Source organism: Vidua chalybeata, chromosome 5 (assembly GCF_026979565.1).
Source record: "Vidua chalybeata isolate OUT-0048 chromosome 5, bVidCha1 merged haplotype, whole genome shotgun sequence".
NCBI lineage: Eukaryota > Metazoa > Chordata > Aves > Passeriformes > Viduidae > Vidua > Vidua chalybeata.
The window spans coordinates 23,012,997-23,085,085 of record NC_071534.1 but is presented as its reverse complement, the minus strand read 5'-3'; the positions used below and the strand labels follow the sequence as shown (position 1 = coordinate 23,085,085).

The window sequence follows — 72,089 nt, the reverse complement described above, 5'->3', positions numbered from 1 at the left end:
CAAAACAACTTCTCTGTCTCTGAGGCTCTCCTGAACACCCACAGTCTTTCTTAAACCCGTCTCTCTGTTCTTCCTGATCCATTATTCCCATCCAGCTGCCAGCACTCCCGTGCACTGTTCCTGCACAGTGATTTGCAGGCAGATCCAGTTTTCCCTGCACTGTTTGCTCCCTAATCCTTCAACGTTCAGGTGCACCGAGGGGTATTGCACCATGTGCCTCAGGCAACACTGCCTGCCTGTCACTACCCACAAGATCTGAAATATTCATGTAGGGCTTAATTTGCCACTGCCAGGCGTCTCCTTGGGTCATTTACATCTGCACAAACATCAGGAAACAGTGGCTGTGATATAGGACCAAAAGTGAGTAGCTGTAAATTGACAAGGGCCATTTGTCACACTGCCTCCAGATATTTCCTGTGCCACAGCTATTTTTATTTCTTCACAAATAAAGACTGTAGACTTCAGTTTGCTCCTGCTCACATCAGTCTTGACTCAAGGCTCTGACCAGGAGAATGACACAAGAAAACTTGCCTCAGCACAGGCGGGAAACTGTACCTTAGATTCTGCACAGTTCTGAAATTCTTACAAAATACATGTTGGTGCTGGAGTACTAATCAGCATAAGAAACTAACATGACATTAACAGTCTCTTGTAGACAGACTGTGAAAACAGACTATTATCTTGAATATTTCAGAAAGATTGGATTCTAGGTTCAGGGTTGGCTTTTCTTCTTCTTTTTTTTTTCCTTTTCATTTACTTACTTAATGCTATCAAGCATCAAAGGAAATACTTTCAAGCATTATCCCGAACAAATCTCTGCAGCTGAGGCACAGCAGACGTCAGACAGTGCAAAGTGCAGTAGCCTTGAAAGTGTTTGAGCCATCTGGACCTTTGACATTAGCCTGAGGTTTCCTAAATCACCTACTTAGATGCATGGCAAAATGCTTTACACTGAAGCAGCTCTCAGTTGGTTTCCACTGGCTATTGATGGCAAAATAATTTGTGCTTGTGATATTTATATGGAAGACTTTTAAAATATGAACAGGCAGGATTTGGTTAGGATTAGGGGGAGTGTACTTGTGGAAGCAAAATTTAATCTTTCTCTCAAAATTTTATAGTACATTTTAAAGTACATTTTAAATTTAAATTGAGAGCTTTACTAATTAGCATTTGCTTTGAGATCCCTAGATGGCAGAGTACAAATGTGAAGACAGAGAAAATCAGGATTATTGTTCCTTCATATAATAGGCTTCAGATTAGGCAAGCCTGGCATACATTGAATTGCAGTGACCTGGAGCCCTTATCTACCTCTAACAATACAGCACAGCTCTGACTAATAAAGGTTTCTCAAACTCAGGCATGAAGTACTTCGTGAGACAATGATAAAGAGGGCGCCAGGACATGCCTCAGATATACCAGGACCACCAGGGATAGTAGAGTCTTAGTGACTTGGGTTTATAGTCCTGTGGTTACATTCACCTGCTCAAGCAATATTCTTCCTTTCCTCAAATGACAAGTGGCCTCCTGTTAGCTACTGACCATAGAAAGAAAAACATCTCAAAGCGGGAACCCAAAAGAAAAATAGAATATTTTCACTCAGTGCTTTGGGAACTTGGCTGAAAAAAAGTTCAGTGAACACTCCCAGGACTGAAAGATATCAAATGAAAATCAGCTAGTTCTGTCTCTTACAGATAAAAGGGATTCTTCTTCGTCACCAAGGGGATTTAACAGGTCTGTAGAGATTTGCAGTCAATAGAAAATTGCTTTCTAGAACTGGCAGTTTTCTGGCAAAATACTTTATTCTAGTTAATCATTCTGTGCGTTCTCTGGAAATCTGGTGTGATATCATGTCTGGCTATAGCTCTGGTTTTCTCTCTCTTGTGAAATACTGACACTGGCAATCACATCCACGGCACCAAGCAGCATCCCTGAGGGATTCATTCAGTTGCTCAGCCCAGGAGCTGGCTCTCTGTCTCTTCCCTCAAGGACTCCAGCAGTTGCATGGCTGGCGGTTGTACCACTCTCCTTCCAGGTAATGGGTTATCTGCACAGGTGGAGGGTCTGAGAAGTTAACGTCAAGCAGATACATAAATACAATCTGCCTGCACCCATTTTGTTGTACCTTCAGCTGATTTTGTACTCGATGTTTTCTCCAGTCACCCCTTTGAACTTCCTGTTGATGCCTGAAGTGTCTGCATGTCAGGCATGTTTTCCAGCCGCAGTGTCATTCTTCTTCCTGCACCTATTTTTAAACTTTCTAGCTCCTTTTGATGGTGGGCACAGCATTGTTCAGTGCAGTAATGCAATGGTAAGAGGAAGACACAAACAAATGAAGCACCTTTGTGATAAAGCTAAAGTAACTAAACCAGCCGGCAGTTCCTTTGCAGCATTTGTTTCAGGTCTTGGCCTCTCCCAAAGTATTCTCAAGGAAACCATAACAGGGTAAGATGTTGACTTGGCTATTTTTGTGACAGTCTCCAAAGTCCTGGTCACTAAGGGTCCTATATTTGGGCTTACGCTTGGCCCTTCAGGCAGGACAGTCATAGCATCCAAGGGATGTCCAGGAAGTAATTGTATACTCCTTGTGCAAGAAATATACATAAAATTATGTATTCCCAAAGTGTACAATGCTTGGTAATTATACACAGTAGACCCAAAAATATCATTTAACACGTGTGCTGGTTTTTAAGGCAAAAATACTGGTGAATTTACTTTGTGATTATATGGTCCTTACCACATGCACTTTCTTCCAGTATTTGATACTTACTATGTCATTAAATGGTCAGCAATTGCTTTAGAGGCAAAGACTGCTTGGAAAATTGTTCTCTGCAAAATGAAGCATTACTTAAAAATCATTAACATTTTTCACCACAGCATTTTTCCTAAGGAAAAATCTACAAATCTTGTAATTCAACTTCAGTCTACATTCTTCTGGAGATATTTTGTGTTCCTGTTATTCTGAGAAAGCATAATGATGTTGTCTCAAACTTTTTAAATCAATGTTTCTCTCTATCCATTTTCCTCTTTAGGTCCTTCCCTCCTAAACCAGAAATAAAAATTGCAAGCTGACTAATTTTAAGCCAACAATACCCCTGTTCCTCCTGAAGCCAATGGATGTGGCATAGTTCCCACTGACTTCCCATAGTCCAAGTTCTGTTTTAGGGATTTTTGCCATGTGGATGGAATAACTCCACCAAGGTCAATAGGTTTGCACAGAAAATGCCTGGGCACAATAGCAGCACAACCCATCCTAGTGGTGGGAGGATCTCTTCCAATTTCCTCTGAAGCAGACATATCTACAGATGCCTGCACACACACCAGACTGGAGCTTGCAGTGCACAAGCTCTCTTTATGTTTGCTAGCACAGTATGTTATTTTGTTAGATTGCTGGGCTGCAGCACAGAAACACAAATCAGCCCAACTCAGCCTGATTGAAAATTAAGGAAAATGTAGACTGAAAGAAACAAAGAGGCAACTCTAGTCAGAATATTCTATATCAAGACTTACAGGGCTCTAACTAGAGTAATTTTTATGGCTCCTGATGTAAAGACAAAATTCCTATTTAGCTCTTCTGCTTTTGCTTGAGTTTTCTATTTCTTCCAAGGAGCACTGAAAATATTTAAGTGGTGATTCATAACAATATGACACCAGTTAAGTTCTGAGACTGGAATTCACTCATTTTCAGAGGACCAACAGAATGGCTATATATTACTGCTTTGTCAAAATAAAGCTCAAAGGAGACTGTGGTAAAGCACGTACCCCATGCTGGCTGCATACACAGGGGAGAGTTTCTTCCTAGTTTGCAGATCTTTGCCAGCATGGCATTCTTCAGAACAAACTGTACCCAAAAGCAATATGAGCATGGAAGTCATGACTCTCTTTAGCTCCTGTGGTCATGGTATCCATCTGGGCAAACAGGATCTGTTAATTTATGGTGGCTCCTACCACATCTTGTTTTCAGTCCTGGTGAAAGCAATGAGTGGTTTATGGGAGCCAAGACCAGACAGCTAAGGACAGCTTGGGTAGAAAAGGAGGATATGAACAGAGCACCTGGCCACAGAATTACTTGCTGGTTGGTAGGTGCAAACAAGTGATTTTAATAACTACAATGCTATAACAGTTCAAATGCTAAATGTCAGATTAAAAATGTTTTGGGGACTGGACTCTTTAATAATAATAATAAAGTATTTCTCCTCTGAAAGCCAAATGCTTTCTTTAGACATTTTCCTTTTGAGGAAAACCACCCTTTCTCAGATGTTTCTCAGCTGACAGATTGCCACATTGCTTGCCTTAGAAAACAGATGCATCCTGCCTGTGCATGCCTGTGTCAGAAGAGTGAGTTTGAAAATAGCTGTCCCTACAAGAAAGACCTTCTGATCATATGACAATGCAAAGATAGTTCAGGGGTTCAAAGCAACTATACCCCTCAGGCATCTTTGTTCAGGTCCAAGTAATATCATAATCATTTTTTCCTGGAACATCTATTTTAATTGCTTGGGCCAAGATTTTTTTGGGGGAACCCAGTATGGCCACAGAATGACTGCCCTCAAATGCTTGTTACCAGCTGAGATAAAACCTAGGGTTTGGGGCACCTGTATTTTATAATACTACTAAAAATACTGTGTGAGCCTTTGGGTTTCAGCTTTTCCCAGGTCAAAACATCTCGATTCTCTCTGCTCTCCCACAGAGAACAAAGTGTACCCCTGTTTAACCAGCAAGAAGCTCCAAAAAGCATCTCTGCAACTTCATCTAGCAGCAAAGCCAGTAGATCTGCTCTGAAAATAGAAGCAGCAAAAGAGAAATGGGTGATGACTCACAGCTTAGCAGTGCTCTTGTTTATAGTGGCATAAAACAAGAGTAACTCCCTTGACACTGGTGAAGTTAACACCCTTTCAAGTAGCCACACTTCTTGGATAATTTTAGATAAATCTACACTCATTCATCATGATTCAGCTTTGATATTGGATTGACTCAACTGGTTTACAATTCAGTGAGGCTCCAATGCATCTGATCAATCAAGAGTAATGAGAGAAGCTGAAATTTGTACTTATTTGTACAAGTGGAAATCACTGCTTGGGTGACACAGGCCCTGCATCATGCAGTCTATGACTTTCCCAGACAGAAGCTCCCCTGCAGTCACTAGACGGGTATTAGTTTAAAACAAGTGGAAAAGAGTGGGAAGAAAGCTTGGCTGAGGGATGAACGAGAGTGTTTGTTGGTTTCTTGCATTTCCTTGGCATTACACAACACAATTTTTGCAGACATGGCTAGATTCCTTCCTGGAGGAACTTGCTGAGCACAAGGGTGGGTTGAGGATTTTGCTTGCCTGTTTGTTTTCCTTCAAAAAGCAGGAGGTTTCTCATTAAGAGTTTACGGAAAATACAGTTATATAAAGGTGTTTCTGTTTAAGTGAAAATATTTACTAGGGGGAAAATGTTTCTCATCTGTACTTTCAGCTCCTGAAAAGAGATAAGAAAGGTGCCTGACCTCCTGTGGGAAATCCCAAAAGAGGACACTATCACATATGCAAAACAACACCAAAAAATTTGGCAACAGACCTAGGGCAATCAGAAGTACAAGAAAAGCTCTAAACAATGACCCAGTTACTGAGCTATCTATTGTCATTGCCTATGTAAATGCTGATGGAGGTATTCTGCTGATCCAGCAGTGTGCTATTCTCTGGCCAGACCCCCCACTTAGATTTCTGGGCCACCCCACAGCAAGCAAGAGAAGTTATCAGACCTTGTTGATTGTCCACTGAGGAGTGGAAATGAAAACAGCTAAACATCTGCTATTCTTCACAGCAACATTACAGCTCAGCTATGCAATCCACCTAGCTCACTTCCAGGCAAACGAAGTGTGGTGCCAGCGTTTCCAGTATTAAAAATCATGGTTACAATCTGAGATGCTGTTAGAGATCCTATAAATAAAGATAAGTATATGTGGGGTGGGGGCAAAGATAATAAAAAAGATCCCACGTGTGGGGATTCGTGCTGTTGCTCAAACAAAGGGATGGGTTTCAACAGGCACAGCTGCTCCTTGCCTGTTGCTGCCTCCACCCATTCATTTTAAACAATATCCATATTTAATTGAGCAATCTCAATGATATTTTCTCAAGTGCTTTTGAAAGGTCTGTTTGGTTCATTTTCCTTGGCACCTTTATCCTCCAGCTGCTAATTTCCTTATTACTAAGGACGCTATCATTCACAGGAGGTCTAGATCTTGACTGGTCCTGGATCCAGTAGATTTTAAAGCTGACGTGGTGGGATATTATCCATTGTGATATAATGGCATTTTTAAAAAAGCAATTATAGTCAGCCTTTAAAGATGTATATGGGAAGTCAATGCCTGGGTTTTGTCCCCTTTGGAGCAGCAGTCAGCAGCAACTAAGCACCATGCAAGTCCTGTTCTGCACCTGCCTCCACACCTCCTTTTGGGCTCATCTCTAGTAATTTACTGACAGCAGAAAACAGCAACTTTTGGCTTTCCCTGCATTTGGCTACTGCGCTGTGGAGCTGAAGCCTGAGAAAAAGGAACATGTGTGGTATCTACACAACCGTGTGCAGAGCAGATAGGAGCTGGGACAGAGCACCAGCTTGTAACCCCCAAGGAGGGTCCTTGGCACAGGTTGCATGTGCTGGATAAAGGGGGCTCAATCTGAGTCTGGGCTACATTGCATGGATCTGCTCTGACATCCTGGAGGAGCCACAGCAGGACAAGGGGAGCCTCATATATCTTCATAACTTATGGATGCTAAGCCATGCTGCTAACCCACTTTACAATCAGATATACAGGGAGTATGAAAGGCAAAGGAAGCCAACAACATATTGGAAATGAACCACTTTTACAGTTTAGGGTTGCTTTCATTTTTGCTAAAGTGCTGTCAAGTCTGGTCTGTGATCACAACTCTGACCCACCACTGCTGGGTCATTCAAGCTCAACTCCTGGCAGGTTTACCAGCATTTGGGACTATCTGAGCCCAGCCAACAGGGGCTGGCAGACATTGCTGCCCCAAGGGCCCTGGCCCTGGACTGGGGAGGTTACAGAACACCAGCAAACAGGATGAATGAAGCGTAAGATTAGCGTAGATAAGTGCAAGAGATTGTCTAGTGCTCATTAGAGGTGCATTGTCTTTGTTAACACCAATTAAATTTTGCTCGACAGAGTGTACAGTTTCAGGACTTGTTCTGGGATGACTGAATAAACTCAAACAATGGAAAGGAATCACATAGCAGTTGCAGACAAAGTCAGCATGAAGGTAACAGACAGTTTTTATGTCTTTAGTCTCCTTTATGGCTCTTTCCATCAATTTCAAAGCAGTTATCACCTCTTTGAAATTCAGTAGTGCTGAAGGGCATAATCAGGCTGTGGCCAAGTAATAGGATAGAATTTTAAGGGGAATGAAGACATGAAGCAGTGGGACAGAACTGTTCAATCTGATTTGCTTAATGCATTTCTACAGGCAATAGAAGTGGCTAATGCAGATCAGAGGTAGGGGAAACATTTTAAATCTGTAAATTAAATATTTATATTAAAATAAATATGCTTGTGTGCCAAAAAGTATATAATTAAGAACTGCTTGCTAAAACGTACGGTTAGCAAAGCTTAGATGTAATTGCTGTGGCAGTGTTATGTTCTACTTGCAATACCATTACATTCCACTTAGTTTCACAGTGAAAACTTGGGAAATAATTTATTGCTACCTAGATGAACACAGGAGAATAAATTGTTTTCACAAGCTGAATGTTTTTAATTATTCAGAACTAAATGCAGTGTCACTGACATTTGTTTAATTTTGAAATACCACATACTAGGGAAGCATAGGAAAAGTTACCTGATAGATTTTGTCCATGTCTGCAAAGGAAGACTCCTTCTCTTTTTAATGGTCTGAAAAACCCCAAACCCACTCATAATCCCAAAATGGGATTGTGCATTTAATCTAATTATGCACTAGACTCTGGAAAATCCTGAGACTTTCCTGTTATGCTGTTTGGCTTTATCCTTCATCTCAGCTGAAACCTCTGAGCTCACTTTGAGTCTCTGTGACACCATGGATCTGATTCAGCAAAACACTTAAGTATACTCTCAGCCCAAGCACTTTGAGGACTTGCATCCTTGCTTGGAAGCACTTTTAAGCACTTACAGGATTTAAAGAGTATACTCAAGTCCCTTCAACTTCATTCAAGCATAAGACCTACTCAAGTATTTTGTTTAATGAAAGTATAAGTGATTAAAATATCACCAATGCAAATGTATTTTTCTCTGGTTTGCACTGCTCACTTCTTTTTCAAGTAGCCCAGTTTATCGGACCTATTTGTTTGCACTCACTTTAAATGCAGAGCTTTGTGTGGGAACTCTACAATTAATTTCTCCAATCTGTTTGATTATCCCTGCAGATGTAGGGTTCCCAGCTTTTTTGGGAAGTGCTGTGCTACAAAGTATTTAGCACCATGTTAAAGTCAGAGCAGAGCTACAAGTCAGGTTCACTGCATGTGACAGAAGCAGATGAGCAAGCTAAGCTCTGTTTCAGCCCTCTTAGGCAAGATTTGTGCATCTTTGACTTTAATCTTGCAAGGCACATATGAGGAAATAATCTTCATCCTCTCAAATGCATCCTTGAGGTTAGTAGAAGCAGTCGATGCACAGAAAGCTTGCAAGGACTAATCCTTATTTAAGCCAAGAGAAGAGAAAACAGTACAAACCCAATTTGAAGGAGATCATGTTCATCTGCCACTGGAGTTTGTGGCAATTCAGCAGCAATTTCAGCTTCAGCAGGCACAGTGCTAAGGGCAGGGCTGGACCCTTTGTTGTCTGTGCCATCCACAAAACCAAGCAGAAAGACTGCTTTTCCCACACTATTGTGGTATGATATAAATGAGCTCAGGCAAGACCATCTATAAACCCTCTTCTCTGCAGTCTCTTTTATAAGGCTGGGTAATTATATAGGAATTACCTCTCAGCCTGATTCTTCAATGGCTCCTGAAAAATACAAGGAAGGTATTTGACTGCATCAGAAAGCAAGTTTTGTACTGCAGAACTGTTGTGTTACGTCCATGAGAAGAGCCCAGGCAGCACAGCCTGTGTCAAACTATCTCCCGCTAGTCCTTCCCTTTAGCGGAGGAGTCCATCCTAATTTCTCTCTGACAAAAAGATACAGCTTAATTCCTAAAGCTACAGGATGACATGCCAACTGCTGGGAAATTCTGAACCTGTGATGAAGCAGGAGGAATTCTGGCAGTGGATTGTGCCCCAGAGGAGACAAGTTCTGCTTGGCAGCTTGGCCAGAGGGAGTTTTAAAGTGGGATCTTTTCTCAGGACATACTTAAGAGAAAAGCCAACTTAGAGGGGGTAAATGCAAGTAGTAAAACTGTACCAGGTTCAATAAACTATGTTGACAGAGACATTGATTTCAGCACTGAAATGAAAAGAAGATTAATCTAGCTTTGGTGATGCTAATGCACTGGGGAATCAATTAGTACAAAGAGACTGCAGAAACCCCTAAAAACTCTCAGTATACAGAGTTCTAGTCAGAAGGTTCTTTTCCAAAAGATCAAAACACCTAGGAAACCAGCAGCTTTTAAACAGAGAGGTACACACACAGAGGTCAGCCAGAGAAAGAAATACTACTTTTTCTCTTAGCTTTGAAGGGTTTTACCCTTGAACAGAGCTGGTCAGCAATACCAAACAACATCTGCAAGAGGAAGGGTAGCTAAGCACAGGACAGGCCTCAAGGACACATAGTTTTATAACCATCATCTTAAATAGGATATCTTAAATCTCATTTAATCTCAGGCATCTTGAGTAATTTATCTGAAACATCCATATGAAGTGTTTTTTGGCCTATGATCCTTTCATAGTCAGGAGAGAGAATGATTCAGCTCACCTGTTCTTCATGTGCAGACTCAGGTGATGGTTGAGGGAGTCGCATCAGAGAAAGGACTTAAGCCCTGTGAGTCGGGACAGGGCTGTTTCCTTGTCTTACATTCTTCACAATGAATTATAATAACTCTTGGTACTACTCTTCCTTTGATTTTTTTTCTATTTGATTCTGAAGATGCTTTTTTCCTGCCTGAGACTAGGTAATCATCATTTTTTAGTATTTACTTTTCAGCCAGTGGTGGGGCAGGAGGTGGAAGTCCTCAGACAGCATTGCCACAGAGCAGATAAAGCTGTCCTTTCCCTGCTCCCCTCAGGGAGAGCGGGAGAGCGGCAGGGCCTGAAGCCCAGCTTCCTCTCCATCCTGTCCACCCTGCCACTGACCCCCCCAGGGCCACCAATCACATAAAAAACCTAATTTTCAGAACTGCCTGACACCTGCAAGTCTCCAGCAGGAGCTGTCAGTGCTCCTCACACTGGCAGGTGAAACATGAGGTGTGCGGCAATGGTCGGCTCCAGCCATGTGTGGCTAAACTCACGCATGGTGGGGTTGGCACTGTGGTGTACCAGGTAAAACCCTGAGTATCCTTCCTGCTTCCACAAGAAGAAAAAAGAGACAGCACAGGGTCCCAAGGCAAGCCCTGAAAATGCCCGTGGAGCAGCGGCACAGGCCTGCGTGGTGACAGGACACCCTGACGATGGCTCACACCAGTCCTTCTGGGCCGGCCTCAGCATGGCCCCTCAGAGGCGCCACGAAAGCCCCGGTCCCACCTCATCCTTCCACCCATCTGCTGCCAGGTGGCAGGCCGCCCTCAGGGCTGAGCTTCTGCACCTCAGGCACTTCCACCGTGAGTGGCCATGGGTTCTCCAGGGCAACCTGAGACACCCAGGGCCATCCAGAACCCTCCCCACTACCACAGGTTCCCCTCAGCAGGCCACGGTGGCATCCCTCATGGCACGCAGAGCGGCTCGGAGCAGCCATCGGCCATCAGCGCTGAGGCAGAGTACCTTATTTAACCCTGCTGAGGGAAACACCAGCTCTTTCCCTTCTCAGCATTTGTTTTCAGTGGCTAATCCAGGAAACACACGTCCTTTCTATTTACTTAGAAATGAATGAATAACAACCACGTTTCTCTCCGGCTCTTTCCCCCTCTCCGGCCCTGTCCTCGCTCCCCTCCCCACCTTGCTATTAAAATGGCAACCTCTGTGCTGCAGACATCGCAGGGCTGCTGGAGCACTTAAGCAGCGCCCTGTGAGCTGCAGCCATTTACTACGTGCGATTGTTTCTGCGAGACCTAATAATTCTACCATTGTTATTACAACACTGTGCACTAATACAAATGAGCTTGTAAATAGGGGTCCAACTAAAATAAAACCATTATAATCACAGCCCAGGCTGTAAATCACAGACTAGTGTATTCTGCTGTGGTTTGACCCTGAGCCAGGCAATAGTCAAATAATCAAACTGCAGATGCTGGGATAGCAAATCTGCTTAAATTTAAACAGTGGCAAAGATCCAAACAACAGTGGGGGAGAAAAGAGTACTCTGCACAATATGGAATTTCCCCCCCCACCACCCTTCTTGTTAACTGGGTCTATAAGGTAACCAGACATGGTACCCGATAATAGCACTGCTCCTTAGCAGCTTGTACAGCCAGCCCTGCAGATCATCTGCAGAGTGACTGATAATTAGCACTATCTGCCAGGCTTGCAGGGACATCTCTCCCAACAGTCCCATGGCCACTACCAATGGTGAGATCAAGCCCTCCAAGACTTCCTGGGGGAGAAGCCATGGGGTACCCAATAATGTTCTCTGCCATGAACTGCGTTAGAGTTACCCCAGAAATAAATGATGCAGAGTCATAGATTGACTCCCTCTAATTTCATTAACTTCTTGGTATGTGTAAATCCTCTCCCTTCTCTGTCTCACTCTCAGATGTCCCTATTCCCCCACAACAAAACCCAGCACACAGCTGCAGTCTGGACTCTTGCTCAGGGGAGTTCATGGTGGGCACTTAGCACCCCATGCTGGGCTGAGGGCTCATGTCCCCTACCTCAAAGCATCCTTGGCCAGAGCACATACAGAGACCTGACTAGAAGTGGCACACTGAGGGCCATTTCATTGAGCAAGCAACATGTGATGGGGAGCAGGGAGACTGTGCTGCAAATATGGGGCAGCTGGGAAGAGGATCCACATGAGGCTGTCTATTCTGCCAGCTGTTTCAATGGCTGTGGGAGGTGCAGTGTGGTTGCTTTTCCTCCAAGCCAGAAAGCAGGATCTGTGTCGGTAGTGCTCACAGGCGGTGTGCTTTTGTCTGGAGAATACAAGAGCCTTGGCTGTTGCCCCATGACATTTAAAATGCTGCTATAAGCTTCTTTAAGAAAAGTCCACGGTCATTTGTTTCTCTGACAGCCCAAGGCAAACAAGTTGGATGGGTCCAGTTGCTCACCACGTTGTCATATGTGGTCACAGGACTGTTAAATGTGAGAACCTCCTTGATGTAACTTTAACTTACTAGGAAGGAATTTTTTATGCTTCTTTTTTTTTTTAATGCAGTATTTAAGCCGCTACCAAGCAACAAGTCATAAGAACAATCAATCACACAAACAGATGCCATGTAAATACATCTTTTAAGCAAGTAGCTCAAGAAGTCATTGAGGGGATAAAATAGTGATCTCTCTAGGGGAAAATTAGCAAAATGAGCTCGCCAATCTTGGATGAAGGCTGGACAGGATACAAACCAGCCATCCTCGTGAATCTGTTTCTTCTCTGTGGCACTGACACAACAGCTGTGAATATTAATTTTATTTCCCTAAAACCTTGTGACTAAATTCCACTAGCAGAACAATTTGCTCTTCCTGCTCAGGAAATATTTGCTGTTAAAATGGCTTGAAGGGAACATGAACCAAGCTGGAAGGACCCCAGAAGGAGATTTTGGTTATAAAAATCTCATTCACTTATTTGGAACATTTTCCTTAGAAATTGAGAAACCAAGTTGGATGTAAGTTCTCTTTCCTCCTTTTTTCCTCTGTTATTGATTCTTTTTAAGAGACAGTCTATCTCCTGGAGGTGGCAAACCTTTCTTGGCTTCGATCTCCTCCTGGAGGGAATACAATGTTAGAAGCAGAAAAATGTGCCACTCTAAGGATGTACTGCAAAATTAACACCTTGGCATGCGCTCCTTGAAAAGTCATTCTTCTGCATCCAAATTTTCACAGGTTTTCCTGCTCCATTTGTCAAGGGCACCATTTTTAAAAAGTGCTATTTTTTTAGCCTTTGATTTACAGTAAGCCCATTGCTCAGAGGAAGCCTGCAGAAACAGACCAGTTTCCTTTGATGCATTCCTAAATGTCTTGGTGAGAGGAATTGTTCTGGTGTGTGAATCAATTCTGCTTCCTCTGCCTGTCAGACAAACAGTGCAGCCTTGTACTGCTGATATATGCCATGCTGCATGGGATGTGGTTGATCTCCTCTGCTGCTGCTGCTCCTCAGAGATCTGTTTCACAATGTGAGCAGCAACCAGATTAAAATCAATGCTGGAGGTTGTTGTGAACATTAAACATTAAATAAACTCCAACATTGTACCATAATTCCTCATGAATTATTAGATCATCCTGCTGGGATTGCTACCATTATACATAAGGCAAATGTCACTGGGTGCCTCATAAATTTAGTATACAAGTACTAAATATATTAGGTCTGATTCACTGCTGCCTAGCTTCAGTTTATCCTAGTATGAGGCAGAGGAGTTACATCGGCATAAATGTGCAGTGAAACACTGGTTCCCTTCTCATTTTAAGGCATCAGCTGTTTCCACTGACTTTCATAACACTGATGCTAAGTAGATTCACAGTTGCTCCACTCCAGCTATGTTAAGTCTCAGCTGTGGTAGATCATGCAAGGGATTCAGTCCTGGGGAAAAATATAGGCTGGTATTTCTGGCATAGAAATGTAACCCCTAATAGTGAAGGCAGGTATAGATTGCAAAAAAAAAAAAAAAAAAAAAGTGCTCTGGAGTTGGATTGACAAAATCAAATTAGCTGATTTAGAAGAAAAAGACAGACTCAGGGCAGATTGCCTTTTGACACAGAAGAGCTGCTCAAGTGCAAGTCCACCACAGAGCTTATTTTGAACAGGAGCTACATACATGATCCAAAAGCCAGATTGTCTCAAATTCTACAGCACTCCAATGAGAACACTTCTGTCAGCTGCACTGAAACTTTTCTGGGGACAGGAAGGTTGGCACAACACCATCTTGGTGTGTTCCACTGCTCCCATTCCAAATACAGTGACTTTCTCTTGATGTTTCAATTTTTTCCATAAAAAGAGTAATTTCCCTCAAAGAGAATTTCCCTCCATCTACTATTTGGCAGGGAGGAAATAATAGTCTCGTGCTTCAAAAACATTGTTGGGAAAATCTTTAAAGTAATATGCTATTGAAAACAGGAGCAATAATGGAGAGAATGTGGCCTGTGAAGCTCCCTGGTCCCTGGCTTTCTCACTGAAGGATTATTCCCTGCAATCCCCCTCAGTGCATGCTGTCCAAGGTATTTTTTTTTTAATGAGGTGTTGACTAATTCCCTCGGGAAATTTTTCTGCAGTCTGACAGGTCTCATTGTTAGCATTCTACCCAGCCTAAATTTTGCTTTACCAGACTTTGTCTCAAACTATTTCCCTCTTTCCTTGGTGTATTATGCATCTTTCAAATATTTGTAGGCAGTTATCATATCCCCTTTTTTAGCTGTCTGTCAGCCAAGTTAAACATAATTTGCTTTTTTAATCTTCCTCCATAAATCCAGCTTGCTTTCTTGAAATCCAGTCCCCTTCTCCTACTTACGTGTCTTTTTGGTATGATGAAGCTACATATTTTGTGGTTACTTTTCACACGCTATCACTGATACCAGAAGAAAGAGGCATCAGAAAATCAGGCAGTAGGTCAGGGATGATTTCTAGTCTAGGTCAATTTTTTGCGTTTTGTAACACAGACTTAGCTCCACTGTCAAATAATTGAGGGTTTCCTTTGAATTTTTATATCAGTCAATATTCACAAAATTCAAACCCTGTAGAGTACTTTCAAAGCTAATTGCTGTAAGAGATTAATTAAGAACTTTGTGCACATTCTGTGGGTAGACTTGGAACAGTAGAACACTGCTGGAAATAAATTTACCTGTCATGACAATGTGTTAACTGAAGTGGAAAAAAATACTTTTTTTTCCAAAAACAATTAGAAAATATTATCCAGTAATTTTGAGGGGGGGTGGGGGCAGGTGGTTTTGTTTGTTTGGCACTAGAGAAACAAGTGTTCCAATGTCCCAGCACACATTCCCTGAGCATTTGCTACAGGATGCCAAAACCCCATTTTTCAGATCTATGTAAACAACAGGGAAACATTTCCCATCATATGCATCCCACAGGACTGGATGGAAGCTTAACCAGAGCATTGTTTTGCACTTACTGATTCTGGACACAGGCAGTTTCTATTTACTCATTCAGTCATTTTATATGTATATATAGGTCTGCATGTAACTTTTGGGAAGAAAGAGACAGGAGATTCAATGCACACAGCAAATATGAATTGAGTGTTCAAATTTTCCAACCATTTTTAAATTTCTCCTTGAGATCAAAAGACTTCAAGAACTTAATGGCACTTTAATTTCAGCTAGGCTCCAGAAGTACACTATCAAAAGGCTGAAGAAATTCCTCCATACGGAGATTTTAAAGATGAACTGCCTCCAGGTCTTGGTTTACCCACTTCTCAAGGTGACTCTGAAAATCTCAGCTTTGTGTATTAGTAATAAATAACTGAAACAATTTCCCAAGGAATGTGATTGATTCTTCATCTGCTGGAATGTTTATACCAAGGCTGGTTACTTTTTAAAAGATAAACTGTAATTTAAACAGACACAACTAATATCTAGTAAATCTGTACAACTTCTGTTTAGCAAAATGAGCAGATTAGAATATAATCCTTTGTCTGCCCTTAAGCATATACTAACACCTCCTTCCTCTGTTGTATGCATGCAGATTTGTAGATTTTCACTTCATCTCCCTCAAATACCATGGCTATAACAAAAAGTGTAAAGAGGCATCCTACTTGTCAAAATGTCTTCAGGGAAATTAGCAACTGAAGCAGGAAAATCCCTGCTGGAAGAAAATCCCCTGAAGCAGGGATAGAAGCATGCTCAAATGTAGGTCTCCTTCAATATTAATATCCTTCCTGAGGGCAGACGTCTTTGTTCTTCAGGCCTCTTATGTACAAATTCTCAAGTCTCCTCTAAATACAGTTGCAGAATGACTGATCTGCATGCCTGCTTGAAGTTTTTGGTATTTTGAAATTTATATTAAGTGCTCTAATTATAAATTGAAGGGAAGCTGGAAAAAATTTCTTTTTTTCAGTGTCTTATAGTGTTTTCACAACTTTTCCTATGAAAATGTGTCTGTACCCAAAATCACTGAGACAGTGATTGTGTTATGTAGGTCTCCAGATTCTCTGGTTTAGCTCACAGTAAATTCATAAAGAATTCAAGTGTGGAAAAGCTGAGAGAAAGATCCAAGTCCAAGCAAATGAAAATTATGAGAGGGAGCTGCTTTTGTTATAACAATAGCTCAAAATTTCCTGAACTGCAGATTTTGCTCACTGACAGAAGCCAAAATCATTGCTGATTTTCATTTCTTCGGCTGATGATGGTACTTTTGCAAGACCTTCCCATAGTCATCATGAAAGTGGAACAAAAGGCCTGAAAGCCACCATGAGACATCTGACATGAGTAATCATGACATCAGTGATCAGAGTTGTGCTCGGAGAAAGTCTTTGGGATACATGCACATAAAAATTGCATAGCTGTGTATGTGTTGTACTCCCACAATGTACTGCAGTGTGCCCCACACGGACAGCAGCCATCAAAGAGCATGGGAGACATAGGCTTCAGTTTGATTTTTTTTAGTTCATATGTTTTAAAATAAAAATAACATTACTGGTTTTTACATATAGGAAAAAAGCTGGATGAGCAGCCAGGAGCAGACACTCGACCGAGTGAAGTTCACCTGGATGCAGCAGGCGGGCAGAGCCTGCCAATTCTGCAGGTTAGTGCAGGTCTGAGGTGCCCGAAGTGACTCTCCCTTCTTGCTCAGCAAACAGGGGAGATTTTGTTCAGCGTGGCGGGGATTCCCAACACAGAAACCAACTACTCCAGTCCCCCCAGCCACTCCTTCCTTCCTGAGCTTGGTTATCTACTTTTAAAGCAAATTGCTTGTTCCAGGAGAAGGTGTGAATTAGCTTTGTCTAAGGGGAAGGAACTGTAGAGTGGGATGACCAGTTAAGAATCGGTTTCTGATGTTGTCTCTGCAAATCCACAAATCAAATTAGCTTGAACAAACTGGAGGAAAACACATGGTGCAGGCACCCTGGCCCTTGAGTAACAACAAGCAGCAGTAGGGTATGCTTCAAGGGGAAAAAAACCAAAACAGTGGTGGAAGTAGATACAAATTACTTCAGGGGATCCCTGAAGTCATTCAGCTCAAGGTGTGTGTGGTGCAGAGGATATTTGCAAGGGACAACACAACAGGGATCCTAGAGGTTTCCTGGGTGTGATGGCACTTTTGGAGCAAGGTGTGGGCTTGCGAGGAGGTTGCTGCTGATGTGCCCAGCCTGTGCCGGCGCTGGAAGTGCTGCACAGCCCATGGGGGGTCAGGGAAACCCAGTATGGAAAGAGGTGAAGAAAGACTCCTTACAATATCCATTTGCTTTGAGCTCTGACTTTGCATATTCTTTCCCTCAAAGACTATTCCCTTTATTCTGGCACTTAAAAAGAAATTAAGCAGGTTAAAGGTCAGCTTTATTATTTTTTTGGGGTTTTTAAAAACTTTAAACCACAGCCTAAGGAGCCTACCTATGCCATTTGGGAACGAAAAATCAGCACATAAAGCCAGTCATTTTAGGTGTCCACTACAGCAGAGATTTTATGGGCTACAAAATCAAATATGACAGTGACCCTGGATGTACTGGAACAATCTCTTCAGTTTTTCTCTCCATCACTAAGCTTGCTGATTTATTTCCTTCTGAATCCATAATTATATAAAAGAAGATCAGGGTTATCATTATTATCTTGCCAAAATGTTCATTCCTTATGCAATAACTCCTATAATGATTCTACCAGAAATGGGGAAATACTCTTCTGAATATAGGATAGGCTTATGAGGGGCTATCTGTAGGGGAAAAAAAAAAAAAAAACCCAAAAAAACAAACAAACAAACAAACAAACAAAAAACCCAAAAAACGAACAAACAAAGCAAAGCAAAGCAAAGCAAAACAAAACAAAACAAAACAAAACAAAACAAAACAAAAAACATCACTAGGGGTTTTGCCAGTAACTTGAACAAGAGTAGAGCTAGGCTTATGCTGACTGTTTTTGAAAATTCCAGCTTTGATTTGTTAATGACCATTTGTATGACAGAGTACTGCAAGCCATTTATCTGCAGAAATAAATACTCAAAATAGAAGAAGAAATCAGGACATAGCCAGGCAAGCTGTGGTTTGTACCAAAGCTTCATATTTGCAGAAAGACAGATATATATAATATTGCTCAGTTTTTTCAGGAAAACCACTACTGAAGCATTTTTGCCAACCGTTTTGAGTTAATGTCAAAAAATAATACTGAAAAGTGACCTTTGGGGATTTCTGAGTAGCATTTCACTCTCAGATAGAAAGCCATGGTCCTGAGTCAGCAAGGAACAGGCAGGCCTACCTTTAAACATGTGAAAGTTATTTATAGGAGCAATTTAGTGAATCGGGGTTCATATGAGATCGATAAGGGGGGAAATTTCATTTAAAAAAACTAAACTACAGGAAATCCTGGCACAGTTACATTTGAAATGTCACATGGGCCCACTCCCTACCCTCCTTTTAAAATGAATGCATTAGTTGTAGCAAAACTCTTCTTAATTAAAGTGGTGGTGCTTTGCTGGAAGATGGACTTAATATGGTTGCTTACCAACGTGGTGGTAGATTCTTGTTATGGTGGAATATGAAATCCAAGCAAAGCCTCCAGATCTCAATAGAGAACAGATTAATGGAGATCTTTCCTCTGCTAACAGCTAGCTGAACTCATAATTTCCTGAATGCTGACAGGTACCACTCAAAGAAGCAACCACCAAGACCTGCAAGGCAGATGAGCACCGACATTTGCTGTGTCCTCACAGGAACCACTCATCCTCTAAAAATCAAACCTCCCCAGGGTGCCTCAAGTGGGACACTCAGGAACTGTAATAGCTAAAGCTTTTATAAAACCTCTAGCCTGAACCTACAGTGAATTAGTCCAACACAAAAAGAGCTATTTCTAACAAAACCTTGCCTGTTCTGATGAAAGACAGTATTTGTAATCACTGGTAAGAAGACCACATCTGTTTATTTTTTCTAGCTCTTCCTCACCCCTCAAACAAGCTGAAATGACCTTTCAACAACAGTTTATTTCTTCTTGGCTTGATCTGAACAAAGGCTTTCTATTCACATGCATGTGAAGGAGAGCATGGATGCTTTAGTGGTGAAAACCCAAATCTCTCCTTTAAGCTTTGCAGGCTTTCTACTGTCCTCTCAAAAACCAGTTAACCAAGTGCTTGTGTGTGGTGAGGACCGTATATAGCAGGGCAGGGGGCTAAATTAATCTAGAGCCTTCTGATGCTTCCAACACACTTTCATTTAGTGGGCAGTTACTCAGTATGGCCTCACAGTATTTCTGGGAATTTGGCACTAGACGTGGAATGATCATGCAGGCAGTGTGGACAAGCTTGGACTGGTCAAAACTGATGTCACTTTTGTTCCATTCCTCAAACTGACTTGAGCTTAGTTTCTATAACTGGAGGACCTTGCTTCAGCTTTTGGCCGAGTCTTCTTCAGAAGAAAAGGTTTAAAGGGAGAAGGCAGATAAACTAATGCAGGAATTCCTGTCTCAGTACCAGCTTTGCCAGAAGAAAAGCCAGATAACTTTGTGGTGGAACAGCACAGCTTTAATTAAGTTTTAGTGAGTGTGTTGTCAAAAAAGGCTTTTCTGCTGTTTGCAGCAATCAGGTCTGCTCTCAACACGTGTATTTTCTGAAGTATTTTTAGAGATGCCCTCTGTAGCTAGGGTGCTTTTGCAGGTGCTTAGGAGCTGCTGATGTCAGAGGGGAAAATATGCAAATTTTCCTTTGTTTGTATGGCAGAACTTTAACAAAAGCTGTCCCTGACAGCCCCATTAAAGCACATTAATGGCTCTGATCCCTCTCTCACGCTAAAGTTGCCTTTGTCCCAGGGCTACCAGGAGGGGCTCTAAGGGCTCTCCCTCAACATGTCAGCCAGCAGGATCCCATTCTCAGTGCAACTGTGATCCCGCTGCAAATGGTGACAAGGGACAAATCTGTATCTCCTGTGAGCAAACCTAACTACTTGTACTTGCCCTGGGAAAAGAAATTAGGGAGGGTCCAAAAAATCTGCTCCAATTTCAGTATGGAACAGTAGGAAGAAATTAATTTATTCACTCATATCCAGTGCAAGAGAAGATTATCCCTCTATTCTCTCACCAAGAAAAAATGTTGCCCCTACTCTGCCACATTTTCTGTAATCATCAATAGTTTTGTTTGTTCCAGAGTTAGCTGCCTAAGTCATTGCTAGATCAGGATAATAATTTAGAACTTTTCAGAAAACAACATACTGGCTCTAGTAAAAAGCAACTGCAGTTACTTCTTCATAGGCCAGGTGATGTTGTTCACGTGCTACTCATCTGGGCTTTTTGTGACTTCTTTATCAATGTCAAAAGAGGTCAATTTCCATGCCCACACAGACTAGTCTGGTAGGATACCCTGGGATAAGACCACACTAGAAACTTGACCAAAGCATCATTTCCCTTAGGAAAGGACAGATTTATTGAAATGTAACACTCAAGTTCTGGGCTGTTGAAAGCTTTGCAAGTGTCTTGTTTTTCTAAGGAGCTGAAGCTTCCTGTCTTCTATGCAGTACTCACACTCATACACTCCTGAGAAATTAAAAACATTTTGATTTCCTAAAAAATCACCACTAATGATAAAATTCCTTTTCAGCTGAAGAATTTTTCAATTTCCCCAAAATTTTACAATCCCCTGGTGTGTCAGTGTTTTGAAAGACCCCAGACAGCTAAGGAAAGGCTCAAGATTTCAGAGTATCACTGTTTTGAAATGTCCAGCCTGAGGTCCAGCAAGGGCTGAGGTCACAGAGAGCAGGTGGTGGCCATCAGTTTCAAAAATTCAGGTGTAGGTAGCTGAAACTGGCTTCTCAGAAACAGGTATTTCTAACACTGCTTTTGAAAATAAAGAATTCCTCATATGGAGGGGTCAAATGGTGAGCAGCTGGGGCTGGAAGCCATTCCCACTCAATCCAGTCACAGTTTCACAATGATAGGAATTTGATTTTTAAGGCTGGATGCTTGTCCAGGTTGGGTCACTATCAGTTTGCACCATCTGGGGATGTAATACTTGACTGTTACTCATTGCCTGTTTCTACCCTGACAAAATTGTGTCCTGGGAATGCAAGGGGCTTAAGTACCTTGGGGTTTCTCAGGGCTGGAGCTAACTGAACATTCCTTGTGGCACTGAGTTGTATGGAAATTTAAAGATCTCTTCTCAGGCAGCAGATCCCTTGTCTCAAGAAATCTTCTGATTAAATTGTCAAGCTGTGAGGACGTGCAGCTAAAGAGAACAACAGAGTTTGAAGGAACATTTAAAGAAATATTTTTGACAATTCCCAGTGCAGCTGGGATGATGACACATGCTCTGGTCCTAGCATTCTTGCCTGGCAAGCAAGGGCTAGGACTTTATATGTTAATACAAATATATATTTACATATTTTCTAACATCTGTTATGAATTTATTTTGGTTCTATTTAAAGTATGTCTTGTCCTGTTATCTCTGAGGCTGAAATTTGGAAGGGTTTCTTAATAAACTCTATGTACTGCAGAGCCACAAGAAATATTCTCCCTCCTCCACAGCTTTTCAGACAGTCCTACAGTTATTCCTTCCTCGTATTTCTAAATGCATTAGCATCTCCTCAGCCTATGAAAGGAGCACAGTTTTCTTAGTGGATTCCTGCTGGGAAGGGTATAATCTCACCAGGGTTTTATATTGGGTCAGTCTAACCCATTTGTCCTGGCAGCCCAGCTTTGTAATTGTCCTGTAGCTTGGTGCCTGTTTCAGGGAGCTCCCTGCTCTTAGCTCAGGGCTCCATCCACAGTTTCTGCATCCTGGAAGAAAAGCTGCCTCCTGCAAAGGACCTGTGCTGGAGCTACCACTGCAGAGATCTCAATGGCCTCCGAGGCCGAACAATGGCACAGCCAGGGTTAGAGCTGCTAAAGGACCTTGGGAGCAAAGTTCAACCCACTGTCCTGACAGGAGATTTATGCAGTCTATGGAGCAAAGCTAAACAGGACAGCAAGCAGGATTTGGACTACGTGAGAGAGAGAGACAGGCTTTATTTGTGTTAAGTAAATAGGATAAAGTGAAAGGGAAAAAGGCAAAAAAGAAAATGTCGAGGCGGGAGGCAGGTTGACGCCAACATTCCCACAATGGTCTCTGACAGCAAAGGCTTCAGTGCAGGGTGCTCACTGTATCACAGATTGGGCATAGATTTTCAGAGGTGCTCAGTGTCAAAAAACCCTGAGTTCACACTGGCAGTCAAGATGCTTTGCTGAATGAAGAAGTCGGGTGATGTCCCGACCCAGAAGTACACCTGTAGCCAGCACCCACAGCGAATTTCCTTATTTTGATAGCAGTCACCTGCCTAACTCCTTCGTGGCCCTGCGCCTGGTGCAATACTCAGCATGAACTTGAGTTGGGATGAGGAGTCTTCTGCAGATTCATAGAATTGTCTTGTAAAATGCTTTTCCAAGGAACAATTAAGCATCAGTGCAAATAAATATAATTTCCTTAAAAGTTCAGGGCTCTGTATGGCCAGATGACATGCAAATCAAAGGGTTTTCTGCACTGATAAAATTCCAGGAAATATGGGGCAGGGAGTAAGGAATAGAGAGAGATAGCCAGAAACAAAAATGCTCAGATCATCTATCCAAAAAAGTTGCTTCTTCAGCCAAATTACTCAGTCTTTTATGAGAAGGATGTCTTGGTTTGGCAAGGAGGAAAAAACAGCTCCACCAGACAATAAAAAAGGCTCCACTTGAATTCTAAATACCAATAATGGCAGTGGAAAAACAGCTTGTTCTCTGCTGTGGTAAAACTCTCTGTTGAAATCCTGAAATGAGAAACCTCAAACAGGTATGAGACCTTGGGCTGATGCTAGCAAACATCAGTGTCTATAGGCTCAACAAAAGCATTCTTGCAGATTTGTCTCCAGAAGCAGCTCATTAAAATGAGCTGTGAATCACTGAGATAAATGTTGAATCAATCTGATATGCTTCTTATATATACAAAATTTACATGAGTATCAGACATCTCCCTTCATTAGGCTGGTTATGACTTACCCTGTAGCTATAACTGAGGCTCTGCTGTTGCAAAGTTTTACTGTACATGCTTATGGAGTCAATAACAAATTTGTCTGCAGTAACTAAAAATGCTCCTCTCTTGTTTCCTTGTTCCTGTCCTGCCCAAAGCATAAAACTCAGCAATTTCTGAGAACCACTGGAATGCCTATGCAGTAAACATAAAGGACGACCAGGTCTGTCTACAGATTTACTATGTGACTTCAGCAGAGGCATATTGCTCTGCACTTAGCTTCTGTAATAAACAGGAAAATTAAAACTCTGAGCTCCCACCCCACCACAGAGCTGTACACTCTCAGAGCTGTACAAACATCTACATAATTACTCCTCAGAGCTTGCATCAAATGTGCAGCATGCCCAGCCATCCAGAACTTTCTAAAAGTCATTATTTTTAAAATGAAACAAATAGTTTGCCCTCAGCTTCACTTTTTAACTAGTGTGTTTAAAAAAAAAAAAAAGTTGTTTCATAATTGCTGTTACAGAAGAGACTTGAAGTATATTTTCCACCACCAGCACAATTAGACCTTATTCACCTCAGGTGCAAGAACAGGCATGCTGACTTTGACTATATACCTCATAATTCCTCCCTCAATTAGCACACAGCAGATAATCATTCATTTTGTAATGTATTAACACCTGCCTACCCTTCTGCATCATTGGCTTCTTCCCTTTATTCCCACTGGGTTTTAAGTGGTCTTAATCTAGCAGCTACAGCCATGGCTTCTTGTTTTAAAAAGCTCAAGAGAGATAAAATGAATTAGAACAATTAAAGCCTTTTTCTTTTTTCGTAATATCCAAACCTTGGATCTTAATCCAAACTGCCTGTAATTTAAAAGAGCAGAATATACACCACAGGTATCTTGGCTGGCTGCATCAAGGGTGAAGCTTAATGGTGTCTTCCTCAGAGCCAATACGAAGACATTGCCAACCATTTCCTTTATTTTAACAAGTCCCCAGCACACACAGCATACCTAACACCCAGCTTCCCTTATGATGCCCACTTGTTTTCCAAGAAAAACAATCCAAAGCCTTCTGGTGATCGTGGGGATTCCAAAAAAATGAAAACTGACTCCCCTTTTCCCCCTCTCACCAGCTGATTACTCTGTTCAAAGCCATCTGACCAAAATCAACACACACTCAAAGCAGTGAATGGCCATCAGTCTTTTTTGATCAAATTACTGCTCAAACCCCCTAAATTTTACCAACGAAAACATTGTCAATAAACTGTCCCTTTCCCAGACGGGGAGGAGAAAGGACCATGACCATCTGTCTCTGAGCTACAAATGAGTTGTGCTCTGTCTGCTCAGCCAGCTCTGTCTCACCTACAGCACACCTGGCCCACAAACCTCATTTATCTTCAACAGAAAACCCCCAGCCAGTTGTTCTCCACCAAACTTCTCTAGAGCTGAAAGCTCTGTGTGCTTTGCAGTGCCAAATGCTTCACAGCAAGGGAGTCTCTGTGGCCACCCACATTATATTCAAATGCACAAATGAGCCAAGGAGGTTTGCATAAACAACTTGGTACAAAGTGCTGAGATGCTGCTGTATTTCTGCATGACAAGTTCATTACCATTTGGCATTGGCTCATGCTGATGTACAGTGAAAAAGAAAAGGGGCAGAGAGAAATTCTTCACAGTTACATTAATTTCATTTTATTTAATAAAAAACAGTATCAGATTAAAAATACAAACACTTCGGGTGATTATCCAGCGTTTTTCCCTGTGTGCCTTGTAGAGCTCAAACCAACCAAGGATTGGGAGAAAAAAACAAAACAAAAAAAAAACCCAAAAACTAACACCAAACAATTTTGGCCGGAGCTGTAAAATAATGTTGCACCAATTAAATTATACCAAATATATTATTATAACTTTGAAATGGCTTTCAGACCAATAAATAAAAAAAAGACAAATTCAAATAAAAAAGTTGACTTTGTATTACAAAAAAAAATTAAATAAGAATCACAACACTAATAGTAACAATGTGCAGTCAAGTTTTTTTTTTCTTCTCTTCTAGGAATGATAACATGCCAGTAAACATGTAACATGCCAGTAACATGCCAGTAAATCCCTACGTAACATTTCCAGTTTGGCAGCAAGCAGTCACTCACTCATTCACATTTGTACACAAGGAAGCGGGCCTGGGCAAAAGCCTTGGACATAGGAGCCTTCAGGGTGCTCCTCACTTCCCTGCCACGGCCAGCTGAGCTCCCTTCCCTTCCTCCTGAAACCTCTGTAACACCACTCAAGGTTTAGTGCCAGATGTGCAGGGAAGGTGTGATGCACTGGATAGCACTGCATGGGTCAGCAGTGACTCACACCAGCTGAGGATGCAGCTCTTACACCCCAGGGCATGAGTTAAAAGCTGTGGCTGCAAGACACATCCACCCTTGTTTCAGAAAGACCATGGAGACTACGTTGAGTTGTTTTAAAATGCACCACAGCAAACCTGTTAATTCAACACACTGCAAAATGGGGTGCCGGTTTGGGATGGGGTAAAAGAGTACATGCAGGGCTTGTGAGAGATGAGACATCTGAATATTATACAGAGAGGTACACATCTGTAGAGAAGTGACCTGCAGTTGCCCTTCCTGAGCAAATGACAGTGGGCCAGATTTCACTTGACCACCTGAGAGTATGTCTCTCAGAGATTTCACGGTATTGACGCCATTTATTTCAGAGTCAAATTTGGTCCAGTGTAAGTGAATAAGTAAAAGCTAAAAATTCTCCACAGAGGCAGATTAACTGATTTAGGAAACTCAAGCTGGTTCATCTTTATGCTAGGTAGCCCACTGGATTTTTAGGAGGAACCAGCAGACTTAAGTACCATGACACACTGAATAAGAGGAATCTGCAAGTGAAATAGCTCCCTGTCCCAGATGCCAACGATAAATGGACTTATCCCCTGTTCCCAAGGAATCCCCAGAGGAACTCTTCCGTTTCTGCACCATCTCTACAATTTGGGACACAGTGGGTCGAACTCTGCTTTCAGTTCCAGTTACAGGGCAGGAGTGAGACCAGAACTTGCCCCATGTCCCTCTGCTCTGGGTATGAGTGTGGATACAAGTTTTACAGCTGTGGATTATTTGACATCATTGGCTGAAACCTGTGATTTAATTACACCAGTGCACCTCCAAGAAAGCCAGGGGCTATGTGCTCATGGAAATGAGACTGAAATGGGCCTGAAGATTCCAGTTTGCCCAGGCCTGTCAAACACACAGTGCCTTTCTGACATAGGCTTACATTCAGGTAATCCAGTAGACCCATGTGGTACCTTTATGGGAGTTGAAGCCTTCGGTCTGGATAGCTGTATACGTCTGAGAACACAAACACATATCCTTTTTTCTAACTGGTATCATTGTACACTCAGTACCAGCTACACTAGATAGAGGCAGGCCCACAACTTTATGCTAACTCTGTTATTAAATCTACCATTATAATTTCATCATTCAATTCTTTCTGCTCCGTTAGCACCAACCTAGAAACATTTTCATTTGCAGAAAAGCATTGTCCCATTAACTTTCTGACCTCTATCCATTTCCTACATTCTACAACCTTTTCCTTACCTAACATTCTGGTTGCAAACTACTGTCACCCCCAAATACTACAAGCTAGCAGCAAGGTGGCACCATTTGCTGACAGTGACTGAACTCTAGATTGGAGGGTCAGTTAACCCTTGAGACCCTTTGTCAGATCCATCTTTGTCTGGGCATTCATCTGGCTGGCCATTTTGAAAGAGTCACAGATTGAACATATGGGTTGAAATGCCTTAAAAGGTCATTTAGTTGTGGATAATACCCATTCCTTCTAGTTGCCATTATAATTTCTGCGGCTCTGTTTTTGCTGGTAGTTGGAAACAATTTTAGAACTTTCTACTCACTGAAGAGCAATGGCTTTGGACACTGTGGGAGGTCTAGATATGAATGTCTGCTCCACTTCTTGTCCACAAACACCTCACGAGGTTTTTCTGGGGCAAGTGTCTTAAATTATCTTAGAACATGTTCACAACCTCTCAGGTCACTGTGGTGGAAAGGACCATGGTGACCACCTCACCTGGTGTCCTGCATAAAGCAAGCCAAAGATTCCCACTGAGCAATCACTGTACCTAGACAAATAACTTCAGAGGGAAATAAAGCCTCTTTTTCTAAAAGGCATCCAAATCTATCTTGAAGAGTTCAGCTCATCTCTTCAAAAAGTTTATATAATATTAATTACAAACCTCTCAAAACGTGTGTCCCTCACTTCCAGTTTTAATTCTGTCTAGCTTTGACTTTGAGCCATCAAGTCTTGATGCTTTTGTCTGCTAGCTCCTGATGTGCTTTCATCACAGATACAAAGACCAAAGGTTTTTCTCTGGTCAGGTAGGAAATATTTTGAGGACACAAAATTAGAGAAGTGTGAGATGGCTTTGGGGTAACTTTACTCGGAGTTCAGCTAAATAGGTAGAGTTAACTCCTCTGAATCAAAACCTACCATTGTCAGCAAATCAGTGACCTGGCTTACTCCATCATAAAGGTACACAGAATAACTCCCTTCCCTCCCTTTTCCCATCTTCCCTTTGCTAGTTGAGATTGTTGCAGATCTCTAGGGCTTTCTTGTAGACCTGAGTCACATCATCCATGTCTGTGAGAAGAGAAAAACTGCTGTCCCCCAGACGGTTGCGGTAACGCTTTAGATACTGTGGCCGTGGGCGGTTCTGAAGTCCTTCAAAGTCTTGGATCTGGAGGAAATTTTCAGCAGACACACAGCTCCGTATTCTCTGCCTGTTTGGCCTGTTCCCTTGCAAATCCAGCAAATCAAATGAATCACTGGACAAAATACTGTCATCACTAATTACGCTGGAAGGGCGACTGTAACTTCGAGGTAATGCATCCCCAGGCAAGACCATTTCTTCCATGGCCTCCAGCACTGGTGTGTCAGGGCTAATCAAAGCAGGTTCAGTGCTGTTGGTAGAATACTTGCTGTTGTGTTTCAAGATGCCCTTACGCCTGCAGGAATGGTTATAAGACCCATTTCTGGATGGTTCTGTGACCCCTGGAGAAGTGTCACTGTTTACTGTTTCATCATTATTGTCCAAGAGTTCAGAAGATTCACTTCTTTCTGGAGAGGAATAATAGCCAGACTCCCTCTGCTGCGTCTTCTTTAAGATTCCTTTTTTTGGCATTAGTGAAGACTGCTTAGTGCCATATTTGCCTGCTATCTCTCCCTCTACAACACTTTTAATGGCCACGCCAGTCCTACACAACTCTTGCTCCATCTTAAAAGCAGAGGGTAACACTGGGCTGACAACTCCTTCAATGAAACCTGCACTGTGAGAGCGATGTTCACTGTTGCTCCTTTTCTTCAGGATGCCTTTGGGTCTCTTGGAGGTTGGTTTGGTGGCATTTTCAGCTCCTCCTTCCTGGATGGACTGTGCAATGTCATTTTCCTTTTTTGATTTTTTCAGAGACCTTTGTCTCTCTAGTGTGACTTCAGGACCTTTGGGCTTAGAAAGGCACTTGATTTTGGTATCAGTCTCTGGTTGGAGGCCAGTAGAACGGTGATGCCAATCAATGAACCTTGCCAGCAGTGGGGACTCAGAGTCCCTCATGGCATCACAGTCACAAACACTGCTCTTGTAACCCCAGTTAACCCACCAGTGGTTGGCAATGTCTTCAATGGTTGCTCGGCGTTCAGGGTTCACCATCAGCATCCACCTGATAAGACCACGAGCATCTATGGGTGAAGAATGGCATGTAACATTTTTAGAACATGGGCATTCTTAGGTTTGTCAGTTTCAATTGAAAGCATGAAGACAATAAAATGAGCAAAAATAATGCTTCGTACTACAGAGAAAGTGAAAAGGAACAAGGCTTTGACCATCAGTCGATGGAAAATACCTCTGAGCACTAATTTTTATCAGAAGAATATGATTCACTCTGGAAAATGAACTCTGGGCTCTCCAATAAATTAATATGAATAGTTACATCTTACTGAAGGAAGTCACCAATCTATTGACTCTAATGACAAAACTTAGAGGGAAATAAAACAAAATTGCGATATTTTAAATTATCTACACCTTATTGTTTCTGTATTTACTTTTTTCCAAACACAATGTAGTCTTCTGTGTATTGTAAAGGTTTATTTCTATATAGAGAGAGAGAAGACAGAAATTTGAAAGGAATGGCAAACAACCAATACAAGATAAATATTAATTTAAATATAATATTTGTATAGATATTTAAGGCTAGAAGGAGTCATTATAATCAATAAGTCAGACTTAGCTGCTATTCTTCTGTGAGGTGACTGCTTAATGTGCTATCCTAAAAGCCAATGTGAACACAGTGGCATTAATTCAGATTTTGGCCTGTCTTCTTTAATAAGAGATTGTGTTGCTACGACCATTCACCTTCTCTCTGCTTGTGATAGCCCACAGTGTAGTGAGAGGACTGTTCTGTACCAGTATGTTGTACCAGTTTACAGCTTGTCTGAACAATTTCACCTGCAATAGCTAACATACCTTCCAGTACCACAGATCTACTTAAAAAAACCCATTACAGCTCCCCAAGGCAGCAAAATCAATCTGCTACAAAACTTTAATTTCAAAAAGGCTTTTGGAAAGTGCTGTATCCAGATGGGAATTTATAGCAGATGAACTCAGTAGAAGAATGAGATTTTTTTTTTTTTTGGTGTACATCATTCTAATACAACACTGTAACATGTTGGAAGGGGCCAAACAAAATGTTCCATTCTGAACTGCTCTCAGTTCAGCACATGGCTCTCCCTCCTTTTTCATACCTGAGGTCTGTGTTGGCTCACGATATTCTCCACTGCTGATCTGCCTGATGAGATTTTTGTGATCGAAGCCATCAAAGGGCATCGTTCCATAAACCAGAGTGTAAAGCAATACACCGAGGGCCCAGCTGTCAACCTGGAATACAGACACAACACATGTGAAGCCCAGGGAAGTTGATCCTTTCCCTTCTCCATGCTGTTAGCACCACAAGAGCAGCATCATGTCCAGCTGCACCTACTGCTGGGCAAAATGGTATCTAACATCTCACTAACCACCCACAGGCAGTGTAAACAAAAGTGAAGCAGCTTAAGAACTTCAAATACAGAACAGACCCAAGTGAACTCACATGTACAGTAACATTTGTATTAAGACTCCCTCTCAAGAACATTATCATCAAAGACATCCCCATATCACCACAGAAAAACTGACCCTTCTTACCTCTGGGCCTCTGTAAGGCCGTCCATTAACTATTTCAGGGGAAGCATACAGAGGGCTTCCACAAAAGGTCTGCAGAAACTTGTCTTTATGATAAAGGTTGGAGAGTCCAAAATCAGCAATCTGTAAATAGAATTGCAAAAGGCATTTGTAATATTAATGATTTCTTAAAGTAACAAAAAAACCTTTATCAGGAAAGACTTAGCTATATTTGTCTCTGCCATAGGGAAAACTCAATGTGGACTTTACTTTTCTCTTTAAAGATCCCTCAGAGAAGAAGGGTTCCCAGGTTAAGTCCTCCTGATTAGGAACAAGGATGCTTTGGGTCCATTCACAGAGAGGCCACCAACTGCACAACCATCAGCTAGTAATTTTATCCTGGATGAATTGCACATGCTTGAAAAGATAATCTCATACTGGGAAACCTGCTGTCCACTGACTGCTCTTCATCTTGTATAGTCATTAATACCAGAGGAAAGCAAGAAGAAAATACCACCCTTCTTATCAGACACATGCGAGCCAAAAGCCACTACCTTTAAATTCAACAGGAGGAGGGAGGCAGGAGTGTTGCAGGAAGCTAAGCATTACTGAAAAAAGTGATTTTTGAAATCATCTGCAATGTAGCTATGCCTGAATGAGGGGCAAAGTGAGGCAGTCACTCACTCCTCCAGATTCAGGGACATGGGGCTGAGGAATCTGAGCTGTTAAGCCCACGAGATGTCTATCATGAGATAATAAACACAAGTCGGGTTCCTAACTGGAAACAATGGGCCCAAATCCGGCTTGCCCAACACAAACAAAACTTCCCTTGGGACTGTTGGGAATTTTGCCCATGTAGGAATTGCAGGATCAGGTCCAAATATTTTGTTTACTTCAGTTCTCTGTTCTTGTTCTTACAAAACAAAGGCTGAGGACAGTAACACTAAATACTCCCACAACTTCTGCATTTTCTTTGTTTCTCTAGCACAAGGTAACACATCTCATTTTCATCTTATTTAAAACCCAAATGTTTCTGCTTCCCAGAGATACTTGTATTACTGCCCACAATTAACATAATGCCTACATAAAAGACATAAAGCACAGGCATTAAAAAAGGTATTGTAGATATAAAAGACAGGAGTTTTCTCTGGCTTTTCTTCACCTTATTAATTTCTTTTCTACCAGAAAGAAATTAAATCCCAGGAATTTTCACCAGAGAAAATTCAAGAAAACACAAAGTGAGTAGGAAAAAAAAAGGACTTGCCAGCACCATAATTCACACTTGGCTTTCTAAAATGTGTATCATCAATGCCTCTAATACTTGTTGAATTACAATCTTCAATGACCTCTTGGAAGAGGTAGTCTTTATCTCTATTACCTCAACTGGTACAACTACACTGAAAAACTACACAGTTGAGACCAAAACAGGAACATATATCTGCTTTTTAAACAGATAAAAATAGATATATAGTATATATAGATATATAAAAACAAACTTTTTTAATATTTCCTTTTTACACAATTTTTAAAGTCACAAGTCAAATATGAGATTTCATGCTTCACTCTTCCCTGTTTTGATGTTCTGCTTGTGCAGGTGTTTCACTGACAATCTGTATGCATCCTGCTCAAAGAGCAGCTGACTTCTGTTCATTGATTTTAATTCATCTCAATATATTCATTCATAAGACTGAACTCACTCAGTCCCTCAGACAGCGTATTATCAACCCACAGCAGAAAATTCAACCCTTAAATAAATGCGGTTTGTAAAATCTTCATTGTATGGTTGGAATGTCATTGAAAACAGCTGGTGTAGAATTGCAGTCTGCAAACATATTCTCATGGCTCAGATTGCACTTAATTGCCTTAAATTCCACTTTCTTATCAAGTCACCCTGCCTGGCTTGCAGGAAGTTGGTTTTAAGCCTTATGAAGTGTGCCCTGTCAATCAGAGGAAGAATGGGATCATTTCAGTGTTAAAAATTCATGCTGGTCATTGATTTTTATTTTAGTTCAGGATGCAGCTAAGACAAGGACAAACACTGCACAGTGTGATTCCTTATGAAAATACATTCCCTTAACACCATGGAATGTATAAAATGCATGTGGATGTGCATGAATTTATATATATATATATATATATATATATATATATATATATATATATATATAAATAGGGATACATACCATTGTTCACTCTAAGAAACTCTCAGACTTGGGCATTCATGTTTTCATTTTGACCATTCAGGAAAAGAGTATTTATGTTACAATCCACTCCCATGCTCACAGACTGATGTTTATCAGCTTTTCCCATTAAAATTGTCATACCCCCCAAAACAAGATTAATAGAAGCCAACATTACTTCATGTTCTTGGCACTTAAATGGAACTAAATCAAAAAAGTTAAAAAAACTTCCTAAATTGGGAGGAGCAGAAAAGTGGACTTCCATTCCTCTTGCTTCAGGAATATATGTTTCATATTTATTGTTAGCTATGATAAACCAGATGTAAGTTATTGTTGAAGTATGGAATATAAATTCCACAAAGTTCACACTCATGGAAATTGTCAGCTTTATCCCACTTAAGAATCTGTCTCTCTGTAGTGCAGATAGAGAAATAATTAGGTCTCCTAAAGCAAATGAAATATATGTGCAGTTGGTGAGACTTCCAGCAAAGTAAATTCCATATACTTAGTCTGTATATACAAAAAACCCTCGTGGGTTTTTAGTGGTTAGTCTGATTGGTGTCCCCTTACCAGCCCAAGAGAATGTGCAGTTAGCAGGATTATGTTACTGTTGTACTTGCATTGTTCTACTCTTCTATCACTTTGGGCTTCATCATACTGTTACATCAACCTCTGCTAGACATCTCTTTCAGCTGCAATTCCCAGCCCAGGAACTGTTCTTGTCCCTACTGTGAACAAGGATGTTCAGTCTCACAAGTGCTTAAAGCTCATTTGATTCATTTATGTCTGCTGCATTTAGTGGTTTTCAGTAAAAGTCTGCAGGAAATAGTAGTGCATACAAGTCCATGAAAAACCTAGTAGTACACCACAGATTGGATCACCTTTTTCCTCTCACTGCACTCCACTCTGGCCTGCAGAACTCTTCAAAATGTGTACTTTTTGTTGCTTCCAGACACTGATGTTTCTTTGTTGCTGTATTCTAACATGACTCTGCTTTCAGAGATTATTACTCACCATCACAACTCTTAAAAACAAAAAAAGACCCCTTTTTATGTCTCCATACACTCCTTTATGACCTTCATTTAATTATCTAAAGCTTAAGAATGGTTTCCAAGTTAGTGTAGTAACAAGTAAAATGGCCTGGGGCCCTTTCAGGTTGGATAATAATTTCTAATGGATTACTTGTCCTCTTTATTTCCTGTTTTAAAAGTATTGTTTAAGCTGCTATACAGAAATCCATTTTTACAACATCCTATTTTTTCTTCACATTATTATGACATGTTTTTGTAAATCATAATGCATAGATTCCTGATTTCTTCAGAAACATGTATGTAATTGCACATTGCACCCAAGAACAAGGGATTCCTTTAATTTTCCCATTCTTAAAATCAAACTGCCAATTTTGTGCTTGTAATCCACTGAATGAAATATAAATAGTAGGAAAGTACAGATAAGACTATCAATCCATTCCTAGAAAATGCCTTCCCCTGAGTATTTCAAGGCTTCAGTCAATACCAAAGCCCTGCATTTTTTTTTCTGCCTGAACAAACTACATGTAAATATTCTCAGAATGAGCACCTGATAAATTTACTCCTAATAAATAATTTACAGTTCCATATGTGTTTCCTTGCCAACGGTTACTGTTTAGTGAAACAAAGAAAAAGTGGGAAGTTAAATTCTGTGCAAGTAACACAGAAACCACAGCAACATATTCAAAGCTTCAGCATCAGGGAAATAGTGGCTGTATGTTTAACATTAAGTATTCAAAGCTGACCTTAGTCACGAGGTTTAAAAAAAAGAGAGCACAGAGAAAAAAAAAACATACCAGAAGTCACCTCTTGAAGCAATCCAAATTCAAACACTATTGACTGTAAGATGTATAAAATATCAATACCTTCCTGAGTTCAGTCTGTTTTTCAGTTTCATAAGACCCTTTGCACAAGTAGTGACTAGGGGACAGCCAAGAAGCCACTTGCCCACGCCAAGGCAGCCTTGCCTGCTCAGAGGCCTTAACATTGAAGAGATGTAGCTGAGGAAAGGCTGGAAATATAAAAAATACCTACAGCAGTTTGACCACAATGCAAGTCAGGAAAGGGAAACCCTCAAGAAAAAGACGTCCAAATGACTGGAAGGTATGTGAGGAGGTAGAGCTACCTGAATTTCTTCCACAGCAGTGCCACTTGCTATGGCAGCTGAAATGCATCTGTGGTTCTGAAGCCCCTGAGTCAGCTCCAAGTGTGGACCAGACAAAGCCACCTGTCCTTGCCCCATCCTTCCGCTCTACCCACAGAAAAAGGAGAGAGGAGAGAGGGGCAGGAGCTGAGCTGTCTGACAAAGCTCAGCTCCCCAGAGGCTTGAGGAAGTGATTGGTTTTGCATATGAGGACCGGCCCTCCACAGCCAGCAAATTCCACAAATTCCTCTTTTCTCTCAAGAATTCTCTGATTAGCTGGGAAGATAGTTTGGCATGTAATGTGGAAAGAAAGGTCATCCTGCCTGCGGAAGCCTGATTCGTATACAATGTCCTAGAAAGGCTACTTTTTGTTTTCAGCACTGCTGAGAATGGCTCTGGCTGCTGCAGACAGCAGCCCTGTAGGAACAGGAGAGAGGAGGTCTGCTCCAACGCTGGATGCTAACAGTAAAACATCCAAATATTGCATTGGATGGGCCTTCTGTAAAAGACTATTTTTGGAAACCACATATTTATGTGCCTTTAAGCCACTAGCTGATCCAAGTTAGCTTCTGTCATCAGCGTTACACAGATGGCAGCTACCACATGTTACTTTCCATTTCCATTGCACATCAGCTCGAAATGAAGACAATCTCTCCAGTGTGAAGCACAGAGGGCAGTGCCTACAGCCCCAGGGCTTTCAGAGGAGACAAAAGGAAGACCCAGGCTATTTAGGTACTGGGCTACGCAAGTAGCACCTTGATTACTTTTTTAATTAAATAAGGATGCTCAAGTATCAGCAGAAACTCTTTGGTGTTCCTCCCTCTGCTTGTTTGCCCACGGATGAGCACGTCCAGCCACCCTTACATCCAGCTACCCAAGGAGGAACAAAGTTGAAAGTGAAAAACAGGTTCAGCCACCTAGAGATTACACTTATTTTATAGAGGAATATAGATAGGATATATATAGGAAATTACACTGGAAATTAAATATCTGCATTATTTAACTTTGTACTACAGCTATAAACAATAAAAGAAAAAGACAGGAAAAAAGGTCATTCTCATGCTTTCACTGGGGAGAAATGGTATGGAAATGACATCACTTACATCACTATCCAAAGTATACGTTTGTGTCTGAAGTTCCAAGGCCATTTCCTAATGAAGCACATGTGCTTCACTAGGTTTATTTTGAAACTCTATTTGCTTATTTTCCAGCCATGATCAAAAGAACATTCAGACTGTTCTGTAGGAGGCACTTGAACCTTGTAGATCAGAACAGTTTTTTCTTTGCCCCAGAAGTAGCCAGCAATAATATAATTTGTACAATAAGCCCAATTGCATGAAATGCTCTGCTTTTTTCTACCAGTGGGAAGACACTGCATAGGGAATCATGGCCTTTGCATGGCAGGACAGGGCCTTCTCTTCCAAAGTATGCAAAGCTTCATTTAGTGTGTATTACTGGGAATCAGTGGTGTCTTCCCCCAACCTCCAAACCTCTGAGCCTCTTCCCAGATGCTGTTGCTTAGTAGCTGTTACCATAACAATGGCTCTTCTAATACCTTGGGTAAAAATGTTATAAAACATGCAAATCCATTCTGAGAAACTGAGAAAAAGAATCCTACCTTAATATTAAAATTGTCATCAAGAAGAATGTTTTCCAATTTTAGGTCCCTGTGGACAACACCATTCTGAAACAAGGAAGAAAAAAATGGGGAAGAGCATGAGAAAATATTGGGAAAATTAAAGGTGAGCTGGCAGGGTGGTCTTTGCATCTACATTTCAGGGCTGATTTCACTGTCATAACACTAATGGCCCAGTGACTAGTGGCAGGCGCTGTATTAGTCACTTGGTGTGTGGTTAAGGGAAGAATGACTGGAATCTGTCCTCCCACAGACACTCTGAAACAGCAGGGGGGTGGGGGGTGGAGGACTGGGGGGTATCTTTTCAGAACTTAATTTCATCCTGGATCCTGCCCCCACTGTGTGAAATCAGGATATTCTTCCCAGGCACCAGAAACCAATATCTGTCAATGACGTTAGCCCCTACAAAAGCCCTCATTCCTCCAATGAGCAGCCATGTGGATGGGGGGAGTTAGAATCCCAAAGGATTGTAAATGTTAGGGATGGAAGCAAACAGACTGGGTCTAGGTCAGAGCCTTCTTTACAGAAACTTGGGAAAATTAAATGCATCAGGAAAGGCACTGCAGCTTTTCAGCTCTATGCAGTGAGGACTTTGAGAAACCCCCTTTTTTATCAGAATTCAAGTAGAGACTTAAGTATTTTAAGAATTCAAATTAAAATTGTATTAGCTGCTCATTGCCTTTAGCCTCATACAAATTTTAGCTCTATGCAGTTTTTTCATAAACAGGTATAAAAGGTCCATGATGACAGCCAGTCAGCTTCGTTGGGTTTAATTGCTTGACTTGTCATTCCAAGTGGGTATTGTGATGGGTAAGGTCATTAGCAAATGGTATCTTTCCTGCTACATCTGGTAAAGTTACTTTTACCTATTCAGAATGAGATGTACTAAACCTCATGCATAAACCTCACAGCTTTCTCTTGGCTTTTTCTTTCATATGTTATATCTCCTATTCTAAAGTTGTTTACTAGTATATTCAAATTGCAAACTAACATTTGTTTGAATGCATTAATATTAATGCTGTAGAGGTTATATAGGATGCCTTCTTTAGTTGATGTTGTAATTTTTGAGTTTTTAAATGTCAGGAGAATTATTTTAAATGCAAAAGTGCAAGGTAGGCCTAAAGTAAGGGTGTGTCTGGTATCTGTCATAGCACACAAAAACATCATTAGTCTTTAAAAAGCACTAGTTCAGTGTAGTGCTTTTAATGAACATCTCCTGTTGTACTGATAAAATCATGTGCTCTGATACTTAATAATGAATGCTGTTGCCTCAGACATGCTTTGAAATATATGCCAGTAATCAGCCTTGAAACAGCATTTTTTACCATTAAATCCTTTGCTCACCTTGTGGCAGTAATGCACAGCAGAGACTATTTGTCGGAAGAAGTGTCTCGTCTCTCTTTCGCTTAATCGCCGCCTCTCACTGATGTAATCATACAGCTCTCCTTTACTTGCATACTCCATGATAATAACAATCTTATCTTTATTTTCAAACACTGCAAAGAAGAAAAGAAAAAAACACCACAGTTGATTCAGTACATATGAAAACTGACACTTGAAAGAGTGAAGAGTCAGGATGTCTGATCACATCCTAGACCACCAGTGCGGGCTGGAAAGATGTACTAACAAATCCCACTGCAAAAAGCAAGTTCCAAAGCTGCTTTTTGCCAGAGGAAGATTACAACATCTCAGACCAAGAGAAGGAAGTTGAGTTTATCCTCTCTTTCAAATGGCTACATGAACCTCTTTGTCTCAAATAATGTGGGGTCATAAGGTGTCAAAGTCAACTTATTCTAGTGAGGTGAGGTGGACATTTGTGCCAGTAAACCAGCTCCTGCTCCAGCACAGAATTCCTCATACAAGTAGCCCACTTGAGGCCAGAGGACAGAAGCAGACAGGAGCCCTCATATCATTTGGAAAGGGTTCACAGAAGGCATAATAAATTCTTGTCTTCAGTAACTGATACAGGATTGCCATTTGGCTTACAATGACGGTTGGTTGGCTTTCACCTACCACCAAAATCCAACAAGTGAACTGATAGATGTGTCCTCCTCCATCCCAGCTCTGTGTGACAGCATGGCGGGCATGGCCACCTGAGCTTGCTGTGGCTGCAGCACCTCCAGAGCTCTACAGCTCTTGTCAGTGTGGCTCTGTACCCCATCTCATGCAACCAACTCTTCCTCAAGCTTCCTTATGTCCTGCCCCTACCACGTGTCCCACTGCATGTCACAAGACCGCATGCTGTAATTCTCTGTCGCTTGTGCAGAGCCGGCAGCAATGCACAACGCCAGCGTAAGCAGAGCAAGGAAAATCATCTCATACATGTCACAGCCTGACTCTTCTTCAGGGCTGAGAGCTTGCTGTGTCACATGCTCTCAAGGACTTCGCTATGAGTGGCAGATAACTAATATTTAATCTAGTAAAGCAGGCTGTTAATAGTCTGGAATTGCTGTAATGTCATGGCTGCTAAATAGTTCTTCTCTTTTGTGACCAAAAATCCATTGCAACCCACTGGAAACTTTCTGCACCTGCCATAAGTAACCACTGCTATATGAAAACATGGTGATTTTCCTTTTCTTTTTATCTGTGGCAGCACTGGTCACACTGGCAGCAAGGCCAGTATACAAATTAATGAGGTTAAGGGTTTATTACAAACAGATGCTAGTTTTGTCCAGCCCTACTGTAATGATGCCTTCCTATATTCTTTATCAAAGCTCAGCCAGTAGTCTTCGGTGATTAAAAAAAAACAGAATTAAGCTTCAGCTTTTGCAGTGAAATGTGAAGCTGCCTCTTTTAACACAGAGATATTTACTTCTCTTAGGCCTTGTCTCATGTCCTTTCACACCTTGTCACTCAAATCTACAAGCCAAAGCCTCTGCAGTTCACTCTAACACCCCTGAATCCCAGCCAAACAGCTCTGATAAAAGAGAGAGCAAACAGCCAGATAAAATTGGCTGCTTACTTGTCTGCTGGCCTCACTGTACCCCGAAGCAGAGGCCTCTGCCAGCGATTACATCCTATGTGCATCCTCATTAGCAATGAACTTCGGAAACTGGGAAAGCCGTCTCTGGATGGATTATACATACAGTACCCTCTCCAAGAACGACAGACTGATACTGTCTGGGAAAAACTGAACCTGCCCCGTGTCATTCAGGGAGGTGCTGTGATGTGTTACCAATAAAACAGTAAAACAGTAACGCGCACATTCGCTTCTCTAAGCTTGGAAAGGCTTGTTAGGTACAGGCTTGTTTAAGAAGGCAAAAATAAATAGTTTTAGTAAGCTGAGACAAATCACTGGAAATTCTCTCATGTAAGAGATATGATTTAAAACAAACACACAAACCACACAACAACAACAACAACAAAATTCCCCCCAAAACCCCAGCTGAGTCCATGAGTTAGGGGTTACTGTATCACGGACATATAAGTGAAGTTGCCACAGGACACAAACGATCTTAGTGTACTTTCATGGAGATGCATACCCCAAGCAGTTCCAACTGAGGACCACCTTCAGCTCAGAGGCACATTTGCCCTTGGCTCTTCTTGCCCTACTCCTCCAAAAGCTGATATCCCACCAGGTGTTCAGTGCTGCTGATGACAGTAACAGCAATACTAGCCCTGCCACAATAGAGCATTCTTCCAGGCTGTGTTTTAATGAAAGTTTTGCCTTCATCACTCAGTCCTAAGAGTTTTCTCAAATCATCCGTGATGTTCTGAAGTTTTAAATCCTAAAATGTAATTATTTTGGACTCAAATTTGCCATATTAATACAAGTCCTGATCCAGATGTATTTTCCAACATTTCTACAGAAATGAGGTGGAAAGCATTTGGTTTGGAGGAATGTGCATTCAAAGGCACTTTCCATTTCAAATTTTCTCTTACACCCTCTAGGAAACTGACATAATACCATCATGCTGAATTTAGGAAAGCATAAATCCCTGTTCCAAATTTCAAACTTTTGTCACAAAGCCATACTAGAATCAATGAGTACAGAATTGTTCCAGAAACTCGTATTTGGCTTTCAGTTTACTGGCACATTTTTCTTCATGAGTGAGAATTTTGAGAGGGAAACTACCCTCAAACTTAGGTAACATTACAGAGGCCTCCTCACTATCACCATAGCTGAACAATTACAGAATTAAACAGCAAATTGTTTCTCTACCCGGGAGCAGAGGTGAATAGGGAGGTATTTTTTTACAACTGCGTCATTTCATGTCAGAGCACCTCCACCGTATCAGCTGAACCTCAGGAGTGGGCACACAGCTATTTCCCACAGAGAGGGAACTAAACAGCAGACAAAATATCTAAAATGAGAGCTGCAGCTGAAGGAAGAGGAGGTTGAAAGGCAGTGGGGATTTATGTCTATACACACACAGCCTTAAAGAGGAATTTAGTGGTCAAGACTATCAGGCAAGTGACAAGGTGGTATTCTGGCAAGTCTCACACTATCAGCCAAGTACACCATGAATTTTCACAGTAGTATTTAGGATGTCAGGCAGGTTTCACACAGGCACTTCTGAATTTCCCTTCTGAGCACAGCATGTAGTTTTATAAACATATGCTCAAGAAAGCCTTGTGGCCAATGGCTGGCGGAAGAGAAGAGGGCATTAATTAAAGGCTGGATTCACCTACTGAAAAGAATAATGAGGTAACAAATATACTGCCCTGTTAGCACCTGGGCTGTAACCTGTGGGCTGATGATGGACGGGTTGCCTCCATATAGCTTCTGGGACTGCTTGGTTCACTCTTTGTTTTTGCTGCAGATGATTTATTACCTGCCATCCTACTGCATATTCATTCTGAAACTCACCCCCACCTAGAAGTATGCCTGAACCCTGGTTGCACCTACTTCCAGCAGAGAAGCATGGCTTTGGCAGGATGCTGAACCCCAGGAACCTCCCAAATCTTGCTACTTCTGGGACAGTCATGTCATATAAGCCTGCTCCTCGGCCCTAAGCAAGGTCAAGGGAAGGAGACCGTGTATGAGTAAGGTGGGGTGCTTTAGCTTCTTTCAAATCATCAATACTCTGTAAATGGGTAGCCAAATTAGATAAGCAAAAAACTGTCAGTACCAACACCCAGACGTGGATAGCAGGGGAGATGGCCTGTCAATTAGGAATCAAGATAGGGGGGTTGCTTAGACAGAGGCACGAGCTTCACCTATTAAAGGGGACAGCAGCAGGAGAAATGCTCGCTACCGGCTCTACGTCATCTATTTCTGAGCCACTGTGTTTATTTTCACCACTCTGCAAGCTGGGTTACTCTGAGAGCTCCAACAAGACCTTGATGTAGCTGGAGGGCTGCTGCACTGCCTCAGCCATGGTGGCCAAGTACTGCTGCAGAGTAGTGCTTGCAAATCACTACTACTCCTCAGCAGACAGAGCCTGCCAACTGAAAGACTGACTTTGGAGATGACCGCACTTTATGCGGCCACAGGGGAGGAAGCAGGGACAGCAGTGTGAGAGCGCATCAGGAATCAGGAGCAGGAACAGCATGAACCTCAAGGTGTGAGGAACAACATGATTGTATCCCCAGGAGATGAGCAAAGGACTAGGACACTGGCCACAGCAACATGGACAAACAGCATTTTCCAGGGGACTACAAGGTTGTGGGGTTTGGCCTGGTCACCCCAAAAGCCTTGGGAACCCAAGCAGCAAAGGGTGCTTAAGATACAGTGGTCAAAGATTTCTTACTTTTCTTTAAACCCCGCCCTTAAGTCTAATGTGTTTGTTTCTTTTTTAAAAGTGACACAGAAAAAGTCTATACCTCCAGGCTCATAATTGAAACCAAATCTGCTGACTTCAAAGTTCCTTGAAGAACATAAATGTGAAATTGGGAAAGAATTTCACTTTTCGCTATCAAAGACATATCTGAGACAAAGTACAATTTGTTATGTGAACAACCTGTCCCTCTTTCGCAGGTTGTTGTACTATAGCAATAGCTCTTGCATATAATCTCTCCACTTATTTATAGTTAGAGGCTGTGAAATTATGAACTCCGCTTCTATCTACAGCCTCCCATTTTCCAAATAGCGCTGGTTGACCTCTTGCTCATCAGCACTCTTCTTTTCAATCCTACTGCCAAATTTGTCCCTCTAGCTACACCAAAGTCACCTCCTCTGAAACTCATGGGACAAGTCTGATACCAAATGAACACACTCACTACATTTCTTCTCTGCTAAGATGTGCTTCACCGTAAAATTGTTGAAAGCCCAGATTGGCAAGTTTTGCAAACATCAGTCAGAAAGATTTAATGGTACACTGTACACCTCTCTATTAGGACAGCTCACTCTGGACTGACTTACTACCAAAATAAAAAAAAAGCAGGAGGCTTTTGCCCTTCCTCCAAGCTCATAGAATACTGAAGTCAGAGTGAGTGCTGAGGGGGGTGGATTATTTCCCCTCCTCCCAAAAGGACTATCTCCTTGTGGGCTGATTCCATTTGGTTTACATGTAACCCTAGGGTAAGGATTTTAGTTTGTTAGTTTAAGAGGGGTGGCCAATCTCTTTGCACTGGAACCATTTGAATTCTCCTCATGCCTTTGCTCTCTATCAGAGCAATCTCCTAAATTAGTTCCAGTATGTTGACATTCCTTCCATCTGGTGTCTTTCCATTCAGTGGTATTTTTATTACTCTCCTAACAGCCGCAGACAGAAGTACCTTTCCACTGCTACAAAATGCTCTTTTATTAAAGGTCAGCCAAATCAAAAGAACAAGCGAGTTTGTTTTTAATTTTGGAGATGCAGACTAGAATAACCTTTTCATTCAGAAAATTCACGTATGACCCAATTACCTCACTTGTGTAATAAGCCTTGAATTATTCTTCAAAAAGTCATGCGAGTACTGAAAACTGTCCTTTACCTTAGAAATTCAGCTTGATTCAGCTTTTGTGTTTTTGACTGTTTTACAGCCCCTTGGCATAATTTTTATTTAGCTGTTTTTTTAGTAGTAGTAGTATTTTATTACTGTTTTTAACAGAGCATATAGCAGACATGAAAATATCCCAGGTCCAATGAGAAAACCATGTATATGCATACACATAAATTTATACATATGCTTAATTATAATTGAAGATATCAAGACATAAAGTATGTATTCTAATGCTAAACTTGTGTTAAATTATTTTCCTGAATTATAGCCTTATTCAGCCAAATTGCATCTCCTTTTAAATTAAAGGAATGTAGTTAAGATCATGCAATAATCTTTTTAAATCAGACAGCATGCCATAATTTACTCCCCAGTGAGGAGATTAACTCAGAATGGGAACTATTATCCTTGGTGAGGTTGTTTCTCACAGAGCAAGACTGAAGATATGCCGATTATGATGGTTTGCTCTTTAGAAGGAAGGAAAAATGACAGTTGCTAATTTGGCCACAATAACATGTTACATTAATTGTCTTTGTTTCAGCAAAGAATACAAGCACCAACTCCCCTTTATTTAAATATTATTTAAACTGTCAAGGAACTTCAGAGAAGCAAATATTTACATTGCTGTGGTAGGATTGTGTAAATGGGAAGATGGAAATAAATTTCCATCGCTGCTGGCAATCAGTTTGACATTTAAACCGGACCTGCCCGTGATCTCACACATTTGAGTTTATGTCATGTCCGATGAAGTGCTGTTTAGGTGATCACCCTCAATGGCAGGAAATTCATAAAGCTGGGGTATGGTAACTAAAGAGTTAAGTTTGTTTATTCTTGTTTCATTAGCATCTCCAGACACTTGAAATATTACTTGATGTTCTTGGATGTTATCAACTGAAAACAATGAGAATAAAGTACTCAAAGGTCAAAAGCCTACATAATTAGAGGAAATCAATTAGAAATGTGGTTAAACAGTATCACTACTGAAGTACTTTCTCTTGGCAAAAAAAAAAAAAAGAATAATTTCAGCTTTCCAACTTCCAACATTCTTGATTAAAGCCCAGTCATTCACGTGATGTTTAAAGGGACTTGTGGCTTTTTCAGGTGTTTTGCACACAGAAAGGGTGGGGTCATTAGGCACCAAAATTTGTTTTGATTATGTCTGAAAACCAGGAGATAGCAAAGGCCTGGACAGAGGCTGGGATTGCTCTGAACTGTCACAGCCTGAGATAGGTGACTATTTTGCCACCCTGGCCCCCGGCTGCTGCCCCACCCTGAGGTCCACACGCAGCTGATGGCAGAGACACTTGTCTGAGCCAGTGCTGCTGCAGGGATGCAGTTCCTCAGCAATGGCTTGTGTCCACACACCTTTAACAGCTGCCACACAGGCAGATTTCTGACAATGCAGCTGTTTTTGCTAATGATACGGTGACTTGACTGACACAGCTTCCCATACTGGAGATAGGCCTATGTGTGAGACACCAAGTGTGTTTATGCTTTGTTGCATGACGTCTGGCACAAAATGTGAGATTGAACATGTATTTGGCAAGTGCAGTGAGTATCCTGGAATACTATGTCACTGCTGTTACACACTGTCAGATTATCTCCTATTGCCTTTGGGGTTTGAAAGTAGAGCTGAACCAGTCTCCTGATTAAGCATGCAACCTAGCTCAAGCCATTGTGGACTGGCAGACATATGATGGAGAATCTCTCTGCTTTCTCTTAAGAGTACCATAAATGCAACCTAGAAGAAAAAAGAAGTGCATCTAACTTGGGAGATCCATATTTTGTGCTTTGTTAATGTAAAGTGTGCAGCACTCTTATAAGCATCCTGGCCTCAGTTCAGCAGAGCACTTCAGCACACACTTTCCTTCAGTTACTCGTTTATGTTAATGCCATCATGTTCCACGAGCACCAAATTTTGTTTATTCATTCTCCAGGGAAGATCTTCAGTAAACTATTTCTATAAACATGTTAGTTAATAGTCTGTTCACCTTTAAGTACATTTTGCAAAAGGGCAGATTTTTCTGTATGATTCTGCTGACCAAGGACAACTCTTTCAGCACAGAAACAGTCGTGCAGACAACTGTACTTCACACTACAAAGACTCAAGAGCTCACTCCTAAATGTATCAAGTGTAACTTCACCCTCATGATTGGCCCAACACATGTTTAAATGTTTGCAGAATGTTCCTTCCCTGGTTTAACTTTTATAAAGTATTGCCAGATGAGGTAGACTTTGCACTCAAGCTACCCCTGGAAAAATATGTTAGCTCTCAAAGGCTTTATTATAAAATGCTGGAGTTTTCAAGGCAAAAAAGCAATAGGGCAAAGGAAGGGTGAGGGGCAGGGGAGAGACAGACAGATGAATGGACAGAGGCATTATTCTATAAATTAAAATTTATGTGCTGAAATCAGAACACTGCCAGCAAAGCTGACTTCATTTATCCGGCTCCTTTCAAGGAGTTTAAAGTCACTTAAAGGAGCACTTCCCTCACAGCCACACTCGACAGATTGCCAATTACAGCCCTGCTGAGAGGATGGAATTTCTTTAGTCACAACTGTACATCTGCCCTGGCAGTAATGGGCAAGGTCCATGCCTTATGATTAGGTTACAAAGAAGTAACTTTAAATTGGAAAACTTGGTTTCCACACATCTGAATTTGCTTGGTATCAATAAAAAAAGATAAGGTTGTCTTTACATCAAGTAGACAAATTCAGAGGTTAATTGCTATTAGCAGGAGGGTCAAAAGGATACCTAAATAAGACCCTACTTAAGGAAAACACATGTTTGTAAATGCAGTACAAAGAGCTTTCAAAGATTATTACAGGAATATCCAGCATTGTCCATGGTACGTACATCTGTGCAACCTGGCACCTATAGAGAGAGGTGTTCAACGTGCAGTGGCAGTCTGGAAACATGCAGTAAAAATTTGTGAGATAGGAGTAAAATATCTCTAGGGTGGCTTCAGTCTTAAAGTTAAGCATCTGATCTAAGTTAGTCAGCTAGACTCCAACAGGAGCCTCCAATATGTCATTTATCCCACTTATCTGAAAAAACGTCTCCCAGGAGGGAGACAACCACCCTGGGAAGATGCTGAACTCTCTTGACTAGAGAGGGACACTAGACTTGTAGCATACACCAACTGCAGAAATGTTGGATTGCTTAATTTTAGTGAGATTAAGCCCATCTCTTAGGATTTACTGACTTCAACATTTTGTGTCAAGGGATAGCAATATTATCACTCTTTATGCATCACTCAAGAGGAAAATCTATGTGTTTAAAGTCCAACTTTGAGAGGATACAAATACTTCAGTCCTTGATGTAGTAGTCCCTTAACTTCACAACAAGTACTCTTCAGCTTCAAGAGAAGCACACACTCAAGGGTCCCTGAGGTCACACCCTCACCTCTGAGCAGCTCCTGTGGGTTCAGCTGCACAACCACGCATCTTCCCAGTGCTACCACATCTTAAGTTACAGCATTGGCTGCTACAGGCCAAATACTGACTCTGACTGCTTGGAATATGCACCAGAACCTGACATAGGTGCTCATCCTCCTCAGACAAGATGAATTCTCCATCATGGAGCTCAACTTGCTCTTACTGCAGAAGCACTGCTCCTCCCTCCGCAAGGCCAGAGAGGGAAGTTTTACTCCCACAGGACTTAGTGTCTGCTTCCTAAAAATGCTGTAATCTTTTTCACTTTTACAAATATTTTAACTCAGTAAAAACTATTTAAAGGATGAAAAGGGCAACTGGTCAAAGAACCACAGCATACTTAATATTTTTTTTTCCTGAGTTCCCATCCATATTTGAAGTAACTTTTGTTCCATTTGCAACCTACATGCTGACACAGCATCCCTCCCCTTTTCTGTTTCCAGATCCTTTTATGAGTTTATTCAATAAAAAGACAGATACTCATCTCTTTTCAAGTACAAGAACATGCTTTTGAATAACTCAATATGCGATAGTGTAACAGTACGCCAAGACAGTCCTTGTTTTAATCAGTCATATCAACTCTCAGAGCAGAGCTGCCATATACGTCTCATCACCTTCTGCATTTACCTCCCAGCTATGGAAATGTGTAGGGCTAAATTCAGGCTTCCTGTTCTTCACAGAGGAAAAAGGGTGATCCCCAGGGACAAGGCTGCCTGACCCAGATCCCTCTGAACCTCTGGAATCTACATTCCATGTCCAACATGCAGCCTCCCTCCTTGCAGCAACAGGCCTTTTGGCTGGTGTCTTTTAGCATGCACATGGCCTGACTTGCTGAGCTAGTGCTGGGACATAAACAAACTAGCAAATCTTCCTAGCCATGTCCCAGGAAGAAAGGAGGCAAAGGAGGAAGACAGGATAAGGAAACAGGAATTATAAGCCAGCCACCAGACTGACAGGAAAGTGTGCAGAGATGGACAGGAAGCGGATGCTGGGATTCAGGGGGAAAAGTTGCAATGACAGAACTAGCAACTTGAACTGGCTGGTAGGGAGGACCCAAGTCTTAGAACAGATAAGAGCAGTCTGTGCAGTCCAGGGAAAAAAAAGCAAATAAGGAAACTGGTTAATGGGCTGGGAACAGAAACAGACATCAGACTGGTTCATGAGTGAGGGTGAAATGAAACTGAACTGTGCAGTGGGAACAAGGACATGAGGTGATACATGCAACCATCTCCCACCTGTGACTGACACAGTGAACTCACACAAGAAGCAGCTCTTCCAAGCAAAGGTTTATGCATCTGTGAAACACTGGTAGCTCAGAGGGGAAGCAGTGCTCAAGGCAGCCTCGTTGGTAAGGGATGGGTTACACAAGGAGTAAGGGTTGGTTTGGTGCACGATCTCAAGAAACATGAACATCAGGTCTGCAAGAACGTAACAGAACAGTCAGGGAGGAAAATCACATTCACTAACCTTCATATATGGTGATGATATGAGGGTGGCTGAGGGATGACATGATCTCAATCTCCCGTCTGATGTGAACCATATCTTGCTCATCCTTAATTTTGTCCTTACGAATGGATTTTATTGCAACCTATAAATGCAGGAAATCAAGCATTATTCTTGGAACTGAACAGATGCATCTAATCCACTAAGAAGAGTTAAAAAATAAATACAGATGTTAGATATTGGCAGAACATGGAATGACCAAAACAAACCCTTAAAATACAAACCTCCATGGTCCAGCTCCCTCACTGTATAACAATAAATACACTGTCATTACAGTGTAATGGGTGACATGAAGTTTTGGGCTCTTCAGGTCTTAGGACTTCAATAAGGGGGAACACAGCATCTTTTGGAAAGATCTCTGTGCTAGCCTAAGTACTCTCCTTATTCAAATGGCAAAACTCCCCAGGAGATTTTGGTGGGAAGTACATTTGCTAAGACATGATTGCATCTGACAATTTCGAAAAGAAACTTTTGAGACAATTTCTTTGAAAAAAACTTTGAGATCTCTGATGGTACAGAGGCAGGAAATCCAGGGTGCTGATTATGTGTTGATATCCATGTTAATACATAAACTATCCCATTGACACAGGTTAGTCCATGGTTCTCTAAAGCAGGCAAACTGTTCAGGAGTTATGACTTATTAAAAAATCAGAATAAATAAATCTTTGAAATTCACATCTAAACTCGTCCTCCTTTAAACACAAGGCTTCAGGTCCTAAACAACATTTATGCAGTCACTGCAAAACCATATCCTTCCTGCATCCTTCTTCAATCAGCAGGTTTTTTCACAAGCATATCATGTGACTGGATGTCTCTCCAAAAGGCAGGGTGGGAACAGAGGAAGTGATAGCTGAACTTGCAATATAAATTCAAATTATAACAGTCCTTGTGAGTGTGTGTATGTGCATTGCCTGTGAAAAAAGGTCTTATCTGAGCACCCCCATAAATAATCGTGGAGGTCATCTCATGCCCTATGAAAAATGCAGAAAGCAACAATGCAGAGAAGGCTGGCGGGAGAGGGAAGGTGAGGGCATTGTGCAAACTGAATGGCAGCATGGCCATTATTGTACTCAATATTTACCCTGAATTGTTTTTTTAAGCCAGAGTTCAGGGAATAAATTATCAGCTAGTTTAAAATCAACAATATGTCTTTGAAAAACATCACCGACCTGCTGAGATGACCACCCTTTTATGGGTAAACCAAACTTGTGTCATTCTTTGTAGCCAACTACTGTGGACTTCTCCTGGGAAAACATTTGTTAATCTATGATTTACATTATTTCCCCAGTTACTGTAGAAAAAAAAAATTCACTGCCTACTTCAGTAATTGCAAGTGGCATGACCAGTATTGTTTTCATTATATGATGTAGCATTGAGGATATTGAGGAAAGAAGAGAAAAACTTACAATATTATAAAATTGAAATGTACATAAACAGGAGCCTGTTTAAAGGATCAGGTTTCCTACAAAGCCTTCAACTCTGAAAAGCAACATTGTTCAAAAAAGCATTAAGCACATGCCCCATCCCCTTGAATTCCCAAAGACTGCTGCACGTGCTTAAAATTAAGCTCTTGCTCAAGTGCTCCCCTACTTTGGGACAGCAGAACAAAAAGAAGTCAAGGGACAAAATTATTTGCATGTTAAAACCAATACAATTATTTTTTCCTCTTGACCTAAACATTTGGAATAGAGATTTTAAAAGTATCAACATAGCTATAGTCTTATTTACATGGCACATATTTCTAGAAAAGGTAATACAACAGATCTTAATTGAATGAGTGACCAACATAGCCTCCAAGTAATTCTAGAGATGGAAAAGGCAACCAACTCTAAAGACGACATTGGATTTTTCCCCTTCCCATGTTTGCACTGGGACTGACTGCAAATGCAAATACACCCTGCATACAGAAGGATGTGGGTGGCTCTTGGAGCAGTATGTGCATTCCTACAAGAAATAAATATAGACATGGGTAAAAACACACTTTTTATTAAAAGACAGCCTTGTACTTGGCTCTGAGGAAGAATTTAAGAAGGGTTTCATTGTCAAATATACAACAGGGAGCAAATTCTTCCCCATTCATGGCTGGTAAAGTAATAACAGCAGCCCAGAGGACATGCCAATCTCCTGATAACTTGACTGTGAGCTTCAGAGACAGGACTTTTGCACATCTACCCATAATTACTGTAACTGGCCTTTGTGGAATAATTGTATATAAGAAAACATATTTTTACATACAAAAATGCAAACATGATTGAAAAGTCTGGAAGCACTTTGTAAATATATGTTTGGATCAATATTCTAATGCAAACAGATGTGTTGCCTGGGAACTTATTTTTTAACAGGACCAGAGAGTTTACACTCTCACAACCCATGCTGAAAATTAAGGCACCTTAATTTATAAAGGCTATTACTAAAAGTTTACCCAAATTTCAAAGATGGTACTTAAGCTCTCCTGAAAGCATCACTTCCCAGTTGCAGCGGTAGAATTCAACAGCCCAGCCAAAGTACTTGGGATTTTGTCAGTGACATCCAGGCTGCAACGTCTCATCCCAGTATAAGGAAAGAATACATGCTGAACACATCTCTTGGGTTTTAACATTCAAGACTTTCTCTTCCCTCACTCAGTTCCTTCACATCACAGTGACCAGCACTTGGAAACAAGGAATGGCAATTGGCAGGTGTGAAACATCTTTACTCCAGTGGTGTCAGTGGAGCCAGGGCAGCTCTAAGCATCCACCTGGCCACGGTCAGTCCATTCCCTGCAATCCTGACACACAGCAAGAGCGCTGCGTTGGAGGCAGTGCCTCTTGTGCGTTACCAGTGCAAGCACTCGCACGTAAGAAAGGTTTACTCACACGCACTAACAAAGTAGTATCACTGTCTATTTGCACAGCACATAAGCTGTAACCATTTATTAGTTAAACCTTGATAAGCAAGTGGTGAAACAGCACAATTTATCCACTTTCAGAAGATGAGAAAATCAAAACAGAAAGGCAACATGACTCCTAAAGGAAACAAGGACAGTATCATCTCAGAAATTGCTGCCTGCCTCTTCCTCCCAAACTGTGCAACACACCACAGAAGTGCCTTATTCAATAAATCATCTGGTTATTAAAGGATGATTTCTGATACCTTTCCCCATGTTCAATTGCTCTTTTTCTCCTCAAAAAGGGTGTCAGGAAAGTGAAAGGGTCAAAGGCATCTCAAAAAATACTTTTCACCACATGTCATCTGCCTGGTGGCCTGCACAATCCCCAAGTGGATAGGTTCCACACTTCAAAGGCTACCAGCCATGCACAGCCTTGCTGGTAACCTGCTCCTAAAGGCCAAACAGTGAGTGATCAGTATCAGCAGACGGTCACTGTCAGAGGTGGCATCCCAGAGTAGGATTAATGGAGCAGGACAGCCTTCATTCCAGCTCTTCCCTTCTAAGAAACAGATTTCTGCCAGTCAAGTCTTTCAGCTACACCAGTCTGCTCAGACCACGTCAGCAAGAATAGTTGGGCTCAAGTCTACTGATGTGAAAAAAATAACACAAACAAGAGAGCAGCCCAGTTGGGTTTTATTCAGTATTTCATGGAAACATCACAAATCACAATCACATTCCGGGTATTTATTACATGTTTCATTGTTTTCATATCTTTGCGCAAAATAAGACCCCTAGCTGTACGTTATGGTATTGACCATAAAACAAGCCTCCCTTCCAGGTATTCTAAAATATCAATAATATAACTTCTTTCATGAAATTCATTTCTTTCAGAAATATTTTCCAGAAAATACATTTTCAAAGAGTGCTTATGCTTTTAATACCAGACAGAGCTGGCTCAATTTTTCTAAACCCCATTTACCGGACTGCTGCATGATGGACCTGAATAACTTCAGCATAATAGGAAATAATGTCTATTGAGAAATACCTTATGAAAGAACTTGTTTGTTCATTCTTAAGGCTCCTTTCTTTCTTTCTTTCTTTCTAGCCTGCTTTTTTGCTTTCTCTGAAAGCAGCGGCTTCACTGTGAGCAACATCAAAATTTATTAAGGGTCACAGCCTATGAATCAAGAGTACAGAAAAAGCAACACTCTTTTTTACATCAGCTATATTAACTACTCCAAATATTCCAGCTCAATATCTGCAGGGAAAGTGCTGTTAGTCCCTTTGGTACTCTCAAAACACGGTACTTATACCTCTACCACACTTTTCAATATATTTTACTGGGTTTAAGACTTAGATAATTTAATTATAGTATTTTTAGTAACATTACTGGTGGAGGAATTTGTATTTTTCCTAGCTTCTTGTCTTAATGAGAATTTCAGATAATTCCAAGACCTTGCACCCAGAGAGAGTAACATATCAAATTCCTAATAATGAAATCTAAAGCCTCTCACCCCAACAAAACAGGTTCAGGTTCACCCAAAGCCCCTATAGACACAGTATCCAATCTGGCAAAACACTTCAGCACATGCCTAACTTCACACACGTGAGCTCACACATGCGGGACAGCTCACACATGCAAAGTTCAATACATGCATGAGCACCAAGGTCACAGCTCAAAATTAGGCCATGTGAAATTTCGCTCTGGCGATCATTACTGGCTGTGTGCACCAAAACCATCCCCAGTATCTTCTGCAGCTCTGATGGCTGCATGGTCCCACATATGGGTCAGGGGGAGAGAAAGACCATCAGAGATGGAATGAAAGCACCTCCACCTGCACCGCCAGTTCTGGTACCAGTCTCTGCTCAGAAGGAGGTAAAGAGAATACCCTCTCTAAAATCTATGGCACAGGCAGGGGGTGAGAATCTCTAATGCTGCCAGGCGCTTCCAAACTGTTCTGCACAAGCACAGCCCCAGCTTCACTGCTGCTCTGCCTTCCAGAAGCAGATAGGAAAGAGGGAGGAGAGCTTTTGGCTTCCCATCCCTCTGTGAGTCAGCTTGCAGATTGTGCTGGGCAGGAAGTGTAGAGAAATAAATTGCTTTCTTCAAGGCTGCAATAAATTACTGGTTTCCATTTGCTGGAAAGAGGATTTATACTCACTCCCTGAACTGGTGTAGAGAGATTATAAAGTATTTTCCACACACTTCATGCTTCTTTGCTTTTGTTTCATACAAATAACTGGAATTGAACTATAAATACTTCAAAAGTATGATGGTTGCAAAGGTTTCTGTACATTCAGTCGTAGCTGTCTCTCTTCCTTTTCAAGCTTCTTGGCTGCTTAGCAGAGCAAACAGGTAGAATTTATTTTTACAGAGTCTGATCAAGACCACTGTGTACAAAAAGGTATCTCCAGGTCTAAACATCTGGCAAAGAGCATGGCAGTAGGTGCCCATTTCCATATCAAATCTCCATGTCTGCTGAGTCACTGCTGGCATCATTGTTTACAGCTGAGCAAAAAGAGGCTGTATTTTTATCAAAGAAAAAATCTGTTTCACTTGATTTCAGGAAGTTGGTTCATGTGTTTGTTTTAGTCTAATGAACCTAAGTTTGCCTCATTTCCAGCTGAGTTGTGTGAATATAAATAAAGGTAGAACTAGCCACAGTGCAGTCACAGATTTTTAAGTCAGTGAGTGCTGTAGCTGAGCCTGACTACTTAAATGCCACAAACCATTGACCCTTCCCCAGCAATTTCTGCATGCAGTACATTAAGACCCATTGAAAACAATCTTCCACTCTCTATTATCTACCAAGGCTATTTTTAGGATCATAGTGAGATATGAACTGTGTTTTTCCACCGAGGGAGGCTGTGACTTTTAAGCTGGTTCCAGCACTTGTACATACCACCCATGCTCAAACAAATTCCAATGAGCTCTTGCAATACTATTGTGGAGAGTCAAAAAACCAGCATCAGGATAGAGTGCAAGGTTCCCTGAGAAAGGGAAACCAGTTTGTTGCCACTGAGCAATATATCAGAAAATATGCTTAATGAAAATTATTAAAAAACATTTTCTTTGGGTGAAGAGGGAGGGGAAGGTTAAATACACATAAAACTCTCCTTTCTGAAAGCTGTGAACTGAATCCATCCCCACCCAGCAATGGGAAGTGGGTGAAGCCCAGCCAGTTTCACAGCTCTGCTTCCTTTCTTTGAGACTCGAAGGTGGGAAGTGCCAAGTGCCAAGTGCCAATGGGGTGTGGAGGTAAAGAATAGGTTGATCAACCAGGGGAGGAAGAGAAAGGGAGAGCAGAGGATGTTTGGGGGTGGGGAGAGAAAAGGTACATTGTTCTCTCTCCAGCTTCACAGAGTCAAGTAAGAAAGAATAAAGTCTGGCACCACATAATGTTTTTTCCAGGGGAGTCTCTGCCTATGGCTTTTGGCCCAGACGTCACCAGTTCAAGAGGAAAAGAAACAAAGCTACAAAATTATGTGGTCCCTGAGGTGGCTGCAATCAAATGATAAGGAGAGGGATGCTGATAATGTAGTTGCATTGAAATGGCACTTCCAGAGGTTGCGCAAAGGAGAAAAAGGAAACGCAGGGGGCAGGCTGAATAACCGTCTAATTGGCCTGTGGACTTTCCAGGTGGGAAGACGGATCCATGGACAGATATTCCTATGGGGAAATGAAGCATCCAAAGGGTTCTGAAAAGGTGTGCTCATGAGGACTTCTTTTTGCAAGCCTCCTACCACATGATTTATACCTTTGCTGTGTCCATTTGCTGAAAAAAAGTTATCTTGAGATTCCAGCCGTGAGCCAGATGCAGCACTAAAGAGCATCATGCAGGACATGTAATTCTAAGAACAAGCTTCTGCACAGTCATGGAAAACATTTCACGCAGTCACTGAAAAGTTGACAAAAGGCCACTGTGAGTATAAGCAAAATTAGTGCCTGGCGTTTTGCAATCTGCTAACACATCTCTGAGAGCTCTCCCTTTCAGGGAAAGAGTAAGGTTGACACAATGCCATTGTTTCGGAGATTGTTAGTTTTCACATCCTAAAAGCCAGATCATCTCCATGGTGATACTGCCTGGGAGACAAGCATTCAACAAAATCCTTATTAATTATTTATCAGCAGCCCAACTGTATTGTTTGATATGCTGGCAAACTATGCAGTAATCAGGAGAGTTGCTCAAAGCAGTAACCGGTGCCATCTGCACCCAAGTGAGCCTTTGCTGATTTAAATCTCAGCTTCTGCTCATTACTTTGTTCCATCACGTGTTGTTCATGTCATGGATGTTACCAAGGACAAAGCACTGTTATTGCTGTTGCCAGCCAGCAGCTGCACACATAAAGGGCAAGGATGCACGTGCCTCGATGCACCTCTCAGGTCCATGTGCTTGTATGACATAAAGGTATTTTTTACAGCTGCCTCACTCTGCATGGTAACAGCAAATAGCAAACATCAGCATCTCCCTGTTTCATTCCCCTCTTCACAACGTACCAGGCAGATTATATTTCTAAAAAACAAAGCTGACGTCACTACTTGTAGAGAAACTCACTCTTGTGCCAAGGCACTAGAAGCCCCAAGTCAGTGTGATAAATGTTAAATCAAAATTCGGTTTGTATAAGCTGAGGCACAATGTGCCACTGTCTCTGGGAGAATGAAGGTATGATTACCTTAATTTTCCTTTTCTGGTTCTGCTGGATATAGTTGTTGCTATCATATCATAAATGATGATTCTCAAGTGGAGAAGAGGCATTAACTATTCACAAACACTCAGCAAGGGCATCATATAGTCCCTCTAGCTCCCCCTTTATTCACAGAGAAAGATGTTTGTAGAATCAAGTTTTTATGAGCAGTAGAAGGTACCAGATGAACACATTTATACTGTACATATATAAAGTGGGTGCCAGGAGGAACATACAACACCCTTCCTTCACTTCTTTCCTCACCCCCACATACGGTGTTTGTTATCAGGATTTGTGAGCACATTTCCTGAGTAACTACTGCTTTACTGGGAAATTTGCATCCCTCCATTGTCTGGTACCCACTACCCTCAGCTATGTATAAAAAGCCTGGCATATTTACACTGTGCATTCTCTGACAAATTTTCCTGGCAGACCTTTCTTCATTTAATGCTGAGAATCCTTGCCTCAAGTCATATATGTCAGAAATATACTAAAAAACTTCTCCCTTCCCAAAAGCTTTTTACACCACATTACTGAAGTCTTAAGTCATAGCACTGTTCAGTTCTAGAAGAAAGATCCTACAAATAACCACCATCCCTAGCAATAATGATGCGTTTCACTTAGTGATGCCTCAAGTTGCCCCTTCTCACCCCTCCCCGCTGTCCCAATAGCATGCGACCACAAATCTGCATCCACTTCAATCCTCCCTAACCACAGTACAACAAATTTGCTGTGGTAGGAGCAGAGGTTGCAGAAGATTTGTTGAAAAGAAGAGGTCTTACATGACCAGGTTATTAAAGATGTTTGCAGCTGTGGTTCTGTCAGGACTGGAGCCCAAGGCTGGTCTGGCATCCTGGGAGAGTGCCTATCATGTGCAGACTTCACCCTCTTGGAGAAAAGAGTGGGACTGCTTATATTTTCTCTAATACATTTCTAAATGTAACCCCATATCCTCCATATCATGCACAGATTGATGGAAGATCATCTCCTTTCCAATGTCTAATAACTCACAAATATCCCATCCAACTACTTTCAAATTTTCAAGGAAAGTTCATGCTTTGGCACATAAGAAATTAGATCTGGAAAGAAACTGGGGTAGGGGATTTCCCCAGGGCAATGGAGGTTCATAACTGTAATTAAAAAAGAAAAAAATATGCTTTACAGCCTCAACTATGGATCATTCTCCTTAATAGATGTTAACCAGCACTGAATGCCACATTCACTCAAAAGATGAAAACTGCATTTACAGTTAACTTCTAGTGAAGTTGCCAAGCAGATGTTTATTTTTGGCTTCCACATTTACCGAAGCCAAATGCTCAGTGTAGAGTTGGGATTTCACAAAATCTAATTGCTTTTCTTCCAGGTTACAGTTTTGTTGGAACAAAAAAGGGGGAAAAAAGGAGGCAGGGGGGAAAAAGGCAGAAAAAAAAAAGCTGACTTCACTTTTAAGTAGGAAAAAAACTGGTAGCATCCGTTTCTATCATGTCTGTTTATATCATAGTTTAAATGAGGTTAGAATTGTGCAATCATTATTGATCGACTTCCAAACACAGCATAGCTCCATCCAGCACATGAGCAAAAGAGGAAAAGTCCCTGAAAGAGAATCCTGTGTCAGTCAGTCTTTTAACTTCTGTGAGTCTGTGTGCAGACTGTTTAGCACTAATTAAATTACTGGCAAGTCAGGATAAAGAGGAGTGAAAGAATTCACAAGCCCCAAGTTCACTGTTCTCAATGTTACATGGGTATTACAGATCCACTCTCCAAAAACTGGAAGATAGATTTCACAGTAATTTTGGGGCTTGATCTCACAGCTACCACAGCTGCTGATGTAATGCAAAATGCTAACCTGAGGCAGCAGAGAGGGACTTTAATTCAATGTTGTTTTTTCATTGTGAATAAGCAGTGAACCACACTGAAGTAATCCTCCAAAGTAGGAGTGCACACTGTTCAAGGCATCAATTTGGGGATGAAACACAAAACCAAGATCTTGGCTATGTCATTTTAAAAAAGCCTTTATGTCTTTCTTAAGAAGACAGGTATAAAGCCCTGGTGCCTGGATCTAGTTCCAGTTTGAAAATTACACAGTCTCCTGTAATTCCTCCAATAATTTAAATTGGAAATGGGGTTATTCACACCCTCTAAGCAACTGCTGCAAACTGTTACAATGTGCTGCTAAATAATGGTAACCTTAGCAGTTAGCAGAGTCTCTAAAGTGATTTTACAGGTTTAGGTGAAAGGTACTACATCAGTGCAAGGCTGTAATTCACATTAAACAAGGAAGAAGGTTAGACATTGTTTGAACTCTTAGAACCAGTTTTTTCCCAAGAAGCCACCTCGCAGCACATTTTCATTCATTGGTACGTTCTGCTTGAGAAAGTTGTGGATAAATAAATGTAACTTGGATTATTCTCTCTTTTTCACTGAAGCTTCTGTGACTTCAGAGAAACCTCAGAATCATTGAGAGCTTTGCACATCTTTACAATGCCTCTTCCACCAGAAATGTGAAGTCAGCTGGTATTGTGTGGATCTTTTGATTTTGCTCTCCAGTTCTACAGTCCTTCAGAGAAAAAAGGGAAGTGCTGTTTCACCACAAGAATTACAACAGTACAAGGAAAAAACTTGGGAAGAATATTTTTTAAAAGAAATGTCTGTACTTTCAAGCACCACAACACTCATTAAAACCCAACAACACCATAATGTTTGACCACCTGAAATTCCTAATTAACAGAATGGAATTTTTAAGTGTGAAGAGATTTTTAAAGCTGAATTTATAGACTTTAGTCTTTTTGATTTACATTGATGAGCAAGGATGCATTGTGCAAAAACGGTGGGCCACAGAAATTATATGATGGAGGGTGCACAGATATGTTTAAACAGCACAGTTGGAATGGTTAATGACGTGGAACTATCAGAAGCACCTGTATCTAGTATACTTTCTTAAACTGATCTAAGGTGGATCAAAATATAAACACCACTTCCTAGTGGGAATCTAGCAAACCATAAATCCATATCCTATCTGGAAAAATATTCTTAGAAAACAAAAAGATTGGCAATCATGTATCAAAGCTTCACCCAGATTATTTTGCTCCAGGGCTTACAGATCGCTTCGCAATATTAAACTCATTTTTGTTAACACAGTGCTTCAGTATTACACTGTTCTGCCTGGACATTACCTATTTAATGGTCCCTTCTGGGAAGGGACTGTCTTAGAATTTATGACGGAATGTGGTGGAATTACTACAGCAGGAGGAAAGGAGTTTGCTAAGATTTCTTCCCCATCCGTCTCTGATTTCTGAGAAATATTTACACCCCTGAAGGTAGAGGAACCCCCTGTTGTGCCCTTCTATTTATTGAAAGTAAATTACCAGGGCCACCCTAATGGCTCAGGAGAGAGACTAACACAGGAACAGGAACACTCTTGCTCCCTAAAGCTAGTTGGGCTTGGAATGGATGTGAGAGGGTGAGGAATGAATTACACTTTCCTACAATTAAGTGGCTGGTGATCGAGCAATTCTGCAGCCTTAAATGCATAATTCCAGCTTTCCCCGCTAGAAGAGGAGTTCACAACCGCAGGCAGTTGTTCTAAGTAGTTATGAGGAGACTTAACTTTGGAAGGGAAAAAGCACAAAGCAATTATTTTTCAGGATGGAAAGCTTTTGCCTAAGAACTTCCCCAGACCCTGCGAGCTCCAGGACTGTTGCCCCCTTCTTCAACATGCACAAACACCTTTTTTGGCACGTATTTTAGCTGGAGTCAGTTGAACAACCGAGAGTTAGAACTCATATTTATGGGATCCCCTTGCCAGAAGCTAAGCTGTTAGGTAGTGTAACAACAGCAGCCCAGGCCTCCTACTTCACCCTGCCAGTGACCTTCGCACAGACTTGGACATACCCCCTTCCTCAGAGTGAGGAGCAATTCCCTTTCATGCTGCTCGGTCCAGAAACTCATCTCAGCAAATACCACAAATCATGTCAGACTGAGCAGGACTATTAAAGCAGGGCTGCATAATGTGAATTGCTGTCCACAAGGGACTGGACCAAGAGACTGCCTAACCCACTTTGTTTAACTTTTTAGTTAAACAATCCTGAAAGGGGAAGCTGCGTTGCTACTTTGGAAATTACAACTTTAATCTCATTTGAACCACACATTCCTCAGTTAAACTGCAGAAATAATTTAAGAACTAACTCCCAAACAAGACATTTTTCTACATTTCCTACATTTCCTGGAAATATATTATTTCCGATGCTGTGAAATAAAAGCAGACTTATTAATTTACCTAGGTTAAAGTTCTTCCAGTAGCCCAAATAAACTCTAATGTCAAGCTAATTACATGCATTTCACCAGTTTTGCATATTCACATTGCTCAAAGCAACACCACACAATACCAGTGGAATACTGATCATTTCCAACTCAACCCCACAAACCATTTGCACATATTGCATTCATTGCTCACTCGTGCTGCACTGCCCACGGCAGGAATCCATAGTGCTTCCCTGAACACAGAGCAAGCTTCATTTCCCCTCCTTGGGCATGCTTGAATACAGCTCTGAGGTGCCAGCTTTTACTGGGTTATTTAAACAGCATCTAGAGTTTTGCTGGGCAGATAAGAAGAATTGGGTGTGAAATAAAAGGAAGATACAGCTGTTTGTGCCAAACATTCAGTTTATGGCAATACTTCATAGGAATTATTCTCCATAACAACTGAACTGTCATATCCTACAACTACATCCCAGGCAACCTCCCAGATGAACTCACTACGGCTGCTGTCTGATGTGCTCTACATACAAATGTCCAGAACTAACCAGATGTTCTCTGTGTAAAACATTTGGTTTGAAACATGCAGTTCTTCTTTCCAAAAATCCATTACATTTGTTTAATGGACTCGCACAGTTCAACTAAAATTTCCTGGAGCAGACATTTGACTGCAACTCTACTCTACAAGCCCCATCTGCAAAAAGAAAAAAAGAGAAAGAAAGAAAAGGCAAATGAGAATGCTTTACATGATTTATGCTGTCTTTATGATCAGCCAGTTCATAAAATACAAGCTCTGCTCTACAGACAATAACACAAATCACTTTCAAGTGTATTATTTAGTCCTTGCCTGTGTTAAACAAATATTTCAATTGAAACAAAGGGCCGAACTCTACTCTTCAGCTTACAAGTGTTAACGCAACTGAGAGCAGCATTTTACCCACGTACATCACAGGGGATGCAATTTTTTTGTTTTATGCTCAGAGTGAGTGAGTAATGACATCCAATAATGATAACCAGTTACATTCACAGTTGCAGGGTTTTCCTTTCATCCAAGAAAGGCTTGAAAGAGGCTGAAGTACAGTATGAAATCCTTCTCCCTGATGAATTCCTTGTGAGCAATGCATAACCCAAAATGAGGCCTATCACATATACATAATAAAATGCCAGACAGAGAGAAGGAATACTTTGTTTTACTGAAACACTGGTAGAAAACTCTCAAACTGTATACAGAAAAAAACCCTGCAGTTGAAAAGGATGGCTAGTCTCTGGCCTAGATGCAAATGCAATGCACAGTCCAACCTAAAGGCCCTCATTCTTCCCAGGCTGTGCTGACACAACGGCAACTGAGTTGTATCAGGTGATGCTCAACAGTGATGAGCTGTCTCCAAGGCACAAGAGATGGCAGGCTTTTGAAAAATTGGCACCATCCCTTCAAAGTGTGACTAAAGCCATGGAAGAGGACATTCATTTTAAGAGCAATTTTTTTCTGAGATGGTTATACCCACACAAGGAATGGCTCAACACAGTGCTGGAGCTGTGGTCGACCTCAGCTCTCTCCCTGTGGCTCCACCACAGACTTTCTAGATGAGCCTCAAGGAAAGCACTCACCCTTCTGGAAGCCCAAAGCATGGCTGTAACAACTGGCTCCTACAGGAATTACAGCTTAAACCCACAGATCACCATTTAATTGGTTCACCTCATTTTAGTGCCCTGAAGAGAAAAACATGACAAAAGAGTAGCATGAAGGATGCTATTGCTCATGTATAGTCCTGATTAGAAAGGTATCTTCCCAAGAGAGCAATGCGAACATCTCTCAGTTACATCCCTACACAAGTCAGCTAAGCCTGCATTGCCTCCAGCAGGTATTTACAGGAATTTTCCAGGTTCCAGACCACATGGCATTAGAGCACATACCAGATGGGAAGGTTGCACTCTCCCCTCTTGCCCTCCCAAAGGCTATTTTATTTCTTACACCAAAACAACAGCCTGCAGCTCTGCCCTGCGGAATCCACCACGCCAGCTGTCCCCAGGCATCTCCAGGTGCCTTCGCTCCTTCTTCCTGAGCTGCACTCTGCTGGGGAAGCCATAATGTTTGATTTGTGCGGAGTGGCAAAAATATGCAAATAAGTGACAGCTCTGAACACATGCCTTGGAAGCTATTTTTTTAACAAATGCTTTGCTGTCTTCCCCTGTCAGACTTGTGTGCAAAGGACTTAACCGTTTTTTGTCAACAACAAAGCACCGTTTAACAAAAAAGAAACATTTGCTTAGTTACCACACAGCTCAAAAAAGTATTTCTACCCAACCCTTACTGCTATCTTTTGTGATTAAAAAATATTTACATTCATTTTTAAAATAACACTTGTACCTCAAATAAAAGGAGATATCTTTCACCATCAGGCATTTAATAGAGATTAGAAATACCATCAGAGATCAAATGCCTTATTGTGTACAGGAAACAGGATAGGAAGGCTTTGAGATCTCCATCAACAGCAGGACCTCAATTTTTCTCATCTACCAAGGAATAGCTAAATTTCGTCCCTAAACTTAGTATCTTTTCGCAGGAACAATACATCATTCTTTTTTTAAGCCTAATGTCCCTTAATTAGTGTCTTTATTCTGAGGCAGTGCTGCTCAAGGCCAAACATGCTGACTCAGCTCCACAGCCCAGCCAGACATTAGGATAATTGCACGTCCCTCAAGCCGCCAGACCTCAGAACAAAGACACTGCTCCAGCCTTAAGTCATCCCACATGCGGCTGCTGCACCAGAGTCACTGAGGAGTTCTGGGATCACCGACGTTCCCCAGGAAGGCAAAGCAACAGGGGAAGCACTGCCTGCCAAACACCCATGCTCCGTCACAGAGGCAGTCAGCCCCACACAAGGTGCAGCAGACCTTCCCATTCACCAGGCTGGCGTCCAGGGACTCAGCAGCAAGGGCTCTCAGGCACCAAGATGATGGTGTGGTGAGGTGAAGTGGGAAATGCTGACAGTGAGAAGGCTGAGGAGGAATCCAGAAATTAACACTTACATTAGGAGCATGCTAAGCTCAGCAATCTCAGCTGCAGTTTTCTTAATACTTATTAAAAACAAGACCTGCATTTATTTTGTGATGTTTGCATTCACTTACAACTGGTTGGGATGGTTTTACACATGCCAGCCACGCCAACCCCTTGTACCATAGCTGCTCTGTGACTGGGCTTTTTTCAAGTGAATGGAACAACTCATTAAAGTATTTTATTATCTCCTACATTGGTAAGGATAGAGCCTGAAAAAGTCCATACTTGAGTAAGACCCAGGACTTCCATCACAGCATGGACCAATGGCAGCTTTAAGGACTGATGGTTCATAAACCATCAGAGCTAAGCAAGTCCCATCCATCTTTGGAGAGCTGAGGGATACAATGAGCTTATACCATGCAATAGTTTAACAGACTGAATTGAGGATTGGCCCATGGTCTGTAGTTGAAAATATAGAAATTATGGAGCTCAAATAAGAGTACAAGAACCATGGAAGATCAAGTGATGGTTACAACCTTTCCCCCTCCATGCTTTGCAGCACACAGCAAAGGTTACAGGAGGGCCTCCACATCTACTGAACATCTGGCATTTTTGGTGTGCGTCCAGGATGTTTGAGGGGAATGGCCAGACAGAGTACACACACAGAGTACCTCACCCAGCCTCCAAGTGTTCAAAGGTCTAGGATCCTCTAATTTATACAACGTACTATGCTGCCTGTGAAGACATGGTGATAAAATATATTCTGTTTAAAAGCAGATACTTCTCAAATCATAACTTGCAGATGCTCGAAGTCTTTCATGTGGGTAAGACAAATGAGAGCCACAGAGACTGATTTTGTAGCCAGGGAGTACAGGAAGCAACAGCAGGAGAACACTATTGAAAGCCTGGATGCACTTATGGCTTTAATGAATTGGTCATCAAATATAACAACACACATATGCAGTTTTTACCTTGCTTTGTAGTTCACTCCCCGCCCTCCCCAGCTATTCCCCATATATCTATCAAAGTGGAAATTATTTTCAGTTTAGTTTATTAAATGGACACACATGGTACTCACATCTGCTGGAAGGTATTTGAGGGAAACACTGACAAATATCATTTACATATTTAGCTGGAAACCTTTTCATCTGAGACATTTCCTCTGACATATCAAATATCCTAAGTACATTGACCCATCAGTGCTAATGACAAGAGATTTTTCTATAAAGTATCTGGTGCACACCTGGGCAATTTAGGGACAAATCCTTACTTATGGAGGAGGCAAGAAGGACGTGCTCTTGTAGGTCAGAGATTCCCATGTGAACGTGCCCATCACTGATGGCGTGCAAACCATCAATGCAGAACATCCAAGATGGGCATTGGCTGCAGCCTCCAGCCTAAGCCAGGTCAGGAGATGCTGAGGCTCTGGCCAGCACACTGAGGAGCCACCACTGGCTTTTGCTATCCATGCTGTGAGCTCCTATCCCACCCCAAGCCTGGAGGCAAACCTGCACCTCTGGCTTCAGAGAATCATTCAGAGCTGTGGCAGAAAACATTGTTTGGTCCCGCTTTTTAGAGGAAAACTTACAAGACAACAGTAAGGAGAACAAGTGTCCTGCTGAGAGGAGCACGGTTGCACAGCAAGAGGAGGTTCTTTGACATCAACATCCCAGTTCATGTAGATAGAGAGTACGTTAGTGTGGTACAGGAGGGAGAGACTAGAACCAGGCAGGTGCTTGTGTCAAACCAAAGGTCATCAACCAGTCTCTGAATGCCTGGTACACAGCTTTTGGAAACGTGTCCTATAGACTCTACATCTGGATAACCATGGCTGTACACACGTTCACCTGCTGGTGCTCAGGGCTGATACACCCAGAGCTGGTTTTCAACCCACACGTGTCATTCTTCCTTGGCACTGTTGTGGCCACTGTGCACCTCCTCCCAATTCCTCACTCCAGCAGAGACTCTAGTTACTTATTTACCAGACAAAACACAGACTAACTACAATTACAGTTCTGTAAAGAATAAACAATTGTTCACAAGAACTGCACATTCCACACAGTTTTATTCAACATGTATGACCCTGAACTACAATATATACAATAACTGTCTCCACATGGCAAATCCACACTGTGGTTCCTAAAAAAATAATAATATTTTTTAGAACACATGCCACTAAAAAATGCAGTACATTTTAGCAATATCTAATGAAAGACTTTGTACAAGCAATTTCAATTCTCTTGTGTTCTCTAGCACATAGTGCTATGAAACCATTTGTAAAAACACTTAGGCATTTTATAGTGTTTTTAGCTGAAAGCTGCATTAAAAACATTGGCTCAAATTCTGTTGTGAAATTTCACATGTAGAGGGAATCACACTATGTATGCATCAAGCCAAAATGAGCCCTGTTCATTAGTTTAACTTTCTCATATTAACCTTTCCAGAAAGGAATACACTGAGACACAGGAAGTTAATTATCTGCCTAAAATTGCTCAATCTAATGCAGGAGAAAAAAAAAATAAGGCAAGTCTCTTGGAAGTTTTTAATTTCTTCACCTGTAAGGAAGTGCAACATCATTGAAAGGATATCACTTGATCTTCACTCAAAGCTCAAAGAACATGCTGTTCTTTAATTTGGTAAAAGACTTGACAAACTAATATATTCAGATGACCCCTTACTGGCTAGTCATTAATTCAGACTTTCATACCACTGACCCATACTTCCCTGAACAAATCTGCTTCTCCAACAGAAATAATCAGTGCAGAAAACTAGTAATCTGTTCTAGTGCCTTTCTCCTGATGACCTTCATGCTATAATCAGTGTTTTTCTGTCTGCACCCCTTAATGTTAAGGTGGTCTTTGGCATTTCAATTATCCAAGTGTTTCTATGAAGACTGCAGCAATTTGATACAACCAGGTAGTAACTCCTACGGTAATAAAGCCCAAAATATTCACTGTGAATTACATTAGAATAATTCCAATGTGTTTCTTTCCATTTGCTGCTTTTTTTTTTAAACACAATCTCAGAACACATCTACTAGCTAAGGGTGGAACAAATAACAAATTACCAGCAAAACTATTTTCAAACCCATATACTCTTTCCAACTTCTATTCATTCCAGATCTAGAATTTCCATGCATGCAGAGGATGATCTGAGTTTCACTAACATGCCTTCAGCACCATGAAAACACTGTCCAGATTTAGTCACATTACGAGTCCCTAAAGGAACTCAGTTTAAACATCTTAAATAAATAAATAAATACATACATACACACATACATACATGCATAAGATTTAGGTGATATGTTTTGCAAAAATCCCTTTTGCCCTGAAGAACCTCTGGCCCCATGTGAGTGTAGCATGGCAGGAGAGGTGCCCACAGCAGCCACCACAGGCTGCACAGATCCTGCTGGCAGCTGCCAGCTTGGGAGCAGGGAGCAGAGCCGCACGCCCTGCGCGGGTCACTGCTCTGGCACACACAACAAAGCGGGAGGCAGCGGAGTACAAAAGGGCCAGGAATGGAGACCGATGCAGGATGTCACACAGGGACAAAAGCCTCGGGGTAAAGAGAGAGGCCAGGAGGCAGGACAGGCTGAGCTCTGCAAGAGGAGGGTGTTATCCACAGGACCCTGATGTTACATAGTCTACATGTCTGGATGAACCAGGTACTTGGTTGTGCACTCAAAACTAGTTGAAACTTTCGCTGATTTTGGCTTGAATTGGCAAGTTTTTCATTTCTCATGTATAAAATGGGGTAGTAATACAAGCTATTGTTACTATAATTGAAGTGTATTATCAGAGCTGTGGAAGCCACATTCATGAATCGGGAACCTGCTAAGCGAAGTACTGTACAGACACTTCACATCACAGGAGCATTGTGTAGATACTTATTCCTATGTCTGCCACAAAGGAAGATGTCTTAGTAAGAGCAGCAAAGAATTTCAAAAGAAATAAACAGATTCTGTGTCAGATTTGGACACTATCCTGCAGAAGATGCACACCGTGCAATCAAGATAAAAATAAATATGAAGCAGTGACCTAAGTGCTAACTGAAGAAATTCTCAGGGGAAAAAAATGGAAATATATTATTAAAGATAAAAAAAAATTACATGCTTGAGAGGTATACTGACATTTTCTGTGATATTGACAGCACAGGTGAGAGAACAAATGTTTTACCTGGCTTTCACTGCTCTCAGTGAATCACAAGTACACTATTATCCTGTTAAAAGGAACCCTTAAAAACCACACTCCAAACAAGTGGTTGCATGGCCAACAGGGTCTTAATTACTGACATGACAGAGCTATCATTGTTGATATTCATGTTTTGGTTTTGTCATGATATAGAGAAATACAATCAGCAAAGCAAAAGTCCTCCTTTCATGTAATCTGTTGCTGTTCCAGGTTTCAAAGACCCTGTGTAACCCTTCAAACTCATCAAGAAGCAGACCTGTTTCAAAGCAAAGATTTGCACTGCAGTTGTAAATAACAAAATTGGTTGCTTTAAAGTTTGAGGGTTTTTCACAAGATTTTGATCCAGAAACCAATTTCATTTGGCAACATCCTTCTACCTGCACTTATTATGCAAAAGAGATAAATAACACATGGCAGCCACCACACAACATGCCTGTCCAAATATGCACCACGTGCCTGTTCTTCATGTTGGGCTGCTGCTTGTCATCAGTTCCCAAAATAATTAACTTTCTGGAGGAACGGCTGGAGGAGAATAGTGCTTCCTCCACCTGCTGGTGAGGAGGAAGAAAAGATGTCGTGGCTCAGGCAGAAAGAGGGAGATGAAGGAGGAGGGGAGGTAGGCTCCTGCAGCTACTCCCCATTGCCTCCCAAGTACAGCCTAGGGAGAGAAAGGGAGACAAACTTCCTGGCTTTTGCAAACAGCAAACAGAAAACGCCTATCTGTAATCTAAATCTGCCTTCTAATGAGTATTTACTCCAGTGGAATAATTTACTCAAAGAAGAATCCAGCACCATCTTCGTGCACCACACACAGAATCAGCCCGAGGTGGTCAATACACACCTTAAATAAGGCTGAAATAAGCATAACTGTGGATTTCTTGGCTAACAAACATTGACTACATAACACGAACAGAAGTTCCATTCTTTGGTTTAACATGTGCAAGATGACAAGTGGAAAAAACACCCACAGAAACATCAACATGAGTGTTACTTCACAAGCTAGAGATATCATCTCCTTATCCTTACACTTGCTAACAGGTGCCTTAATTTAAAATGTTGTAAGTTAGAACTGTGTATACTGAGACAGCACTAATGAAGAAACCTTGCTGGCAAAATTAGGCACCTCATACATCATATACTGGGCAATATTTTAACTGCTCCATGCAGCATGCAATACTGTCTGTAGTCACTGTGGTAACTAATGCACAAATTCATCTAAGTTGTTTCCAATAACAAACCAAATGTATCATACAATCTACCCCAGAGCTTTATGGCAGGAAACTTTATGATCACGTTCCACTGTGTTATAAGGAAGGACAATAAAGTTAAAAGTTAAGAGGAATAACAATTTGAATAAACCGGTAACCTGCTAACACGTGCCAAATACTACTTTCATTAAAGTCAACAGAAATCCTGCTATTGATTTCCAATGGCATAGGATTAAAGCACATCTGTACTTTGCGTTGAACTGTCTTCTCACCTTAGTTTTACTTTATTTACCCAAACCTGCCAGTTTATTTAATTTCTAAACTCTGTTTATACAGATGACAACAAATGCAAAGTTTGTGCTTCACATTAAAAGCCTGGCTAATCATGCAAACCTCTTTATTAAATTCCCTGCAGCTAAAGAAATTCTTGACAGACAAGAGAAGTGGAAAGGCTAAACAGGAGAATTGCTTGAACAACACTGATGAATGGGAACACAAGGTCCAGCTTTGCAATCTGTTACCATACAGCTTCAAATACCTGCCTACCACTGAGTAAAGAAAGTGATGATCAGCTAAACCAGTAACAGAATAGGAAGCAAACAGCCTGGGCAAGAGCACCCTTAGGACTCTTGCTGCCGGTTGCAACAGGATTGGCATTGGATGTAGTGCAACTAGCAGTGCCACCCACATCCCCTGCTCCGTGCATCCCCTGCTGGACACGGCAGCATCTAGTCCAACCTGCTCATGGATAATGCAAACACTGCCACTAGTAAGAACTGAGAAGAGGAAAGGGAAGAGAAAGAGGGGTGGAAAAAACAAAGAAAAGCTGCCCCTCTCAGTCATCTCCTATCAGTTCTCTTATCTCACCCATGGAAAGGAATCAGTGTTCACTGTAACAGCCAGACAAGGGAACTGTCAGGAAACAAGAAGCGTTTTCCATTCACTGAGATCTGGCTGGATTCCTGACAACTAGCTTTTATTCTGCAAGCAGACAAACTGTGGATATTTTACATACACTCACAGATGTTACAGTTCAAATAGACACATTACACCAGAGCTCGCCTGCAGACTAGTTAATAATTAGGAAGTGCCACACGCCAAGGCTTGCATTACTCCAGTAAAAAACTCACACCCTGGTAAGGACTTGTTCAGCTTCTACATACCAGCTGATACAGCAAATGTTACATTTTTATTGCATTTAAGATTGCATAGGTATTCTGATTTTCACTCTCTCCATTTCAAGATGGCATTAGCCATATGAATTCAGTTCAGACCATAACATCAAAGTATCCTGTAACTGTGCAGCTGAAGAGCTTGACAGTTAGCAAAATATGGGAAGACCTAGCGTGTTAAGTTAGATTAGACACACATCTATCTACTCTACATCCTTTCCTCTGTGAGAGCTCTTTCCAAAGCCAAATCTCATGGTGCATTACTGCCACCCTTTTTTTGTTAATTTCTCAACTCCTTGAAAAGAGATGTTTTCTTATTTGCTTATTTACTACATTTTATAATGCAACTCAAAACTAATCTACTTTAAAAATAATAGTTAGCATATAATATAGCCCTGAAGCTTTTGTTAGCCTGAAGTTGTAAAACAGCCAAGACAGCAAACTTTAAAAATCATGGACTTAAGAGTGAGCATGTGCAGAGATGTCCATCTCTGGTTTCTCTTTAGCTAGCCTCCAAATGAGCTAATAAACTGAAAGTATATATGATATGACTCTACAACTTGGCTGGAACTCTCATTTTCACTGTCGACACAAAGATATTCAGTTGCAAAGTAAGTGTTCCTTATTAAAGTCATAGCATCTGAAATTTCATTTTCTGTTTTACAGATCCTTCTGCCTCTGGGTGCGTGTTGAGCTCCTCAGCAACCAAAAGGGAAAGGTAAATGTAACGTCACCGGGGAAATGCCTTGCTTTTAGATGGAAGTCTAGTGAAAACTCACATAGTGCACTTCAGCACAAAGACCTCTGTAGAAAACACCCTATTTCTTTAACACAACAATGCCTGCCTCTCAATCGTCTGCCCTCTGTGGATAGTTACGTATTTCTGGGAAGGAAAAATGACAATAATTCTGACTAACGTGTACATTGCTTCAAGTGCATTTCTGTGCCCAGCTGGAGCACTGCACCAGTGAGGAAATGCTGAAGCTGAGTTATTGCTGGACAAACCCTGGGCTGCTTGAAGTCTCAAGCCAGCCGGCACAGCTGAGTGATGAAATGGATCATAAAAACCAATGGGGTGGGCTGCAGTCCCTGCAATTTTTTTAGGTGTCAGCAAAGTTCAGCTCACAAAAGTATGAGCAAATCACAGCATTTTTAACCAGAGAAGCAAACGTTTTCCCTTCTGACAGTACTTTGTGAGCAGTGCTGGCTAGCCAGGGGATGTGACAGGTTTCTCCAAAACGTGAATTTCCACTGGGGAAAAAACTAGTCACAGTGGACGCGCAAGTAAAGAAAACAGAAAATAACAGTAAGTCACCCTAATTTTCCAATAATAACACATCCCTTCAAAATGTACCAATGTGCTACTACAGTACGTCCACCACTCCTCCCAGATGAAAGTCTCTCTGCAGGGTTGGCACTCTGAACAAAGCCGAGGACCACAGGCACGGGTGGGATGCTGAGCGGGTCTCCGCCTCGGCACCACCCGCCAGCCCCGCACAGGAGGGGGCTGTTCCGAAATCGGCGTTGGAATATGATCTTATATATATCTGTATACATAAAAGTATATATAAGAGAAAGAGGCAGAGAGAAGCCGCTCTGTTGCCTTACCACTCTGCCAGAGAACCTCTCGATGGCCCGCTTGACTTTGCCATAGGTGCCTTTGCCCAAGGTCTCCTGCAGCTCGTAGCGATGCTTCAGGTTGTGCTTGTGGTGATGCCGTTTCACCCCCTGCTGCTTCCTCGCCGCCGTTATCTCCGGGGACGGAGCCACCCGGACCGGCTCCTCCATGGCCGCCGCCGCTGCCGCCTCGCCGCCGCCGCCGGGCGGGCCGGGGCCGCAGGAGGAGCAGCGGGGCTGCGCGGGGCTGGGGCTGCTGCTGCCGCGGGCGGCCGCCTCGGCGCCCTCCATGCCCGGCGGCGGCGGGCACGGTGTGAGCGCCCCGCCGGCCTCGCCGCCTCTGCCTCGGCCCCGCGCCCGCGCCGGCACCACGGGGCGCGGCGGGCGGGGCGGGCCGAGGGGCGGTGGCGGCGCCCCCGCTCTCCGCCCCTTCCCCGCCGCCCGCCCCGGCGGCGGCACCAGCGTGGGGCCGCCCCTCCGCCCGGCCCGCCCCGCCCGAGAGCCGCGGGTGGGGCGGCGGCTGCCGGGACCGCTGCGATGGGCGCTCCTTTGTGCGCCGGGGGGACCGGGGCTCCGCGGAGGCTCTCCCGGGCCGCGCCTCAGCGGGGCCGAGCCCAGTGCCGCCGCGGCCCCGGGCTGAGCCCCTGCGACCCGCGGGGCCGGGGCCGGGGCCGGTGCTCCGCCTCGCCTCGCCTCGCCTCAGCCCGGCCCCGCGGGTCTGGCGTGTGCACCTGCAGGGACGGCA

At 41.9% G+C, this 72,089-nt stretch overlaps 1 protein-coding gene across 1 annotated transcript; it reads right to left on the bottom strand.

The window, feature by feature from the left end:
- Positions 1-24,999: 24,999 nt before the first annotated feature.
- NUAK1 (NUAK family kinase 1) lies at positions 25,000-71,635 on the bottom strand. Its single transcript, XM_053943817.1, has 7 exons — positions 71,336-71,635; positions 48,315-48,435; positions 37,891-38,042; positions 36,529-36,594; positions 30,583-30,702; positions 30,147-30,279; positions 25,000-29,084 (listed from the first exon to the last, which is right to left on the bottom strand). Exons 1-7 carry the CDS (start codon positions 71,633-71,635, stop codon positions 27,931-27,933), a joined length of 2,046 nt encoding a protein of 681 aa, XP_053799792.1. The 3' UTR covers positions 25,000-27,930.
- Between the last annotated feature and the right edge of the window lie 454 nt (positions 71,636-72,089).

Coding starts and splice junctions, on each gene's coding strand:
- NUAK1 (XM_053943817.1), bottom strand. CDS start 71,635: ATGGAGGGCGCCGAGGCGGCCGCCCGCGGCAGCAGCAGCCCCAGCCCC. Junction 48,436..71,335: donor AGAGGTTCTCTGGCAGAGTG/GTAAGGCAACAG, acceptor CTGCATTTATAG/GTTGCAATAAAATCCATTCG. Junction 38,043..48,314: donor TATCATCACCATATATGAAG/GTTAGTGAATGT, acceptor TCTTCTTTGCAG/TGTTTGAAAATAAAGATAAG.